Below are 71038 nucleotides of genomic sequence, written 5' to 3' on the forward strand. Positions count from 1 at the left end.
CATGATTAATCGGTGCATCGGTAATTAATCGATGGTAAATCAAAAATAATTCAAGTTCTTAAAATTTAATATAATATATTTATTTATAAATTCGCAAAACATATATAAAAAAATATTTAAACATAATTATATTCCCATAATTTACATATCCTAATAACATAATAATAATTTAATAATAAGATCATAATACAATAAACAAAACCTTATAAAATACAAATGAAACACAAATCCTTTGAATTTAAATCTACTCTTGAACATTGCAAGCATATATCATTAAGTTCTTTAACAATAATAATTAACATAAAGAAAATAAAGCATGAATTCATTTTTTTTAATTAAAAGCCCAACTTATATTTTGAAATAAAAAAGAAAACTGTTTTTGTTCAATTTTTGGCACTAAAGTTTGGCCCGCCCCCAAGGTTTGACTGCCTCAGACCGCCTCAACCTGCCTAGGACCGCCTGGAACCGCCTCATAGGCCAAAACCCAATTTTCAAACATTTACGCAAAAATCGTAAATGTTTGGATCCGCCTCCGCCTCAGAGACAGAGCATCAACCGCCTCGGCCGATTTTTAGAACACTGCAAATAACTATATGAAATATTTATATCATATTTTCTATTATTTCACCATTGCAATGCACGGGGCAATTTAAAAAATAAAAATGCATTTTACATAAAATATTCGAAGGTAAACTTTGAATATATAGTTGATATTATAATACGCTACATTCTAAAAACTTAAAAAAAAAAGTCCATTCCATTGATTTGAGCACCAAATTAAACAAAATAAATGATAAGAAAATACAAAATACAAAAATTGTGATATACAAAATAAGATACTTCATTTGTCCTAAATGGTACAATTATCTTATTCAATGTACTCGATCCTTAACATGCAACTTAGTTATCAAAGTGGTGTTTTATAGCACATGCATTAATATCTTCGTACTCATCTTTGGGAGTAACCTCCACATTTTTCATTACTCATATACAATCATTGATACGCATCACTGAAACATAAATCATCTAAAAGTGTAAGAAATAAACAAAATTTAAATGAAAGTACCATGATAGAAAAGAATTTCATTGAATTCGACAATAAAATTAGCTTAAAGTGCAAATAAACCTAACAATGCAAAATAATTGTTCATATAAATAATACAAAAAATAAGTATGTTATCAAATCACAATATACAATTCCGTGATATAGTGTCATATTCGCTGAAAATTTGTTTTAGTCAAAAGTGCTAGTAATGTTAATCGCTCGATTCAATGTTGATGAATATCTTGATGCCATATCTACTCTTAACTCTCGACATTGCGACGTATAATTGTCCATGTTACCTCTACTGCTAATAACAATACCAATACAAATACCAATATGGATACCGATACGTATAACGGTATTGATACCGATACCGATACCAATGCCAAGACGATACCCATACTAATATTAATATTAATATTAATACTAATACTAATATTAGTGCTATTGATAATACTAATACTAATGCTAATCATAATACTAATACTAATAGTAATACTAATTATTATACTTATAGTTATACTGATAATAATATAATATAATATAATAATATAATACTAATGTTAATATTAATGCTAATACTAATGCTAATACTAATACTAATACTAATACTAATACTAATACTAATACTAATACTAATACTAATACTAATACTAATACTAATACGAATACTAATACGAATACCAATATCAATACCAATACTAATACCAATACTAATACTAATACTAATACTAATAGTTAAAGTATATACGGATAAGAATATAATACTAACACAATAAATAACATGTTAAATTTACATATTAGTCTATTATAATTAATTTACATACTTAAACAATAATTATCGAAAATAAGAATTGATTCCATTCAGATATGGCAAAACTTAGTAAATAATCATCTAAATATATATTTCAATCATTAACAAATCACTCAACTTGATACAAATTAGGGTTAAATACAGTTTGCACCCCTAAAGTATAGGCTAGTAACACTTACTCCCTTAAAGTTACACATGTAACACTTACCACCTCCGTAATGAATTTGGTAGAAAGACTTTGACTTTGATAATGTGGAATTTTTATTCCATAAATAATACCCTTCAAATCATTATATAAATAATGAATATGCAACAATAACTTTTTTAAACACCCTTTCAAAATATATCTCAATTTTATTATTTCAAAATATAATTTTACGAACGAAAAACAATGAATTTTGGTTTCATTTTTTTTACTTTATGTTCATTGTTATTTAAAGAAAAGTTTAGTAATTACTCGAATTTAATTTTAATTTTATAATTGATCTTGTTAATTATATTAAATAATATATGACTCTAACATATTAATTATTATTTTTCCCATAAATGTTTAACAAATTTTATTAATTTTCAGAAAAATTAATTGAAATTTTTATTTATATTAGGGTCATACAGTAATTAAAATGCGGAGGTACATCATAAATCAAATTAATATTTTTAATAATTTTTAATTACATAATTAAACTGAGTTTTTGAAAGATTGTTGAAAACTATTATTCCATATTCATTTTTTTATAATGGCTAGAAGACATTTTGGGAAGAAAAATAATATATCATTCAAAGTTAAATTCACTAATGGAAAAGGTAAGTGTTACATTTGTAACTTTAAAGGGTAAGTGTTAATACCCCTATACTTTAAGGGTGCAAACTGTATTTAACCTATATATAATAGGGCTTAATTCCACATTGCATCTCTTAAAAGTTGTATTTTGGCACTTTGTATCCTTGAAAAAAATCAATAGAATATGCACAAAAAAATCAATAGAATATGAACCATCAAAGTTCAAAAAATCATTCACAATTCACCCCGTATCAATGTTTAAAAAAATATTGAGGTGAATTTAATATTTTTAGTTGTACTTCTATAATGATGCAAATTGTCAAATCAATTTTTTTTTTATTTTTCTCATCTTTCAACCCAAATTTCATAAATATATGTCATCCTTAAGTAATATATTTTGTTATTTTTCATTTCAAAAAAACAAAAAAAAAGTGCAAAAAATAGTAAAATATCTCGTTCAAACTCGAAACTTTTATTTTCTCACAAAAAAATTGATGTTACAAATAGTTTATCACCAAATTATTTGTCTTTTATCGAAACTGGTAAAATGAAATTCGTCGTGTTTCTTTTATATGAGAAATTATATTTTTCTACTTATCTTGTGATAAAATGGTGGAGTGATAGATATATCAAAATGTTTACCTGTATTTTAAACCATGAAAATAAATAATAATGAAAAGATAAAAATATTCCCGTTCACTTAAGAAAGGAAAACCAACACGGTGTACTCAATCATGGTATTTTTTAAATATTTTAATATATTTATCATTGCGGAGCAAAGATGCATCACCTTAAAATTTTTAGTTTCCCGTTCGCCATTTTCTCACAAATTACTGAAAAATTATATTTTTTTATAATAAAAATTCACCAAATATTTTCACCAACTGCAATAAATGTCCTACAATTGAATTGTTTGGTGATAAAAGTTTATGAGAATTCCTTCTTTCTTTCTGTGAGAAAATATAGTTTAAGGAGACATTTTTTTTTTTGCGTTTTTCATTTGAAATTAAAATAATATTTTAGTATATCCCGCCTAAACAAAATCACCAAAAAGATGAAAAATACTCATAACTTCTAAAAAATAAGTACGGGGTGCATTGTGTATGATTTATTATGGTTCAATACTGTAAAATACTATTAAATATTTTCGGCAATCAAATTGCAAAAAGACTACATTTCGAGGGTACAAAGTGTGGTTAAGACATATAAATATATATTGTATATTATAAAAAGAACCCTTTAAAATAAACTTCAACATCAAAAGAAAAAAAAATTGTATTAAGAATCAAGACTCACACAACCAACTTACCAAAGTGTTGCGACATGTATCATTTGACGACACAACTGGACCAAGAAAATGCATTCCATTATATGCAACAATAAAGTGAGGGGATTACATTTTTTTTTTCAAAACACAAATTTACAATTGCCCCAATCAAACTACTAATCAATAATAAAAATTAAAAAAACTTGAAATTTTTTATCTAGGTGTATATGTGTGCTTGTGTCGCCCTATTAAATTCTCCGTACCTTCAAAATCTAAACAGAAAAGTGGAACTCATTATTCTATGTCAGATACATATCTAGCAGAGAGCTTGTTATTAATTCATGAGATAAATCTGTGAAAATTATATGAAAAGGCTGTTGAAATATTCATCCAATAACAACGCTAATAGATGATGTTAACTATATAACAAACAACGCAACGTTGATGGAGAAATAGATTTACAAACAACACTACAGTGATGAAAAAGCTATCAAAAATATTCCTGTCAGAAAATTTTAAGAAACGAAGCCTTATGTTGAGTGAGAAGTATCACATATACCTTTTCTTATGTAGAGTTATACCTTGTAAACACGGAATTAAAAGGCGAACATAATTATCTGATTCAAGATGCCCAACATTGAACACAAAAAAAAGATCTTGTCAGGCATGTGCATGCATGTAAACATATGAAATTGTACATTCAGACAATATCAACAAATTTTACTGTAGCTTCGATAGCTAGGGCATCGAATTCATCAAGCTTGACTTTGTAACTTCATATAGAAATGGAAATCGAAGGACATACTTCCAATTAATCCGACCACGTCCACCATACCGTAACGTGTAGACTGCACCCATGCAAACACGTTAAATAAATCAAGAAAATATAAATATTTGAATACTTGGTAAGTAAAAAAAATGGATTAAAATATATATATATGAAGTTAAAGAAGATGGAACCAATTACTATCAGGTAAAAGGGTGTACTAACTAAGATTCAAGACATATTTGACACTGAAAACTAAGAATACAACCGGCTTCAAATCTCTGTTAATAAATCTTTGTAAACGATGCTGAGTTGCTGACTAACGGGGATTCTAAAGCCAATACCAATTCCACGGCATAAAATCTGCAAAAAAGAAATGCAAATTAACCCATTTTCTAGATAAATTGCGTAAGAATTTTGTTTTCAATCGACATTAAAACAAATTTAAAATGAAAAAAAAAAGATAACAATATAAAAGTATAAAAACATATAAATTAAACTAATGTATACCAACATTGTGCACTTTGTAATGGAATGGTGGTAGTGAGAAGTGAAATGAAGGTTGAAGGGTTTAAATAGTATTGAGCATGAACCATCTTTTATGGAAAATATAAAAATTCAAAAGATTTTTATATTAGTAAAATAAATCGAATCACGCTATAACAGAAACAAACCAAAAAATAAGAAAATAAATGAAGAAAGCAAATCGTGCATTGTATATATGGATAATAATATTGATTAATTGGTTGTTATATGCAATTGAAAATATAGTATGTCGAGATTATATATATATATATATATATATATATATATATATATATATATATATATATATATATTTTGATATGGCAAACCTTCTTTCAATATAAATTGATATACTTACCATATATATATATATATATATATATATATATATATATATATATATATATATATATATATATATATATATATATATATATATATATATATATATATATATATATATATATATATATATGGACATAATTAAAATAAATGTCATTTAACTTTAAAATCTTATAAAATTTGAAAATATATACATAATATAAGAAAATTTGAAAAATATATACATACTATACAAAAAAAAAATCGAAAAAAATATTCATAATATAAAAAAAAAACGGAAACTATATACATACTATAAAAAAGTCGAAAAAAATCCATAATATAAATAATTCGAAAATATTTACATAATATTAAAAAAATTTGGCAATATATTCATAGTATAAAAAAAATGGAAAATATATACATAATATTAAAAAAATTGAATATTCATAGAAACGAAATTGAGTGTTTCAATTTTTATTTTTTTAAATACAGGCGAAAAACATATTTCGAAAAAGTAAAAATATTAAAAAATAATATTTTTTAAATTTATAGTATATTAAATGCATGATATAATATATATATATATATATATATATATATATATATATATATATATATATATATATATATATATATATATATATATATATATATATATAAATTATATAAAAAAAGTGTATATTTATTAAATACTTCAATTAAAAACTAAAACATTTTATTATTTTTATTTTTAAAGGAATGGATATTCAAATATTCTAAAATATTGAAAATTAAAAAAAAAAAACATATTCCTTTATTTTAATATTTTAGTATTTAAAAAAATATTTGTTTTTATGAAATTTTTTTGAATATTCGTAAAACAATTGAGTTTCATGTATTTATTTGAATAAATATATTTTGAAATACTGAAAATATAAATAAGATTTTTTTTATTTCGAATTTATAAAATATTAACTTTGGAAATAATATATATACATGTGGTAATTATTAAATGATTGTGTAAATGTAAAATAGGAAAAAACTTAAAAACATCCATAAATAAAAATGCCACATAATCAATTGCAGAATTCACCTCATCAATTGAACTCCAACTAAGCAATTTTGACAAATGACATCATCATTTGCCACATGTCAATCATTGAGGGCATAGATTCTCTTTTTATATTATATATAGATTGGGATTACGTTTGTTTGAGATTTTTCACTTGAAAATCCTATTTTTCTTAAAACAATTTCCAATAGAAATATACTATTCATATTTTTCCCACTTTTCGAACCTATAATAATACCTACTAACCTATTTCTCTCTCCTCTATTTTTTCTCCCATCTCATCAATAATAATAATATTAATAATATTAATATTAATATGATTAATAATAATAATAATAATAATAATAACCACCATCATTATATTATACTTTTGCACGTACTTTTGTAGAGAAAATACTCAACAACCAAACATATTTTCATTTCTACATCTATATAAAACTAAAAACACATTTTCATCCAAACATATTCTCATTTTCTACACAAGAACCAATACATCTACTTTTTCCATCAGAAATTTTGAAATCTAGAAAATCCCATTAAAAATATAACCAAACATCCCTAGAGAGTTTCCACTTGCAGAATATCCCTTGTGCATATCTGGATTTGTGTTCGCCTCGATTAAAGCTCGTCCGAACATGATTCGGTTGGTTATCGAACCAAGTTCAAACACAACACTGATAACTTTGGTTCAAACACAAAACTGAAAACTTGATTTCTGCTTATTTTCATTCTATGTAATTCGAATCATTCAAATACAAAGTAACTTGGGTGAATTACTATGCTTAAATAACTTTAAGGTTCACGTAGTATCCAATCACCCCTGAAACATTGTTAGAAACTCTAACAAAATAATACATTGGATAAGTTATTCCATTAGGATTCTAACGGACTATTAATTTCAGGTAGTGGTGGAGACAACATAGAGCTAGGGGATGATGACATGACTCTCCTCACGTTTCTTAAATCCTTATTATTTTATGTAAGATTTATAACTTCTATGGGAGCATTAACGACCCCCGCAATAAGTAAATATAGTGCATATCAGTCCCCAGGACATCAAAATCTTGGCTCCGGTAATTGTTTCAGGGGTATGACTGCAATTACCAACATCATAGGGACCTTAAAATTATTTTAATATAGCTCAGAGGTGTAGTTGTAATTTAGCCAAGATACTTTATAAAGACTCTAGACTTACATGATTAAATAAGTATTACACGTCGGATTGCAGAGATTTCAGCAACAAACAAGTCAATCACACATTGACTTTTTTTTTTTGATAGAATCACACATTGACTTGATTTGGGGCAAAGACTCACCGTGTGGGAAAATCTGAACCTTGATGAAGTTTCTCCGAGGGCATGTTGATGTCAGTTGTCAATTTTCCCGTATTCATTTTTCCCTTTTCTTTTTCTTTTTCTTTTTCTTTTTTGGTCAGACCCCGTATTCCCAAAGTTATATATGGAGCTAATTGCGCAGAACCCCAGTGTAATTTCGAAGTGTCAAAAAGTTCTCGTGTTGAAAATATTAGCAAGACCCCGTATGTTGTGTTTTACGAAGCACACCGCTCCTTAATTTGAAATTGATGATTGACTTGTATGCAATGACTAAACTATCATTAATAGTTTTTAGTGATATTTCAATTTTAAATAAAAAAAATGAAAAAAAAGAGAGAAAGAAATATCACATGAATGAGGCAAACCAGCTTCTCTCCGACGGTGGTGGCCGTGATTTTTTTTTTTTTTTGTTTTTTTCAGATAAAAAGAAAAAAGTGCTGCACGGCAATTTTCGGTTGACGAAAATTGTGGATTCAGAAACTATAGTAGTGGTGGTGGCATTCAAAGGCAGCGGCGGTAGCGTGGTGGATCCGGAGAGTCGGCTTCGAGTTTGGTGGAGTAGCTATGCAGTGACGGAGAATGATTTTTCGAGTTCGACATTCTTCTTCTTCTTCTTCTTCCTCAGGATAGGACTTAAGTTTCACAAATTTGAAGAAAATGCTATGGAAATTGGAAGAAATGCTTTTAAGAATTTTTTTTTATTTTTTTTTGGGTTTGGGCAGGGATGCGCCGAAAAAACTTGAGACGCCATTTTTCTTCCCTTTTGTTTTCTTGGATTTGGAATAGAAATGAACTTCATGCTAGTTGATGGCTTTTGCTGGAAAAAATTACAGTGAAAAAGTGGAGGGTTGTTCTTGAGGTTGAAAAAGAGGGTTTATTTGAAAATATAAAGGATTCATTTGAAAATCTTATTAACTTCATTTTGTGATTATGAAATATATGGGGGTATTTTGGTATTTTCGTGTCAAAAAACAAACCCCCACTCGCATTCAGGGTGAGTGAAGCGCACGGTCAGCTCTTAGGGGGTTATTTGCTAATTATTTTAACACGAGATCTTTTTCAGCAATTCGAGATTACACAGAGGTGATTTTTTCAAAAAACCCGTTATATATGTATAGATGTGGAAGTTGGAATGAAATTTCTGATTTTTGCCGATTTCGATGTGATTTTTTTTTTTAATTTTGGAACAATATTTTTCAATCGAATTACGAAATTCCGAGTTTCGAATTTTCCAAAATTATTTGGGCCGGAATTGAATTATATATATGAAATTTTGATTTCCGTTCTAATTTTAAGTTCAGATTTTTTTTTTGTTTTTTTTCCTCCGAATATTACACTTAATATTATTGTGTATTATATATCATTATATCTTAGGCGGCCAGAAAATAGAAATTTCCGAATTCCGATCCAAAATTTTCCGATTTTGGAACAACCTTTTTCATTCCAATTTTTAGAATTACGATTCCGAAATTTATTCGATAGTTTTTGTTAAAATTGAATTGGAACTAGTTTTTCATTTCCAAAAACAATTGAAATTTTTCCGAAAGGGCTTACCCGATCCATGCGATGTATACCCCGAGTACAAACAAGCATTAGTTATCTTTATCTTTTTCTTTTTTAATACTTGTTTATTTACGCCCTATTTTGTTGGCATGATGAGTCAAGATTAACTAAATAGTAAGGTTTAGTTTGATGTTTGATTAGTACTATTATTTCCGGATCGACCCGTCAAAATAGTTTTGTCATGGTTTATCTTAGCTAATTGAGAGATAACTAACTGGACCTTGAGAGGTCAAATAAATTATTGTGCTATGATTAGATATATTAATGGCAAAATTGTCCTTCTAGCTTTCATCTATTTATCACAATGACATATTCAATTTTTTTAAAAATAAATAAATATAAAATATAAAAAAAATAAAATTCAAAAATATTAGAAAATAAATTTAAAAAGAAAAATCAAAAAAAATTAAAAAAAAAAGATAATTTCAAAAATATTTTTTTTCGAAAAAAAAGTTTTCCGAAAAAATTGAAAAATATAAAAAATATTTTTTTGAAAAAAAAAAAAAAAAATTCGGAAAAGAAAATTCGAACTATAAATTTTTTTTTTCCGAAAAAAAGAATTATTTTTTTTTCGAAAAATAAAATAAATATCGGAAAAACTGAAGAAACATAAATTCAGAAAAAAAATCGAAAAATATTAATTTTTTTTGAAAAAAATATCGAAAAATAATTTTGTTTCCCGAAAAAAGTTATTTTTTTTTTGAAAAATAAAAAAAATATGGGAAAAACAGAAGAAGACAAAAAAATCGAAAAATTAAAAATAAAATAATTTTTTTGAAAAATAAAAAATAACAAAATATAAATATTAAAAAGAAGAAAAAAAAAACTATGTACAATAAAAAAAGATAATTCGATCATTTTCATGTAATTGGATTTGTAATAAGAAAACTAGACATCAAATAGACAAATACTATTAAATAATGAGGCATAAAAAATTCAAAATTTGGTAACAAACATTTTATAAAACAATAAGAGTTTAAATTCCAGACGGATGAGCCGATTTTAAAGAATAAGCGGATTCCACCCATCATATGACACGTGGAGGAAAAATAAATTAACTCTGTACAAATCCCACTTAATTAAAGAAGACTATTTGGGGAATAAATAGCAAAATTAAAATAGGAAAGGAGAATACAAAAAAGAAATAAATATATTTAGTGGGTCAATATATTATGCTTTTGGCTATGAAATAAATATTTTTATGTTTTACTGTAATATTGTTTATTTATCTTTGGGTCTCCTTTCTTGTTTTTATTTTTATTTTTATTTTGATTATTATTCATGAACTACATTTTACTCTTTTATGTTACTTGGAGAAAAACCATCTCAATTGTTTTGTTTTAACTATTGAAGTTTTTAACTATTGATAAATCACGCTGATTATAATTTAGGGTTAGAGGGGTTACGGGTTATGCTGGGGTTTTCTTTTTTTCCTTTTTTTTTTCCCAATTATTAGAATCCTAATTATATTTTTATTTAACCTATCCACGTGTCAATTATCCTATGTCATCGATTTTCCTATTAAAACAGACCATCGAGTCTAAACTTATATTATTCTCTTGTTTGACATTTCTATTGGATTTTATATTTAAAAAAAAAAAAAAACCCATTTTTTTTTATATATATATAATAATTTTTTTAAGGTGCCCGATAATTAAGATTGAATAACAACCTATTTTCCATTGAGATATGCCTACGTGTCCACTAGTGATTAGCATCCGATTTTTTATGATAAACGGGCAGTCCCGGTGCAAATTTGCACCCAAACAATAAACATTTTATTTGAGCTAATAGCATGAAACCCCCTGTGTTATTTGTAATTGTTGAAAAAGTCCTTATGTTTTAAAAATTAACAAAAACCCCCCTATGTTTTATTTTAAAAAACACACAGCCCCTTATTTAAAAATTAGTTGTTGACTTACGTGCAATGACTCTAATGTCCCTACTTATTTTTACTAATATTTTAATTTTGATCAAACAAAATAAAAGAAAACATAAATTAATATATAAAAAAAAAAAAAGAAAAAATAAAGGGCCGGCACCCCTCATCTCAACCCACCATTTTACTCATTCTTACAACAAATTCTGCCAAAAAATAACACAAAATCGAAAAAATCGACCAAATTCTTCCTTAAAGAAACAACAACAGTGAGCTTTGGGTTATCAACAACAGTGAGCTTTGGCCAAATTCAGTCAAATTCTTCCTTAAAAAAAATTCGGCAAAATTCATATTTTTCATAGCTCACACCGCTGCCCCAAGGGTCTCTTCTCCATCAACAGTGAGCTTTGGGTTATCGAGAATGGTGAATTCCAAGTTTTGGGTTGTCGAGAATGGTGAAGTTGAGGTCAAAATCGAAGTTTTTTCTTCCAATCTTTTACATGGAAAAAATGACTAAAAGGTTATGTATTCTTCCCTTTTTATTTTTCTGGATTTGCAACAAAAATGACATTGAGGATATTGGTTCAGTTGATGGTTTTTGGTGGAAAAAATATTCAGAAAAAGTGGGTCGGAAAGATGGCCTTTCTGAAAATAGAAAGGACTGAATTGAAAATTTTAAAAAGTTCATTTTGGTGCAGAAAATTTTGGGATAAATCTGTAATTATAAAAACTTCTAATATAAAGGGTATTTAGGTTATTTCAGGTTCGAAAACGTACCCCAGACGCACATACGGCGAGTGTGGCGCACGATAACCTGTCAGGGGCCTTTTTGGCTTTGAATAACTTTCATAGGGGGTTTCTTGCTAATGTTTTTAACATAGGGGCGTTTTCAGCAATTAGAAATTTTACAGGGGTAGTTTTTGCAAAAAACCCCATTTTATTTTATAGAAAAAGAAAAAATAAAAAAACTCTTGACGGAAGAGTTCTCACAATTCGAAGCCCTCGGAATGCCGGAAAATCAGAATCCGGTCGTAATTCGGTTGCCTGTGCCATGATTACGACCAAATTGTTACTTACTCTAAGGTAAATTTCTACCGTCAGTAGTAAATATTCTGTTTTTTTTTTATTCTTCTTCTTATATGCACATGTATAATATATTCTATATGTGCGTTTGTGTGCTTTATGATGTGCGTCTTGTTGTGTATATATATATATATATGTATATGTATAGGTCGTTGAAAATGTATGACTGATTGTTTAGATAGTTATGGAATTGGTGTTTGTAACGCCAAGTTAAAAGCTATTGAGATACAGTGTTATAGGTTTCATTCTCCAATTCTAGTTGAAAATATCTTCTTATGATCAGAACGAATATCAAGTGGCTGGCAGTTTCGGCAAGGATTCATTTTATTTTTGAATGTCAAGCATGCTTCTTTACATTTTTATTATGTTTGTGGGGGAATCCGAGATGCCCACCAGCTGTTTGATGAATTGTGTGAAAGGACAGACTTGGTCTCATGGAACACGTTTAATGTCGGGATATCTTTCATGGCTCGATATGATTTGGTTATATAATTGTTTAAGAAATTTGATAGGGATGGTTTCGGTGTTTGTGTTTTGTCACCGTTGTGGAAAATAAGATATATTTCATTACATGTATTATGTGCCGCAAGGCTGGCCTTTTGTCGAAGCTAAATGTGGTTACTGATTTAATTTCCTCGTATAGGAAACAAGGTCACGTTTATTCTGCTCGTCGGGTTTTTTTTTGATAGAATTGATGCTAACAAAGATGTTGTCTTGTGGAACTGTTTAATTGACGATGAAATTCAAACATCCCAATCTCGCAAAAAGCTTTATTTAAAGCTCAAATGTTCTGAGGGCCGAAGTAGCATAATCGTAATTGATGAGTTTCTTAGAGTAGGAAGCATTCTATTCTATATATTCAGATAATATTAATTGACGTTGGTCTAGTTTGATTTAGTTTTTGCACCGTTTGTCTAAATTGTATGTGTATTTGCGTATGGAACAATATCAAAGCCAAGCTATTCGTTTTCAATTCTACCATCTCTTTCAGTTACGGTGTTTAGCAACTGATATAATAAAAATACTATGCAGATCGGATATGCAGTTCTCCTTGGTCATGAAACCCGTATCAAGACTCAATTGCTATAGCATCGCCTCGCAGATTACTTCATTCCCTATCTCATTATTCGGCATCTTTCTTCGGCGCCCAAGATTCTATACTGTGGCAGCAACCGAATGGAGGACACAACCCAATTCGTCTTCGACTAATCACTTAGATATAGTCGACGAATTCACCACGTACTGCTATCAGAGGGATCTCTCCAAGGCAATGAAAGCATTGGACGTAATGCAAACACGTAAAATATGGGCTGATTCAATCACGTATACAGAGCTCGTTAAGTGCTGTATAGCAAATGCTGATATCAGACAAGGCAGACGAGTTCACCAGCATGTTTTTGCCAACGGGTACGAGCCGAAAACTTTCCTTAAAAACACGCTCGTGAACATGTACGTGAAGTTTAATCTGCTGGACGAAGCACACCTCTTGTTCGATCAAATGCTTGAGAGGAATGTTGTTACATGGACGACTATGATTGCTGCTTACTCTAATTCCGAGCATAAGTACAAGGCCTTGGAAATGTTGATTATGATGCTTAGAGATGGTGTTCGACCGAACATGTACACGTATTCTTCAGTTTTGAGAGCCTGTGAGGGGCTTACGAACCTCAAACAACTTCACTGTTGCATAATCAAGGTTGGTTTGGAGTTGGATGTTTTTGTCAGAAGTGCTTTGATCGACATTTATTCAAGATGGGGTGAAGTAAAATCTGCACTCAGCATTTTCGATGAGATGGTAACTTCGGATTTGGTTGTTTGGAACTCCGTTATTGGTGGGTTTGCCCAGAACAGTGAAGGCGATGAAGCCCTTAATCTATATATGCGAATGAGGAGATCTGGTTTTGGGGCTGACCAGTCAACTCTAACGAGTGTTTTACGAGGCTGCACTAGTTTAGCACTATTGGAGCTGGGGAGACAAGTCCACGTCCACGTCATCAAGTTCGATCGGGACTTGGTCCTTAACAACGCACTTCTAGACATGTATTGTAAGTGTGGCAGTTTGGAAGATGCTAGCTTTGTTTTCACGAGAATGGCTGTAAAAGACGTGATCTCTTGGAGTACCATGATAATAGGCTTAGCCCAGAATGGGTACAGCCGAAAAGCTCTCGATTTATTTGATAAGATGAAATCTTCAGGAGCAAAGCCGAATCACATCACGATTTTGGGTGTTCTGTTTGCATGCAGCCATGCGGGGCTCGTAAAAGAAGGTGATTACTACTTCAAATCGATGAAGAAGCTTTTCGGGATCGATCCAGGAAGGGAGCACTATGGCTGCATGGTTGATCTTCTTGGGAGAGCTGGGAAAGTCGAAGAAGCTATTGAACTAATCAATGAAATGAAATGCGAACCCGATGCTGTGACGTGGCGAACTCTGCTTGGTGCTTGTAGGGTTCACCGTAAAATGGATCTTGCCGAATATGCCGCCAAAAGGGTTTTGAGCTTGGATTCTCACGACGCGGGGACTTATATACTGCTGTCGAATATCTACGCCAATACTCAAAGATGGGAAGACGTCGAAAATTTGAGGAAATCGATGAAGAATGTGGGAATTCAGAAAGAGCCCGGATGTAGTTGGATCGAGATAAACAAGCACGTCCATGCTTTCATATTGGGCGATAAAGCCCACCCGGAAATAAATGCTATTCACGAGGAGCTGAATCGAATCATGTGGAGATTGAAGGGGGAGGGATATGTGCCGGACACGAATTTCGTCTTGCAAGATCTTGAAGGAGAGCAGATGGAAAACTCTCTTGCTCACCACAGCGAGAAACTCGCGATTGTTTTCGGTATGATGAGTTTGCCGAAGGGGAAGACGGTTAGGATTAGAAAGAATCTGAGGATATGCGGCGACTGTCATGTTTTCGCGAAGCTTTTGGCGAAGATGGAGTCTCGAAGTATTGTCATTAGGGATCCTATTCGTTACCATCATTTCGAGGATGGATCTTGCTCTTGCGGCGACTACTGGTAGTACGAAATAAATGCGATTACCTACCGCAAGTTCCTAACGAGATTTTATGATCGATTAATCCGTATATCTTGTGAATGAGGTAATATTAAGTTTTTAATATTTCCTCCGATATATGTGCTTGATCTTGTATACTTTGTCGTAATGAATCCTCATGAAATTCACTTCGTTCTTGTTTCCAGGTATAGAAGGACAAGTTGGTGCAGAAATACATGTGCTTAAGCCATGTTTGCCTCAGTCCTCCGATAAATTAATATGTTTATTGCTCGACAATTTGTCCGTTAAATAATGTTGAAACTCCTTGCCTGTATCGTCGTTGGGGTTCAGCATTAGACCAAGAGAGCCAGAGAATCGTGTATAAGAAAACTATCGGCCGATGCGAAACAGCAAGGTAAGATTATTTTCCTGAACTTCGTATCTGCACCTTTTTTCCGAGATTAAGGAATTTCGACTCCACAAGCGAAAGTCTTGGAGAAATCCATGCTCGTCTCTGATTTTGTTCACACATGAGATGATGTGGCGGGTATGTCGGAAAATCTTAAAGCTTGAAACCTGGCATGTAACGCCACTCATCAAAATCCCTACGCCATGTGGTTTTCCATCTGTCTTTTGTTGTTGTAGCACCATACGATGTAATTTGTATGTGTAGAGAATGTTGAATCGACACCTAATACGAAACGGATGTTGGAACCAAAATGAGAATTTCGTAAAAATCATTCAACGAGTAAGCTGCTGAAGCACGTCAGCTTTTTCTTATTTAACGCCGTTTCTCATTTAAAAGCGCAATTGTTTTTCTGGTAATCTTTAAAATCGTAATAAGTTTTAGTAGAAAATGTAAAGATAATTTCCGGTGAACTTCTGAAATGGTTGGAATTGGGATTGAACCTTAAATTGGCCGAAAATTGACAGCAAACTTATAAAAAATAGCCACAAGTTTGATGGTGAACTTTTGAAAATTGGCAGCGAACTTCAAAAAATTATCAGTGAAATTTCGAACAACTTCTGGACAAACGGACTTCTAAAATTAGCTGAATTTATTTATTTATTTTTACATGTGCACTCAGAACTGGAAATCAGATTAAGTTACTCGATACTCGATTACAGATAAAACATTTAAAGAGTAAAAAAAAATTCAAACAAGCTCGAATGGCCATGTAATTAGCTCAATTCGATTCCATTACCCCCTATTAGACTCCTAATTAAATAAAATAAAAAATGGTACATTACAAATTACAATAATCCCTGAGGTGTGGTTAAATTACGAGAAAAACCCTTCTGTTTGGATAATTACAACTACTTCCCTCAACTACGAATCTTCTTACACGTTCAGTATTGATGTGTCAAATTTAGTGAAATCTTCTAGATTATATGAAATATTCTTCAGTGTGTACCCGTGTTACTCGATTCAATCTCCACATTTTGAAATAAGATGATCATAATATGTGTTTTTTGACTTGTATATATCAGATTGTGGTGCATCAGAAACGCTAAAGAACATTCCACCGAATCTAGAAAATTATATTGAATTTAACACCATAAGGGTGAACGTGTAAGAAGATTCACAGGTGAAAGAATAATTGTACTTTTAACCATAGCTCAGATTGGTTGTAATTTACCCAATAAAAATAAAAATAAATTGATAGCAAAATCTGCAGCCAAATCCATTATCCATTTTCCAATTGGGTATATTTTTGCTCCCCAAAAAAATGAGTCAAAAATCCTTTACTACAGATAAAAAGAGTCGGAAGAAGAAGAAGTTCCCATCCCCAAGCCGAGCTAGGTCAATCTCCCCTCCGCCTTCCGCCGCCGCACTTGTCGACCGCGACCTATTGACGGAAGACTTCTCACGATTGGATTCCTTCGGAATCTCGCCGGAAAATTCGAATCCGAGGAGCTTCCCGCACAGCGTGAAGCAGCAATGTTGGGACAAGGCAGAGAAAATCAAGGGGCGCGACCCGGATAGGTGGCGCCGTGACCCGTTGGGTAATACTGTGTTCAGGAAGCTCGTGGGCTGCCCCGGCTGCCTATGCCATGATTACGACCACATTGTTCCTTACTCTAAGGTATATTTCTGGTGAAATTTTTGTATGCCCACCACCTGTTTGATGAATTGTCTGCAATATCAGACTTGGTTCCATGGAAGATATTTTCGTAGCTCAATATGATTCTAGTGTTAGTGTGAACCCTGACCACCATTCTAAATGTTTTGTTTCAAATTTTGGGGAAACAAGGAATACTCCAATCGGAGAGTGTGTCGACATGTATTATTATGCTTCAAGATTCGCCTTTTATCGAATCTAAATTCGGTTACTGATTTAATTTCTATGTATGGGAACCACGGTCACATTTATTTGCCCGGTGCATTTGTAAAAGTGCTATCCAAGCCTATATACGTTTGTGGGCGATTTGATTGCACTCGTTATTTGTAAGTGATCATTCTATACATAATCGAAAAGAAAATAGAAAAATAGGCTGTGTACTCTGCAGTTATTACACAATCATATGTTCGCATAGAAAGTCGTTTTGAACTGCTCATGTGACATTCCGTATTTATATATTTGCAGGGAGGAAAAAGCACATTAGAAAACTGTCAAGTGTTGCAGGTAAATATTTTTCCTTCCTCATAAGTTTAGTAGATACTTTTTTCTTGCTGGAATACATGTCCAATTACCCTTGTCCCATTTATATTTAAAATCAAATTTTATAATTAAAAATTGTAAAATTTCAATTCATATTCGATTTTTTCTACCATATTCATCGGGTTTTAAAAATTTCCAAAATTTTATGACAAATATTATAGGACCAACAATTAGATTGCAGTTCAACTTGTTCGATTTTAATAGCCATAATCACCATTTTATTTTGTAGGCAACTGTTAATAGATCAAAAGGAAACCGGACTGAGATATCGAAAAGCGATCTTATTCAGAAAAGTGCTTACTGTCGTGTGTCAGGTAAATTATGCTTCTTTATTCCTTAATAAAAAGAAATAGAACAACACACAGTCTCTTAAGTTGTGAAACAATGGGTATTTTTGTAATTTCACGATGTTGCAGGTCGCGATATGGACCTTCTTGAGCTGTCAGCCTTTGGTAATGTTCGTCGTGGGCAAGATTCTGGCGGATGTAAAATTCAATAATTGCCTTATTCGTCGACAATACATACACATTGGCTGCGATATTTGCTTCAAGTGACAAGAAATTCGTATGCAGATGGTTTGATGAATTTAACGAGCTTCTATTGGTTTTAAGCTTTAAGGTACGTATTCTTGTGACCAAAAAAAAAATATTCACTTCAAAACACAGCTCGACTGTATGTGGGTCCCGCCGGCATGTCCATAAGTCGATAGACGATTAGGGAAATAAAAAATATAAAAAATCTGAACCATTAGAAAAAGATTGCATTGTATTTTCTTGTACTAGTGGTGGTACTTAATTTCACTTTTCTTGTGATTTGGTTAAATCGAATATGAACTGGACGACATTGTCCTTGTACCGTTTTGTGTACGTTAATCGACGCATGTCGTTTTCAATGTTGATTTTGACCTAATTCCTATTCGAATTTTGGAAAATGTAAAACATGAAAGTTGTAGATCTTCTATTGTACAATTTTTTTTTAAAAATAGTATGAAATATTTACCAGTTTAATTATGAATTATATGATTCAAATGAATTATTTTTATCAAAAAAGAAAAAAAAATAGTCTAAACTAATTCATGTGAATCATAAAATTCATAATTAAAATGGTAAATATTTCATACTATTTTTAAAAAATTGGATTATTGACCACAGGGCAATTTTTGACCGGGTCTGACCCGAACCGTGTTTCGTAACTATTCAGTTTATGCCCATAGTTTAAAATTGCCCTGTGGTCAATAATCCAATCAGCCAAGTCAAACTACTCGGAACTGGCATGTGAACGTTCGGGCCAATCAAGGGTCGTGATTGTTGACTGTTTCAATTAAAAAAAAAAAATTGTTAGTCAAATGTCAAATTTTAACGCTATCATGTTGGTTGAACAAATTAACCTTGTACGATAGAATTTCGATAAATTAATAATCTTAATTAAATAATGTTTTTTTGGCCCCGATTCGGTGTAAACGTACTAAATTTTTAGTTCGATAATTTAACATTTGGCTAAATTAATAGAATTTTGCTAGTCCTGATTGTTTTAATTTATATAGGCTTAACTGAATGTTGAAGTGCCCAAATAGCGTTGTGAACGAGCCGAGCTTGAGCTCGAGCACAAGTTCATTTTGAATTTTTTTTTAATTAAAGATTATTTGTATTGTAATCAAGGTTGTAAAAAGCGGTAATCGGGTCAGAGGCGGTCAGGGACCGACTCACGATTAATCGGTGTGGCGGTGATTAATCGGTGATAACTCGGAAATAAATCGATTTTTAAAATTTAATATAATATATTTCTAGATATTATTTATAAATACTCAAAACATATATATAAAAAGATATTTAAACATAGTTATATCTCCATCATGTATATATCCTGATAAAATAATAAAAGTTTAATAATAATAAGATAATAATACAATAAATATCCTTATAAAATATAAATAAGAAGACAATTTTTTTGAATTTACATTTATTCTTGAACATTCCTAGCATACATCATTAGTTTTTTAATAATAACAGTTAACATAAACAAAATAAAACATAAAATCATATTTGGTTGATTAAAATTCCAACTTTTATTTTGAATTATATATTAAAAAAAAAAAAAATCGATTTTTGCCACCGAAGTTTGACTCGCCATATAGGTTTGACCGCCTTAGACTGTCTCGGACCGCCTCAGAGGCAAAAAACCGATTTTTCAAACCTTTACACTAAAATCGTAAATGTTTTTGACCGCCTCCGCCTCGGAGACCGATTAATCGGCCGCCTCGACCGATTTTTAGAACACTGATTGTAATAAAAAAATACAAAAATAGTGAACTGTAATTATATACTTTTTAATTTTTATACTATTATTATAATATTTTATATTATTTAAATAAAAAAACAATATATAAAAAATAAAAAAAAAATTAAAAGAAGGCTTACGAGCCGGCTCGTGAGTTTACATACAACTAAGAAAACGGTTAAACTTGAGCTCGAAAAACTCGAATTCAAATTCAAGTTTTTTCGAGTCTGCTCAGCTTGTTTACCACCGCTATGCCCAACCCATCAGTTTTTCACCTAAAATTTTGAACGGACTAAAAAATGATAGTCAGGCGCCGATTGAACTGACAATTTTGAAATGGTAATTGAAAGAGCAGGTGAAAGATGTTATGTTTTTTAACCGTAAAGGTCGATTTTGACCCTGAATTGAATATCTTTATCATTTCGTAGCTAGCCTTTTGTAAATGAAATTCGACTTTGGGTGTTGATTGTTATTAAAATTTTAAATTAAATTGTTCTTGTTATCTTGATCAACACTGTCAAATAATTATTTATTTCAAGAACTCCTAACTTTTTTATTGAGAAAGTGACACCCTCCCGATTCGCTTTATGCTCAAATACTATCCACATCTCCCTTTATCATCATTTTCTTTTCTTATTTATTCTATAATTTGAATATTTTATACCATTAATCGGTGAAGTTCCGAAATTACATTCCTCTTTTTATTCCTAGTAACATTTACGCACGAACTTGCATATACCTACGTTTTAAAATAAATATTGTTTTAGGTTAGAAAACTTCCACATACTGTCCTCTTACGTTTAAGCACAACATTTGCATGCATGAGTAGCTTAACTGGTTTTAGAGGTGGTAAGTTATTATAAGAGTCTAGAACCAAGTGCTGGAAGCTGCAATGTGGGAATTTCAACTTCAATTTCAGTTGGTTCCCTGTAGGCATCAGGCCCAAGTTCGCTTCCCTAACGAGCCTTTGAGTCTATAATTTTCATCCTCCATTAAACCTATTGGACCAGGGGATGGGGGCCCTTGAGGCGATAAATTTCGTCTTTTGACACAAATTTAAGCAAAACATGTATCTCAACCAAGTTTAATTGGAATGGTCACAAGTTGAATTGAATAATTTCAATTGATTGACATAAATTGCAAAGTGGAGCTTGACTTTTAATGTAAATTACTAAATTAGTTTTCTTTCCGTTTCCACTTGTTAAGGAATGACCAAAAAGAGCACTAAATATAGGATGGAGGAAAGGTTCCAAGAAAAGTTATGTAGTGGGAGATTGACTTTTCATTTTCCAAGTCTTCATGTGACACTAGTATTTTTTTATAGGCCTACTATTATAAGTTTACTACTGTATTACAAATTACAATAATTAAAATCCGATTTTAAATGTGATATTGCAACAATATCTATTCCTAAATTCCTACTATGTAGTCAATATGACTTGATAGTAACGAATGCCCTTCAAACCGAATAACTCTATGAAATTACATCGATACCGAACGAGCGCCTGGGAAGTTTATAAATTCTAATAAGTGTTTAGTCATTAAAAAAAGGAGTTTATATAGATTAAATATAAGAAATAATTTGGTAAGAACTTATATACTTGTTTAAACAAAATGATAAAGAGACCCCAACTTATATTTGAAAAAAAATATAAATTTATTTTATTAAAGTCATCATGACTTACATCTTAAAAGCTGAATGATGTTAAATTTTTTTCCAAATTTCGCAACAACATTTTAAATAAGATCTAATATTTCTACAAATTTCACAAATATTTTAAAGTATGTGTAAACTGTTCATTGAGTACATCCAGCTTACAAAACCGTACGAGAAATATAAATTACATTAAATTAATTATATGTGACGAATAAAATGTTGACAAAAAATTGGATAAAATGACACGTCATTTTGCTCATCTATTATGCTTTGAACAATCTTAGTTATTTTACCCATTCAAATAGTGAAACTTGGCACGTGCGAAGAAGGAAATAATCTCCAAAAAGTGGAAGGGCAAAAACGGAAATAAACAAAAGATAAAAGAAAGCCAAAAGCATTTATTGGGCACACTTTATGCATATGGAATTTTGGGACCCCAAAACAACTAATCTTATTCAATATAAATATGTGGCTTACATTTGCTCAACCAAGAAAAAATATCTCAGTTGCTGAGCCACTACTTCCACATATATTTTCATCCTTCTTTTAAAAGTCAATAATTGGCACTTTTATAGTTGGGTAAATAGCACATAAGCCCCCGTGGTTTGAGTTTTATGCACATGACTCACAGTACTTTTAATATAAGCACATAACCCCCTCTGGTATTCCACTTGGTAAATAACCATGTACATTAGGAAGATGAATTTTTTGAATGTACAAGGGTTTATGTGATTATATTAAAATACAAGGGGTCATGTGTTATATTAAAAATACAAGGGGTCATGTTTCACAAAGTTCAAACCATAGGGGATGTAAGTGCTATTAATTTTTTTATTTTCAAATAATAATTTATTAACATCACTTGCCTTTGAGGGGAAATGATCCAATTAAGGTGCCAGCTGGATAATGTATCACTGTTGTCTATATACAGTCTGTCTTATGAGTTTCAAGATAAATGAAAATTCATTTTAATTTTTTTTCATGTGAAATTGTCTGAATAATCATTACCTAATTGAAATAACATGTAAGATTTATTAAGCCCTCCAAATCATGTGTTTCTACAACTAGTGCTGTTTTGAAGTATTATAACATATGTCAAAATTGAATTTTTTTCCGTTTTTAATATTTTATTTTGATAGCTATCTAATGTGTTCATTATATAAATAGAAAAAAAACATGATTATTTAGATTGGATAGAGGGCAAAATAGTACATGTACATCTGCCCCCTTTTTTCTGTTGTTGTTTGGTTTTGAATAGGGTAGCTACTTGACCTTTTGCAAATCAACGAGGGAAAAAAATCTTATATATCATCACAATTCATTTTTTTTAATATTATATATATATATATATATATATATATATATATATATATATATATATATATATATATATACTCGTCTGAGTTTGGCAGCAATTGTGCATGTGGGGAGACTCGGTTATGGACAGTCCACAATCAAATGTCGTGGGCGCTTATATGTACTGAATGCACTATTGAGCTTACGTCTTATATGTACTGAATGCACTATTGGACTTACGTCTTTTCTAACACCAATTAATTTGAAGACAACTGAAATATATATTTTGAATATCCATGCTGGTACGATTGGATGAATAGTAAATATTTACCGGGCGTATGTAACATAAATTTCACTAAGCAAAAAGTCTAATGAAGAAAAGTCTATTAAAGACACCTGCAAGTTGCAAAAAGAGAAGTCTTTATGTATAAAGATAATGCAAAAGGGAGAGAGCCACTTTTGCCTAACAAAAGTTCCTTACACAACTAATTAAGACAGTTAACAAAATTCTAAACACCTATTCATCCATTCTTGCTCTTTATCCTCTGTTAAAACAAAAGTACTTCTCTACAAACTTATATATACATGGGTGGAAAAAGCACCACAAATTCATCAAAAGGTAAAAAAGAAAGAAAGGCATCTTCTTATTGTTACAAGAAAAAAAAGCTGGAAAACTAGCTCGTCCGAGAAGCCGATAACATGTTAAATACAGTCACAATTCCAAAACCCGTGTTTTCATCTTCTATTCCAAAATCACAAATACGCACCACCTATACATTTTACGGTGTCATTGATTCATGTTTTTGAGACGTAATGTATATCGATGATTTCAGAATAGGAAGAAACAAAACACCATTCGAAGTAGCGGGCCACGTTTCTTGAATCTACGCACCCTCTTGGAATGTTATCGAACGAGACAAAGCCGCAGGGTTAGCCTGCATCGCCGCCGAAGCCGAAACCCTAATTTCCTTTTCGCCACCACTCTTCGGTTGCAAGGCCTTGAAAAGACCTTCCCTATTAACGGAATTATATTTAATCCCCAAAGTTTCCCATATCGAACTCTTTGCAGCTTCCTCCGGATCGTCGATCCTCAATGTTTTCGGAATCACAATCGAATTACTTTCCGAACCCTTCTCGGAAACCTTCGGATTAATCAATTCACCGTTTCTCGAGTGCTTCCCTAACGGCGAAGTGGGTCCCGTTTGATCCCCAGATACCCACGGCATATTCCAACCCCAGTAAGGTGCGGGCGGGTAAAACGGGATAGGGTAACCGGGCGGGCAAAGGGTCGGTAACGGAACGGGGTAAGGCCAAGGAACACCCGGAATGCAATGAACGGGGTACGGAAACCCGTTCATGTTATTTACAGGTACATCCGGCGCGTTATTGGATCCGCACGCGACCTGTTTCTCCGAAGTATCCAAACCCGGTTCGAACGCGGGCGGGTCGGGGCCGAACGAGAGGATGGCGGGGTTAGGTTTCAGGGCGTTATCGGAAATTGTTATGAGGTGGCAATGGGGGGCGGAGTTCTTGTTCTTTCTCCGGCCGGCCCCCACCGGAACGTTCCTCATGGTGCCGCCAGCTGTCCAGTACCGCTGACAGCTCTTGCAGAAGTGGCGGGGTTGACTGACGTTGTAGTTGTTGTAGTAACAAAATTTGGTCTCCATGCTGCTGCAACGGGGGCAGGGGAGGATTTTGTCCGGCTTTTTTAGGGTCTTTTGTTGGCCGTCCGTTGGATCGGGTTGCTCGTTTTCAGCCTTTGGATCGTCTTCGTTGATTGATGGAGTTTCGGGATTCTCATCGGACTCGTTATGACAGTTGCGTGGCTCCTTAGTTTCAGGGAGTTGGTCCTAAAGTTTTGAAGATAATTGCAATTTTTAGACAAACTATCATTCCACCAATAGAAAGTTGTTACCACAAAAAAGGAAAAATAAAAAAAGGAGAAGATTATATTCCTACAGCTTTTGATCCAAGTGCCAATAATATATGATAAAAGAAACAAAGGCAGTGAAAATGACTTTGGTTTTAATCAAGTACAAGAACACATCTCTAATTGGGAATTTACCCTTTACAGAACAACCATAGGAATTTTCTAAATAGCTTGTCTTTTTTTTTTTTAAATTAATTAATCCCTGTTTTACTCATAATCTAAGAACACAAACCAATTAATTCAAGGAAAATAAATAAATTAATTCAAAGGATTTTTTTGATTGATCTACAAAGGCAAAAAAGGGGAATAAAAAATCGAACGAAGAAATTAACCTAATTTATCAATTCCCAAAATTAAATAAAAACAATAATTAATCCAGATACATTTGCAAAATTCCAGTGTGTGTGTGTGTGAAAAAAATAGTAATTACCTCAGCATCAGATCTTCCGACCTCTCCCGCCTCTCCTCCGCCGCCATCAGAGTCGACGACGGCGCCGCCGCCTACTCCGCCGCTCCCGCTGTTACTTTCGTCGGAGGAATCGACGCCGGCGACAAATCCGCTGTTCTCCGGCAACACAATCATCCTCCCAAACAACTTTATCTCCGGCTCCTTCATCTCCTCCGGCGACTACCAGTTCAAGCAGTAAAATCGTGAAAATGGAGAAAAATAAAATAAAATTAAATAAAATTAAAAAAGATAAGGAAAAAGGAGGGTTCGTTGGGCAATGGCAATATTAAAACATGAATATTTGATCTCTTAAAACCTAAAATCTGATACAAAAACACACAGGGGGTGGGGTGGGGTTTGGGGGTATAAAGATGTGGGGTGCCACGTCAGCGGGGGCCGAATTTTCTGAGCCACAAGTTTTTCTTTTTGTGGGGCCCGGTGAAATTTATACTAGATTCGGAGTTGCACGGAAATTACGGTGCTACCTTGGGGGTTTTTTCTTTTTTCTTTTTTAATTTTTTTCCGGGTGCACAAAAAATCTCTGTTCTTTTATTTTGAAACACCTGTTAAGTAAAAGTGACGTGGATGGATGAGATTGGGTGGCAGTGGATTTTCAGTTTGGACTTGAGTTCAGGTGATGAGAGAGTGAACGAATCTCGACCAATCATTGTTTGACTCTTCTTTGAACATTCGACGGCCATGATTAATAATATCTCTAGTTGGATATTTCGATTTCCCCCTATTTTTTCCGACAAGATATAATTATAAGAAATAAATTAATAAACTAATAATAGTAATAATAATAGTAAATAATAAATATTAAATGCCCTGTCAGCAGCATTTATGGCTCGTATGTTCACTGACAGTCAAAAAACCGGAGAAAGCCAGTTAAATGATGACGATCGTCCGCATTACCATGGGATGTGCGGGAAGTTTACATAAGCGGCAAGTCGCAATTCTTAAGCTCATGTTAACGGTTCGAAATTTTCAATGTTTGGTTCGAAATATTCAATGATCAAACAACTGGTATTATACCGTCATGTTTTTCAACCACTATAAAGCGGTCACATTTTCCACTGGTATCATGTCGTCACATTTTCACTCGATAACATGCCACATATTTTCATAAAGTCGCAACGCTTGAAAGTCCTGGGGAACGACGCCCCAAAATATATGATCTATGGGTCGAGAATCTGGGAGGGTGATTGGCCGAGCTATTAAACAACGCCCCATACCCCCCCATTACTATCTGCAGGGTCAAAAATCCCCAAAGGTGATCATTTGAGCTCTTAACTCGACCCGACCCCTCAAACAATGTTGGACTTCTCTTCTCATCTTCGCTCATTATAGGACTTCTATTATGGCATTTGCCTATTAGGACTCTATTGTGGACTTTGCTTATTTGATTTTCCTATGGTTTACAATTATCGGATTTCTTCTCACTTATACTGAATTTCTATTATTGGACTTCTTTTGTGGAGCTCGTTTATGGTCTTTCCTTATGGAGCTCGTTTGTCGGACTTCTATTATTAGACTTCTTTATTGTGCTCGATTATTGGATTTTTCTTATGGATTTCGCCCTTCTCCTTTTATTCTCCAGTGAACCACTTCGTTCGATTCACTAGAGACTAAGGGGGTGTAGATGATTGGGGATATTTTTGGCAATCAATTGGGCAAAGATACAAATATTTGGTCTCAAAGAATTCTCTTTACTCGACAAATTATCTGGTGAATTATGGAAAAACGAATTAAACCTAACAATAAAATCCTACATGGAAATCCATCTAGGTCAAATGTCAATACTCATATATATTTTGAAACACTCTAGGTATCCCTTATAAATACGACTTAATTCTCCACCAAAATGTATGTTTTATTTTACGCATAATACGTACACGCTCCTTCACTAAACACACGTCTCTCTCTATTTTGTTATCTCTATCTTTTACTCTCTGTTGACTTGTCCTCCTCAACTAACTTGAACGTCAAAGTATCTAGCCGAGACTTAAACCCTGGGATTTCATATTTCGATGGCCGAGAAACAAGTGAGCGTGCTAGAAAAGAGCCATTTTTAATTGGGGTTAAATTTACTTCATATCATATTTCTTTGTGAAGAAAACCAAGATGCAAAAAAGAAACATGTGAGACTGAAACACATATATCGTAAACGAGCGAACTGAGACATAGTTGTCAAGAAACACTTGTTTTATTATGCATTACATATGTATTTTATTATACATTAATCGATATTTTCTTTTTGAGCCCTAAAGAATTTGAAGAAAATTAAAACAGGGTTGATTGAGAACCAATACATATTTTTTCTTATTTACTCTACCGTACCGGTATCATATTAAGTATTACTCTATCATTCATTTTTTTCTCATATAAAGTGTTACTTTAGAATTTCAAAATAGGACAGTTTTCTCTTGTCCAAATTTACCCAACACTAAGGATGTGATAAAGAGAAAATTAAGAGACACAAATGGATTGGTCAAACAAAATCTTTTACCCCAAAATCAAGACTTTTTCATTATTTTCTTAATTAGTGAGCAACAACCTTAAACAACCCTTACTATAAAATAAAGTTAGGAGTTAGTAACAAATTACGTGAATTCATATATTATTTATTAATTTGGTTTAGGACCACTTACAACTAATTATTATATTATAATTAGGGTGAGTTTGGTAGGGTCACAATACCAAATTTATTGTTTCATTATCGAAATTTTGGTAACAAAACACAATACAGCCATTCTTTAGAAAAATTGGGCATGTTAAATCTTTGATATAGTACAATATGATAATGGCAAAAAAATGTTCAAGAAATTGTCCTCATAACAAAAAAGTTTTGTGAAGAGGGACTTGTAATAAATTTCTTTTTATTTTTAATTTGTAAAATATAAACATGTGAGAGCCATGAGTGCATGTCCCACACTTTTGAAGTAAATGAAAATGACAAACTTCATTTGGATAAGTACTTGGAAATCTCTTTCATAATATTCAACTCTGAAAATGAAAATATATAGCAACTATTTATTATTTCATCCATTCTTAAAAACCTACATACACACAAATAGATCGAACAAATATTCTCACTGATATAATCTAAAAACTTTAAACAACCACAAATTAATTTTCGATGTCGGTTAAATTTGTCAAGTACAGTTAAACCTTTATAAATTAGTACAGTTGAGACCAGTACAATCTTATTAATTTAGTGGAAAATTAAGTAATTGAATTAATAATTTAGCTTGTTATCACCGAGTAAAAAATATTATTTAATCAATATTATTAATTTATCGAAGTTCTATTGCAGAGGAGACCATAAAAAATGAAAAAATGAAATAGAAAAAAAATGAAAAAAATTGGATGGTAGTTTTTTTTCTATTTATTTATTTATATGTAAAACAAAAAGAAATAAAGCAAAGGCATTTCCTTATTGCAAATGGCGTTTATTGTTCATAAATAAAGCCCAATGTGACTCTTAGCAGTTTTCCCCTTAATGAGATACCGGCCCTTCTTTGCAAAGTGGAGAGATGTGTTAGGCCCAAAGCTTAAATTTGAGGTCCCGAATTTATTTTCGGTTTTTTTGTACGACATCGCACGATTGTTGTATCCAAGGTTCTAAAAAGCGATTATGGGATCCGAGGTGGTTAGGGACCGCCATCAGATAAATCGGCGCGTCGGAGATCAATCGGAAATCAATCGATTTTTAGATTTAGTGTACAATATTTTTAAATATCTCCCTACCTTTAAAAGCATGAATGTTTTATGTTTCTTAACTTTTTTGTGATACATATTCTACCCTTATTAGTAAGTTATTATATATGTATGTATATTACATATTGTTATGTACGTAAAAATATTATTTATATTCCAATCAATACATCCAATTAATATATTTGCACTTTACTGCTCTCTCTCGGTCTCTCTTTGTTTTTTTTTTTTTGTTTTTTTTTTGTTTTTTGGTTTTTTTTTTTTTTTGGTTTTTTTTTATTTAACACATAGACAAAAGTAATGTTTGGGAACTTTGTATTCCATTTATTGGATAAATCAAATTCGACTAGGATTTATGGATCATCGGAAAATGATATTTTTCTAATAATCCATAAAATATTTTTAATGGCGTGATTTAGTTTCATGATTTACATCTCAAACCTCTAGAATATTTTTATTTATTATTTTTTTATTTGATATAAATTTATAACTTTTCTTTTATCGAAATATGTAAATTAAATAAACATATTTAGAAATAAAGAAATTATATGAAACTTTTAAAACCCGTAAAATGAAACTACATTTGATTTAGTATGTCTTTGTAATATTTTTTTCTGAAAAGAATATGATAAGATCGATGATAATTTCATAAAATGTTATGCAAGTGACAAAACCAATATAATGATATTATAAAAAACAGTCACTAAAAATTTTGGTAGTAATATGTCTATTTTAAATATTTAGCTTATATTTATTCGGTAATGAAGGAATCTGTAGCATTTTTCTTATATCAGGAACTCTGTGTTGCATATTGTTTTTTCTAGGTTTTATTTATTGCAATTTGTTGAATTTTTTCTGGATGTTCATGCATTTCGTTATAAAATTCCGAAAAAAAAGTGAAAACATTGTGAAAAATCCCATTATATCCGAATTTGGATCAAGAGATTATAAATTAATGCAATTTCTGAAATTTCCGAAATATTTATAATATAATGTTCATTGGAAAACTCTTGAAATGTCACTCTAAAGAAAAGACATTGTTGAAATTTACTGTATAAAAATAGTTACAGTAACAAAAAAAAAATTAGTATATTTTGTAGTATACTAATAGATCCGTAACATTAAAATTATAATACTAAAAAGTAATTAATATACATTATTATTTATTAACTTGTTTTCTTTTTATGTTTTTTTACATAATTGACTATGGTTAAATCATATTATCACTTATACTAATAAAATCCATAAATAACGATAAGTACATGAAATTTAAGAATTTATTTTACCTCGATATTTTAAAATCAATCTTAGTCATTCACAACTATTTCATCTTATTTTAGACTGAGATTTAAGAATTTATTTTACCTCGATATTTTAAAATCAATCTTAGTCATTCACAACTATTTCATATTATTTTAGACATATTTATTATATATTGGTTATTATTATTTATTTTTAATTTTATTTTGTTCTTTCTAAATAATTCTTAAGTAAGTTGATAATGTTCACTTACATGTCTATGATATGTCACTGAAAAACTCTATTATGAGTTTTATTTAAAATACATTTTATTTAATAATTTAAGAAAATAAACTTCAACTTTCAAAATAAATCATAATATATGAAAAGATTATCATACTTTTAATATAACATAATATAAATATTATTAATAGTATTAGTAAATAATAATTCGTTTGAGTTTGTATTATTCTATTTTCATATTTGTGGAATATCCGTGATAAAAATTATATGAGAGCTAATTTAAAAATTGAAACTACTTTAGGTATCTAATGCTTAACTTAAAATAAAATGATTTATTTTAAAATAAAGTTTTACAAGTGTTAGAATTTATTTCGTGCAGATATAAATTATTTGTGTCAGATTCAGTTTTTCGTTACTGTTGCGTGAAGTTGCAACAGTTCGTGAAGCAGTTCGTAAAAACAGAAATAAACGAGACACAAATTTTAATGTGGTTCGGATACAATTGTACCCTACATCCACGGAGATCTGCAAATAAAATTTACTAATTTTTAGTTTTACGAATACAATAGTAGGACTTAATCAAAATACAAAGACTCCATCTTTGTTGACGCCGTTCTTGTAAACTACGTTGAATTACAAATCTTCAATTTGCAGCACGTCCCTTGCTCCGCACGGTTGAACTCCCTTCAACGCTGAATCCCTCAGTCGGCGGATCGATCTCCTCATGAGATCTGTTTAAGCCCCTCTCCCAAAGAACCGATCTTCTTTTTATATAGAAGAAGCAAACTTGTGATACTCCTTGAATCTTGGTGTCTTCACCACAAAGCCTTGAAGCCGGTATATTTTCTATGAAAAGAACGTATCACGATGAAGCAATAAAAACGAGAGGAAAAAAAATATTTTATGTTTAACTTCACTCGATAAACAGGACGCCAATAAAATAACGAGAGTAAAGAAAAATATCCTGTGTAAATTTTTCTCTCCAAGAAGACGTAAGATCTGAGGCGCCGTGTTGCTGTATTTATACTTCTATAGATGATAAGAATCCTACAAGGAAATAGAGTCCATTAGGGTTAGGAAACTCTTAATTACGTAGGAAATAATATTTTCAATACAAGGAAACTCTTTAGAAGAATAATTCCTATTATAAATCAATTAATGACAAATTAAAAGAATTAAAAGCTACAAGGACTCTTCCCTTCTTTAGCTCACGGTATATGCAAACTTGTGGCACAAGTTTCATTAATTCTCGTATAATTAGAATCCCTTTGTCGATTATTGATTATAATCAGTTTCCCCCCCTGAGTAAAAAACCTGAAAATAAAACAATCAGATGATAGACGGAAGCAATAAAACTAAGTATCATCCTCAGCATTTAAAGGAACAGCTCATCATCATTATCTCTTTCAGCAACAAGAGTGGCATGAACTGCTGTAGCAGTAAGTGCCACAGTTAGAGCAACTGTTCCCACACTAGTGGCTTCGGCAGGTGGTTCACAACGGAGTCAGCTCCCCATGCATGTGTTTCTCCCCTTGTAAATGATCCTTAGGCAGCTCCTCTTGTAAATGACTTCATTCTTGTGAAGATCTAAACCAATTAATGACAATAAACACAATATTAAAAAGGTGAAATTCCTTCTATTTTGGAGATACACGTTCAGGTGATTAATATGGAGAGATAATTTATTTATTCTCAAATTATCTAATGAGATAACTAAGGAAAATATGTTCCTCATATTAATACACATCTCCATAGAATTCTACTCTGTGTTGTGGACTTAGAATCCCACGAGATTCTAACACTCTCCCCCTTTGGCATTGATTGGTTAGAATATTAACTCCCCCTAAATATATGATACCTGCATGAACAAGGGTTAGCAAATTCAGTATAACATCTGCACATATAAACTGTTGCAACAGTTTATCAAACAGTTCATCAGATAGTGTACAATTGTTCAATTAAGCAAAGAACAATAAAATATATGCAGTAGCAGAATCAACTTCCCTTTACAATGAATTCCTCCTTATTTGTCTTGTATTTCTGTAATATTCCAACAACTGAATGATGCATTATCTCAACAGTTGTCTGAACTCCCCCTGCATTCATGTACTGTTCCAGCAACTGTCTGATGCACTGTCGCAACAGTTGTCGGAACTCCCCCTGTGTTCATGCCATCGTTACTGTTCTTTTCTCCCCCTTTCTGGGCAATCACCATGCATAGATAACGCAACATGGACTAATGATCTTGATGATTCGAGCAAGCTGTTCAAACACTTAACAAAAAGATCAAACGAAGAGAGAATCTTGAAAGTAAGTGAGAAGAATCACCATACATAACATGCACACAAAGTCACAAACCCACAACTCAATACCACAGGATAATTGCAATGCGAAAATCAAAGGATAATGATATCAAATCCAACATTAAATAACAAAGACTACAGACTTTGCCAAACTTCATACGAAACGTAGAAATGTGAGTAGTAGGCCCAATAGATCCGGTTGCAACAAAAGATCAAATTTAACCGGCACATAAACAAAAATCCCGTCTCTCCCTCTCTCTCTCTCTCTCTCTCTTTTTTTTTTTTTTTTTTTAAATAATGCCTAATGCAAGACAAGAAGTAAACATGAGAAATAAACATGAGTGAAGAGACATATGCGAATAGGATACTGCATGGACAAACAAAACATATGGTATTTATCTTCACATTTACGACAAGCGCAATCCCCAAAAATCCGACTGCCAATGCAACCAATAAACTTAATAATCTCAAGTCAAACACAAAGATGCTCTTATTAGGTAGCGTACACACACGTCTAATGGTAGCTTTTTCCCATGAAAAACAGAGCAATTAAAAGGAACGAGATTATGGTGGTCGTGCAATGTGTAGTCCCCTGGGCTTTCTAATTGAGCTTTGTAGTAAGTGTTCGGTCAAGTGGTTTACTGGCTCGACTCAACTAGGCTTCGAACTATTCACTGACCATATGTATAATTTATATTGGCCATGCAATGTGTAGTCCCCTGGGCTTTCTAATTGAGCCTTTTAGCGAGCTTTCGACCACGTGATTTACTGACTCGACTAAAAAAGGCTTCGAACTATTCATTGACCAAATGGTTGTAGATATATATATTAGTAACAGTTATTCAAGAGTAACTTTCACTCATTAAAAGAGGCAGCTTTTCCCTATAAAAACATCCAACCATGACAAGACTATTCAGAGAAATAAATAAGTTGGAGCCTTTTAAGTAATCATTTTGGGAATTGGTGAAGTTCTACCCCACAAAGTTTAGAAGTACACGAAGTATCAAATTCACATTTGTCTCAATCATATGCAGTATGCTTAATGCAGGTCCTATATAAGATGCAAAAACATATGAAGTGTCCTACCACTAACTGTTGCAAGTCTGGACACACAGACTGTTGCAACAGTTCATGCAACTGCATCAGATTAAACAACATAAATTCCAAGCGATTTTCGCAAGGAATCAAATCTCTGTGCATCAAGGGTTTTTGCAAAAGCATCAGTTAATTCATTCTCCGTTGCAGCATAATCAATTTAGACAACCCCCTTTTCAACCAAGTCCCTTATGAAACGATGACAAATATCAGTAAGCTTAGTTTTCGAATGCTGAATTGGATTCATAAACTTATTTTTCGCACACAAATTATCACAATTCAGATTAACAAAGTTTTTATTCCCCAAACTAGCTTTGTCACCAGAGCTGTTGGAACAGTTAGTACTATCATCACATGATTCTAAAGAAGTAATGGCAGATAAAGAATTAAGATCAGACTTCTTTACCCAGATTTTTTGTTGAGTTTCATTCACTAAATCAACCTTTATCTTGGGTTTTTGAGACGACACAAAAGTGTGATCAATTTTAGCGGAAAGTGGTGAGCGGGCCATTATTCTTTTAACCATTTTCAAGTACTTAAAACACCTGGGTCGTATATGACCAGGAACATGACAAAAATGACAGGTAGGGACAAAAATTTTTATTTGAAATGGCTATGTTGGTGCAACTTTCGCAACAGTCTGTGAAACAGTGGATTGCTTAACAAAATTGATTTTTCTTTTAGGATTTTCTTTCTGTTTCGATGCACCAGTAGATAGCTGGTTACCCCCTATACCTATACGACCGTAGTTCGGCTGATTTTTGTTCAAAATTTCATTCAAAGTTACTCTACCAGTATTAAACTTAGAAATAAGATCTTGGGTTTGAGCAAATTTAGCCTTCAAGCTATCTATATCTATACTAGAAGAAATAACATTTTGTTCAAGAGTAGAAATTCTTACCTTCAACACTTTATTTTCCTCTATGAGAACATGCTTATCCTTTTCAAGGCGCTTATTTACCTCAGACACTTCAAGCCACTTCCGGTACATTTTTTCATATACATCTTTCACCTCTTCGAGGGTTGGCTCTTCATCATCACTACTGCTTTCAGATTCACCTGCAAAATTAAATGGTGAAGTCAGACTATTGTCCTTATTTGAAGATAATTCATCATACCTGAGTTCTGTTGGACAGGCTGTTGCAACAGTTTCAGCGACAGTCTCTTTGCACTTGCTTATCTAAGTAGCTTCAGCGTATTGATATCCCTCACTTCTTCGATTGCTGCAACTCTGTAAGCAAATCTTTCTGGTAATGAACGTAGTGCCTTTCTTACCAATTTCGTTTCCGAGTTTTGTTCACCTAGTGCATACGATTCATTTGAAATGTCACACAGTTTAGCGTGAAAATCAGCAATCGTCTCGTCCTCGTCCATATGAAGACTCTCAAATCTTGTGGCTAGCATCTGCAACTTAGATGTTTTAACAGTTGATGTGCCTTCATACGTCACATGTAGGATCTCCCATGCCCTTTTTGCTGATTCACACGATGCTATCAGTTTGAACTGATTGTCACAAACGCCACTGAAAATTGAGTTTATCGCCCTCGAGTTGTAATTGGCAAGTAATATCTCTTCATTAGTCCATGCATCTTCTGGTTTTACCGTTTGCATACCATCTGTTCCTTTAGCCACGGGCGGGGTCCAACCAGTCACGATAGCACGCCAAGCTCGTTCATCAACTGACTTGATGAACATCTTCATCTTCGATTTCGAGTAATAGTAATTTGATCCATCCAAGAGAGGTGGTCGTACTGTAGACGCTCCTTCACGATGAAGCATATCTGCACAAAACAAATTAAAAAATTAAATCCCAAAATCATACTAAGTGTATCTAGTGACAGGCTCTTGATGCCAATTGTTAGAATTTATTTCGTGCAGATATAAATTATTTGTGTCAGATTCAGTTTTTCGTTACTGTTGCGTGAAGTGTTGCAACAGTTCGTGAAGCAGTTCGTAAAAACAGAAATAAACGAGACACAAATTTTAATGTGGTTCGGATACAATTGTACCCTACATCCACGGAGACCTGCAAATAAAATTTACTAATTTTTAGTTTTACGAATACAATAGTAGGACTTAATCAAAATACAAAGACTCCATCTTTGTTGACGCCGTTCTTGTAAACTACGTTGAATTACAAATCTTCAATTTGCAGCACGTCCCTTGCTCCGCACGGTTGAACTCCCTTCAACGCTGAATCCCTCAGTCGGCGGATCGATCTTCTCATGAGATCTGTTTAAGCCCCTCTCCCAAAGAACCGATCTTCTTTTTATATAGAAGAAGCAAACTTGTGATACTCCTTGAATCTTGGTGTCTTCACCACAAAGCCTTGAAGCCGGTATATTTTCTATGAAAAGAACGTATCACGATGAAGCAATAAAAACGAGAGGAAAAAAAATATTTTCTGTTTAACTTCTCTCGATAAACAGGACGCCAATAAAATAACGAGAGTAAAGAAAAATATCCTGTGTAAATTTTTCTCTCCAAGAAGACGTAAGATCTGAGGCGCCGTGTTGCTGTATTTATACTTCTATAGATGATAAGAATCCTACAAGGAAATAGAGTCCATTAGGGTTAGGAAACTCTTAATTACGTAGGAAATAATATTTTCAATACAAGGAAACTCTTTAGAAGAATAATTCCTATTATAAATCAATTAATGACAAATTAAAAGAATTAAAAGCTACAAGGACTCTTCCCTTCTTTAGCTCACGGTATATGCAAACTTGTGGCACAAGTTTCATTAATTCTCGTATAATTAGAATCCAAGGGATTCTAACAACAAGTATATGCTTATAATATATCATTGGAAAGCTCGTCAAATGTAGTTTTATACAAATTAAATTACATGAAAAATTTCAATACGTAGAGAAAAAATCAATATGAAGAAAATAAACTCTTGCCTTAGTATAAATATACCACATGAAAAGACATTTGATATTTAAACTACATTATTAAGCTATGTTAATTTATTATTTTCTTTTTTGTCATTACGCAATTGATCCTAACTAATTAATGGTATAACTTTGTAATAAGGGGCATAATAGGAAGCACAAAAATGTTAAGAAACAAAAATATATATTTTACCCTTAATTAGTAAGTTATACTAGATACTATTTATGGTTAGTTAAGTAAAAAAGTTATTGATATTTCAATCAATGCATTCAATCAATGTATCATGCTCTCCCCTAATTCATAATACGAATTTTTGTTTCACTTTATAGCATAATGAAAATTCATGCACATTTTCTCTTTCTATTATATTTCTATGGTTTTGTTTTGTATTTCCTCTACTTTTTCTTTATAGTAATTGCTTTCGTATTTTCCATTTTTCAACTGCACATCTCTATTTTTGAAAATAAATAAACCATAAAGTAACAATTGTTTTGGATTTTTGGACAGGCCAAAAGAAAGATGAGTAAATTACAACCACCTCTGATTTGAGGTATAATTACAAAAAAAATCTTTTTTTTTTCTTTTCGTATAATAGCATCCACATGTGTACATTGTATCCATCGTACACGTTCACCCTTACAGTGTCAAAATAAATTGTTTTTTTAGATTTCGTGGAATATTTCTTAGTCTATCCCCAATTCCCCATTTTACCCCGGCATAAGAGTCCCAATAAAATAGCTCATTTAAGACAAAAATGTTGTTAGGTAACATTTAAAATTTCAGAGGATTCAAGTATAATATATTTTCAGGTTAAAAAATATATTTGTAATTTAATTCCATGTGCAGCCGCCGACGGCTCTGAAGAGGGTGGGTAATTGAGGCTGAAAACGAAGATGAGTACTATATTCCTTGGTTTAAATTTTATCAACGACACTACCCAGATGACGATAATTGGGTACTCTTGCTATTAACATTGCGGTTTATGTGGAGGATCTAAATCTTTTGGTAACTCCTGAAGAGCTCATAAAGACCGCAAACTATTTGATGAAAGAATTTGAGATGAAAAATCTCGGAAGGACAAAATTTTGTCTTGCCCTCCAGATCGAGCATTTGTTCAATGGAATCTTCATCCATCAGTCCACATATAAAGAAAAAGATTCTAAAACGATTTTACATGGATAAATCTCATCCTTTGAGTAATCCTAAGGTTGTTCGATCGTTGGATATAAAGAAAGATCCATTCCGCCATAGAGAAGAGAATGAAGAATTACTTGGTCCAGAAGTACCTTATCGTAGTGCCATTGGGGGACTAATGTATCTTGCAAGTAACACTAGACCTGATATTGCTTTCTCAGTCAACTTATTAGCACCATAGTAATGCAACAAAATCAAGAAACTGTTAAATGCCTCAAATTACCACCATCCTTATATGTATATTGGAATAACCAATTTCCTTTTTTATGTTTGTATTTGCTATTTAATATTAAATATTTGTCATAACGATTTTTTGGACAATTTGAACAAAATTAAAATATGGAATAAGTTTAATGATATATTTTTTTATTTTTTTTGTTATGATTAAATTGGTTTTGAAATGAAATTGGATATCTAAGAGAACATGAATGTAAAAACACATATTGGAAAAGAAAGGAGCAATAAATTATGTAACTATGTTGGTTTGACGGTTGTGCTTTTGAAAAACAACATAGTAAAAAATTATGAAATCATGTTGCTTTAAGTACACATTATAAAATTAATTTTGTAGTTAAATATTACAATTAAATAATCCACACTTCTTGTATAAATATAAAATGTTGTTTCAAGTTACATTGTTAAAAATAAATAATCCACATTTTTTTTTGTTTCAATACAAAATTTTATTTTAAATCACATACATAATTAACATTATAAAATTAATTAAACACGTGCGAGGCACGTGCTTTTTTCTAGTTATTTATAAATACTTAAAATATATATTAAAAAATATTTAATCGTGATTCTAACCCCACCGCCATCTACCCCCGCCGCCCCTTAGCGCCCTCTCAATCTGTAGCAGCCGTCAGACAAGTGTGGCTTGTTTTGTGTTAGTAAGTTTTTTTGAAGTTCTTCTTTATTACTGGGGGTGGTTGACTTGGTTTTGGTTAAAGAAATTGGGTTGAAACTTGAAAAAAAAAATATTTTTTTCTGATTTATTGACCTGATATATCGGTTTGACCCGCCTCAAACAGCCACGCACCACCTCACCGTCCAAAAACCGTTTTTTCGAACCGTTTCACCAATATCGTAAATATTTACGACCGCCACCGGCCGATATATCGACCGTCACGACCGATATTTAGAACACTAGTTGTATATGCACTTGCCTCCATCACCATTCTTCACGATGATTCAGAAGTCGTGTATTTCATTCAGTGACGGAGCCACCCTTTGGCAAGGGTGGGCTTCAGCCCACTCTGAATTTTTAAAAATTTATACTATATATTATAACAATATATAATTAGCTCACCCAAATAGTTTAATTCAGCCAACTCAAGTAATTTAGTTTAGCCTATCCACAAAAAAAAAAAAGTATGTTTGTAGTTATTTTGTACAATTTTATGCTTACCCTACCTTATCTCAAATTCTTGGCTCTGCCACTGCTTTCATTTTCTGATATCGCCACCTCCTCAAAGCAGGCGTTGCTCTTTGTTTTTTTACGTTGAAATTCTATGTTTTGTCAATTGGACACTTGACATTCGTTTAAAAAATATTAAAAGAAAAAGAAAGAAATAGTAAAGAGACGAAATGGAATGATATGAACAAACTTTCTTTTTTGTATGACAAGTGTGTTTGAAAATTCATCATGTATAATAATCATGCATGCCACCACTTTAGCAAAGTTGAAATGCAAGATAATGATATATTTACTAATTTAATTTGTTTGCCATGACATAAAAGATGTGTTGGTCAAATTCAGGACATCATCAATTGAAACATTAGACAATATAAATCAAACTTCCTACATTTTAATGAAGGTGCCACTAGCTAGGTCTTAACTAATATATTTAGTTCACTTGGGATATAGTAGATCACGAAAAAATCTCTCTTGTTTGGATAATTACAATCATCCCTCATTTATATATTGTCGTATGAAAAAATCCCTTATTCAGTAGGTAAATTTGACACTGTAATGGTGGACGCGCAAGACAATATATAATTGAGAGAGAGTTGTAAATTACTAAAACAAGAGGTTTTTTTTTTTTAATTTGACTTCACGCCATGGGGTGGCGGTAATTTGCCCTAGAAATAACCAAAAATACGTTTACTTCTTTTGTATTTACAAGGATTTCCTAATATAAATGAGTATTCATATTAAAACTTAGCTTTTTTATCAACAAGAATACAGTTAAACCTCTATAAATTAATACAGCCGGGACCTACCAAATTCTATAAATTAATTTATCGAGGTTTTACTATGCATAACTCTCGATTTTAAATTTGATGTAATTTGTACTAAATTTATTTCCTTAAGCCTATATAATTTTCATGGGCTTCTATAAAAATTAAATATAAAGTGAACTAATTTAATGTCAATTCGGTGGGCGCAAAAACAATGGGACAAGAGAAGAGCTTGAGTCCACTTTAATCACAAGGAATAATCACCTATAAGTAGGTGTCTAAATGAGCTGAGTTGGGTTATAAGCCTCGTGAGTCGGCTTAATAAAAGTTCAAGCTCAGATTCGAAAAATATGAGCTGAAGCTCGAGCCTTCTGAGTAGTTGAACTTACTAATCTTTTAAATGAGCTCGAGTTTGAAAGCTCATAAGTTGCTCGAGGGTTTTTTTAAGTATCAATTTTTTAACATGAATACATAGATTTGAGGAAGTTCGATATGCTCAAGATCAAGGTTGAGCTCATAAAAATTTAGATTTGAGCAACATTGACTCAAGTTCGAGCTCATAAAATTTTACTTAAGCTCGAGTTGCGGCTCGAACTCGACTCGTTTACAGACCTAACTATTAATATCAATGAGTAAAAGGTAAATGTCATGATCCACTTCCATTTGTGGAATTATCTTTTTGCTCCCATTTTGACTTAATATAATATCATCATTTCTTCCACTAATTCCTAATTAATTAATTAATTAATTAAAATAAAGTCCAAGTACATGCATGCGCCTCTGTCCTTCATGCTTCTTGTCTACAGTTCACATTTGTTGACTTTTTTTACTATAAAAAAGTAGATGTTGAGATCTCCCAAGATTCTGCCATATATATATATATTTGTATGTTTAGCATTTGGTCTACACAAACACACATACGGAGAGAGAGAGAGAGAGAGAGAGAGAGAGAGAGAGAGAGAGAGAGAGAGAGAGCTGTATCAATAATGGCTGGTACTTGCATTAGACTAATGGTGGTTGCATTATGTTTTTCTTACAGCATTTGCATGAATGGCGCCATACCAATTACAAGTAATTAATCTATCTAGCTTGAATAATATATATATATATATATATATATATATATATATATATATATATATATATATATATATATATATATATATATATATATATACACACATTTTCCTTTGTAAAAAAAAGTTTCTCATCTTGTCATTTTTTTTTCTGATGAAAAATATTTCTTCCTGTTTTAATGAATTAATTTGCAATAATTGCAGGAAGCACAAATCTATTGAACAAACCTCAAAGTTATGAAGTTTCAGAAGGAGATCTCTTAGTGGTACAACACTAAATTAAACCAAATCTCTTTCAATATCATTATATATTTTTTCCGAAATTAAACAAAAATTACTTTTTAACAATAATATTTAATTTTTTTTGAGGAAATTTTTAGCAATAATATTGGATTAACTGAAAAAATGTATACATGTATGCAGGAAAACCCTAATAAGAAGGTGGAGAGTACTACAGGAGGACGAAGAATAGAAATGGAGCTCGACGATTATCCGGGATCGGGTGCTAACAATCGACACACGCCAAGGCCTCAACTAGGAAGAGGGTGCACTGATTGTTAAACACAAATCTTATTAAATGGTAATAGATATTTAAGTGTTATAATTATTTGATGTAATTAAGGTACTTTGTTCTTGTAAAAGTAAATGTCAACATAGTTTTGGTCCTTGGATATATATATATATATATATATATATATATATATATATATATATATATATATATATATATATATATATATAATGAATATGTTTGGGCTTTCCAAAAATTGGAAGCTCAATCAGCTAGGTAGGTAGGTGACTTAGAGAAATATAGTGCATGGTTGGATAAATTAATTAATGAGTTGTATTTTAGTTATTTAATTTCTGGTTGTGTTTGAAAAGTTAATTATTTATATATACTCTGTTTCTCTTTCTTTGCTTTGATGATTCTTTTGCATGTAAGAGAAATATTGAAGGCATCTGGTTTTAAATTTATGTGAAATTTATTTAGGATGATGTAATGGTCAAAAAAATAAAATTTAGGATGAATCTATGTGTGATCATTCAATAGTTAGCATATCTTCACAATTAGTTTTTTTTTTTTTTTTTTTTTTTTTTATCTTTTAATTTTAAATAATGATATTGGTTGGTTCGATTGCACAACTACAAAATTTGGTTCCGGAGGTGGTAAGTTGGTGCAACTACAAAATTTACGTTAAGGATGAAAGGTTAACAACTAATTATCTTCAGGAAATTTTATGCTACACGGACGCTAAATTGTTTACTCCGGGTGTTTGTTAACAATAGATTTTTGCACATAATGACAGACAAATTTATGTGTGTGTGTTTAGTAGGTAGTTATTTAAAACTCATCTACGGGTAACAAACTCTGCGTAAATAACCCATTGTAGCATATAAATCCCCTATTATCTTTTCTTTTTGAATTTTTTTTTAATTTTTTTATTTAAATAATGATATTGGTTGGTTCTATAACACCAACTTGCAAAATGTTTTATTAGATTCTTAAGTAAACCACTTTTAAGTGTTGTTAGTTAATATCTCACTCCACTTTCCAATTGTTTTATATACTATATGAGTGGGGGATGAACAAGTGCATCATTTTCAAGTGGTGGACACATCATCTTATGGGTCTAATTAATTTTCTAATCACTATTATATTTAAATAACTAAACTATTTTTTTTTTTAAATTATCATTTTTAATGTCTCTCATCAAAAAGCAAAATGAAGCAACTTGGCAACTTGCAACATTGCTTCCCATTTCTATATGAACTCTAAAAAAAATAGATTCAATGATATTTAGTCCACTTCTATAATTAGCAAAATATAACACATGTAATAAACTAAACAACACATGACATTTTATAGAACAAAATCTCAGTAAATAAATAAAAGGGAATTTTCACATGGTAATTAATAAACCTCAAGAAACACTGAATTATCGATTTGAAAAAAAAGGATCGTTCGAGAAAATTAGGTCTTGCTTAAATTTTAATCACCGTTAATTAGCAGTTGGAGCAATAGCAGGTGCAGGGGAAGAGGAATATTCTGTTTGATTAATAGGCTTAAATCCAAGCTTTTTAATAAGCTCATTAGCAATGAGCTGATTAGCACTATCAGATGGATGGTATTCATCCCAAAATACATACTTGCTTCTATCTTTACATAATATCGAAGCTGGAACGCACGTTAGAGCCGGTCGTATCTTCCCAAATGAGCAGCACGGTGAATCCGAGTTACTAAATCCTACATACGATTCCAATAAATCTATCAAAATTAATTATCCAAATACTTCAAAAATGAAAGAAAAATAAGGCAACAAGTCGATTTTTTTTTTTTTGTGCATTCGACACCGATGTACGAATATATATAGAGGGATTTTTACAAATAAAAATAGGAGTTTATTGCATTTATCACACCTTTATTATATCGAATTGCTAATTAAATTCACGTGTTAATAATATTAGCAAAAACCCCCTATAATGCATTCTTTTAGCACACAACCCCCTAAATGGCGAGGTTTCAGGGTGTCATTTACTAAATAATGCATTGTAGGGTTTATTTTTCTTCTTTTACTAATATTAATAAAATGAGGAATATTTAGCAAATAGAGTAAACACGGGGTGTTGACTGCAATAACCCACAAAAATAGAGTAAACTGCATTCAACACCCTCTTGTGTTACCTCGAATTGATAAAAAATACCTCTCACAGATACTAATGTTAGCAATAAAATTAATTAAACCCGATTTGCGTTTTGCTTACCATATTTGTTCGGATTGGTGATCAAATCGTTGACAACATCGTAAGCGTCTCCGAATCGGAAGGTTGCGTTGAGGAGGCGGCTGGATAATTCAGTCACAAGCTTGTTAGATTCTTGATTGAAGCTTAGGGCAAGTTTGTTAGTCCTGTCCTGACAATCGCCTGACGAACTCAAAACTCTCTGAAGAGGGATGCACCCCATCGGCCCTAAACCGAACACCATTAGCTCTCTTACGCCTAAACCGTGTAGCACCTTCACGTATACAAGGCCATAATCGTCATACGTGCATTTCTAACATAAAAATCATTAGGGATGCAAGTTAATCCATTTTTTTTCCGCCTCAGAACAAATATCTTCATTCCGGATTTTCGATTTTTATGAATCTTTTTTAATTAGAATTCAATTTCCAAAAATAGTTCCAATTTTTTGAAAAATTACATGAGTCCTATAATTACCGTATATCCAAAATTGGAATAGACTTTTGTATTCGAAAATTTCGGAATTGGAACCAGAAGTGTTATTTAATTTCCAAAAAAAAAATTGATATTTTTTTTAAAAGACCAGTGTTCGATCTGATCCATCCGATTTTGAGCCCTAATCATCATAGTCATCGAATTCCATAAGATATTTAAGTTACAAAAAAAAAACGACTTACAGTGAGTTGGTCCCGAAGAGTTCCCATCAAATACTGAACGAAACTTTTGTCCGAGTAAGTCCACGAATCTCTATAAATGGGCATTAAATAGTTGTTAATGAAGTCATTGCTTCCAAGGGCGACCACATATCGAGCTTTCTTGAAGAACTTATCAGCTTCGTCGTCTCCAATTTTGGCTCTTATAAGATCTTGTGTCCCCTTAAATAGCTCTATTTGTTTGTACAAGCTAAATCTTTGGACCTATGACAAGATTAATATATGATGAAACTGATGGAAAAAAAACTATTGTAATAACATTTTTGATGTAATAGAAGAGAATTCGATGCACATCAAATTAAATAAACTTACGAAAAATGATCCTGTTTCGTTCAAGATCCCGCCACCTCCGGAGGCGTAATTCACTCCGTTTTTTAGTATAACGTCTTCGTTTAGCGTTGGATCGAGGAATGCGGGAGGCCTTGGAAGTCCCATGTTATCACCTTGGAGTACACAAATATGGGGAAAAAAAAGTTTCACTACTGCTTTATTATGCATATTTGAACTTCCCACATGCATGTATACAAACATCATATGAATCCATGTATTGATATTTAAGGTATTAAGTGTTTGTATTTAATGGTTCAAGTTTGACTCGATTGCTGGTCAGAAACACAACTTTATAACTCGATAATAATTCAAACAAACTTGAGCAATATATCATGCATTCAACTCGACTCGATCCGTTTAATCCCTAGTGAATTGCACGATATTTAGGTTGAAATGACATAAATATCCTTACGATATATATATATATATATATATATATATATATATATATATATATATATATATATATATATATATATATATATATATATATATATATATATATTCATATCAATTTGTAACCGATCAACGGGAATATTGCGTCGTGAGCTGAAAAAACGTAACATAAATAGATTGATGCTAATAAAAAATAATAGAAAAAATATTTTTTAGCAATTCAAAAGATCACATATAGGAGAGTTTTAATTTGCAATTTATCGTTAATAGTACTTACCTATAATATCGGCAACGGTCCGGCCATTAGAGAACCTTCCATTAGGCAATCCATTACCGAAGTCGATGCCGTACCACGGGAGGCTGGCCTGAGCAAGACTCTTCGATAGGTAATTGTTGTTCCCGACATCCGACAAAGAATCCCCGAAGATGAACTGCACTATTTTGCAGTTGTATCCATTAATTACAAGAAATAAAAGTACTAAATGAATGATCGATGTTTCAACTTTCATCAGCTTGATCATAATTTCTTGGAATTTTAATGTAAATGTTTAGTGTGGTTTTGATTTAGATTTAATACTAATTAGCAAATGAGCTTAGTGTATTTTATTATGTGAAAATGTGACTGATTTTTAGCATAGAAAAGCCAAAAATTAAAAAGGTTAGTAAGTTTGATAAACCAACGGCTAAGTAATTCTAACCTACTGCAACTACCTTTTGTGTTTCGGATTCAACTTGCAATGATTCTTGAAATTTTTCATGCTTCTTGAAAATGCAATTGAAATTGATATGATTTTCTTATATTTTGTAAGGGTAAATTACGGATACCATTCGTGCGAAAGGTAAACTCAAGTTATGAAAAAAAAAACCCTTATGTTTGGGTAATTACAATCATTCATCAACTATGAATCTTCGGACACGTCCACTTTTGTGGTGTCAAATTTAGTAGAATCTTCTAGATTATGTGGAATATTCTTCTGTTTGTACGCGCTTTATCCCATTCGAACTCGACATTTGAAACAAGATGATCATAAGATTTTGTCTCTTGGCTTGTAAATATCAGATTGTGGTGCATCAGAAACTTTATTTTTACAAAACTAGTACAAACTACAGAACATCTCACGTAATCTAGAAGATTCTGTTGAAACCATAAGGGTGAATGCGAAAATATAGATAGTTAGGGGTAGTTGTAATTACCCAAACAAGATGATTTTTTTCGTAATTAGACCTTACATCAGGGTGGCCGTAATTTACACTATTTTTTATATAGTTTGGTAGACATCCATTAATTTATGTTTAGGCAGACTTGGGAAATCTCAAGTGGATGGTTTATGATTTTTCTTTTTTTATAAATTTAGTCATATTTATAAATTTTAAATAAACAATCACCGTTGATGCCTATAATGTATATATTTTCAGTGTACAACATTAAAATATCATTCAACACTTGATCCCACTACTGATTGAGACTGTTGTAAGATTTTTTTTTACTGAAGTATGGAAATTGACAATATAATGTTTTCGGAGAAATTCTGGAATTTTGTAGAAGAGATATTGCGAATGTTAAAGAAAGAAAAAAAACTGATTGACCCCTATAAAATATGAAAAATTCCCCAAATGTGTGCACCTAGAACCATATATAGTATAGATTTGTTATTGCTCATGCCGAAACATTCTAATATTGGTTGAGTTCGTCGCACATGTTTGCATCTCTTTTACGTGGTTTGTGGATTTGAGAGGTTGTATGCTAATTTTTTCGACCGTCAAGTCCCCAACCATAGTATGCCATTACATAATTTTTTGGGGTATCGATCGGTAAAATATTGCACCACGTAAAATGCACCCAGCATCATATCACCGACACCGTAGTATAGTGTTTACATTTGATAACACTCGTATACATGCGAGTATTTGTAACATGTACATATTATATAAACACACGTACGGTAAATATTATATGATGACTTTAATCAAGATAGTTGGGTATTTTGTGAAAAATTGATAATATAAGTATATGATAGTTTCAATTTGGTCACAATAAGTTAACCTAACATCGGCTTCATTATTTAGTTTCTTTCTAGATATTGAAAAGTAATGGCAATGCCATTTTTTACTCTACAATGAAACTTTGGTCAACTAATTATGACTTATTAGTTATGACTTGCGTGATTGAGATGGCAAAGATGAAAATTTCAGGTGATTTTTTATTGTTGATCTACGCATATCAATGTGAATTATTTTTATTTGTATGTTTATGAATGGTAGATAAATATTCACTTAATTCATTTCACCCGTTGTAGTATCGAATAGACCCTTATTTGGTGTAGCATAGTATAAATCAGGAAATAACTATAAGATTTTGCAACTTTTGCCATAATTTCCTCTGAAAATAACTAGTATTTCTCCCTGTGCGATGCGCGGGGTGATATTCAGAAAGTGAGAAAGTAGTGATTTAAAAATATAACATCGATTGCTCAAAAAGAAAATGACATCGAAAATGGAGAAAGAAATAATTACAAAAATATCATTAACGGAAAAAAGGGAAATAATAAAGTGAAAAAATCGATCTATTAAGACGAGTAACAAAAAAAATTAGAAAATTAGTAGAAAAATACAAATAATTACAAAGATACCATTTGATCCACTGAGATTTGAGATAAGAAAGAAAAACAATTAATTAAAAAAAATTAGTAGAGAAATAATAAAAGTGATTATAAAGATGCCATTATGATTACCTTAGCTTAACTCCTTTTGTATAAAAGATATTCATGAATGTTCCTTGTTATTCCAAATTAATTATTTTGTACCATGAAATTTTTATTGATTGATAATTTCATTATCGTGTTAGAGATAGAGTGGAGAAATTAGAAAATCTTGTACTCTGCTCATCTCTCCATCTTTTCCAAGAGCTAAGACCCCTTTAGTTAATTGAAAAAAGCTATTTGATTTAGAAAAAAAGAGATTGTGGATTAAATACACTTTTGAAGGTTTCATCAAGTTGGACCAAAATTGCATCATAAAATTGGGCAATATGGAAAATAAATATATTTTATAGTAATAATAGCATTTTTATTAAAATAGTTTGTGACTTGGTTCTGATATCACTACTTCTAGGACTTCATGCATTAGCAGTCATTCTAAAACTAATTGATAATAGTTTATAGTGCATTCAAAACACACAATCGTCCACGTCATACAATTATCACGTGGATAATTACTGTCAAACTCAGACTAACATAAAATAAAAAACCTATTCCAAAATAATAATAAAAGTTACGTATTGAAATCGACAGAACTCTGTTTGTTTAGTTTTAACCTCTAATGTAATGATATTAATATTATAGATAATATTTGGAAAAATCCCAAAATTATAGAAAAAAATGTGAGGCGTAGGTATTTTTTCAAAAACATTTTATAAGTTCTCTAACAACTTACTTTTGAAAAATATAAGATGTTTTGTAATTTTTTTACCAAACACTTTTTAAAAGATTATAAGCTCTTAAACATCTTATATTTCTTATAAGATGTTTTTAGGAGCTTATAAGCTTAACCAAACAGGCTCAAACTGGATTCAAAATTGAAATCTCATATATATTCCAATTTTAATCCAAAAAAAATCAAATAAACTGAGGATCGGAGTTTTTATAATTTTAAATAAATATATGATTTCAAAAACAAAGTAACATGTTGTTCATGTTTCAATGTCTATTAATATATATTTAAAAAAATAGAGTCATTTTAATGAATTTGCCCAAAAAAGAAATTTAAATTGAGTTACTGAAGAACTAAATCAATAAAAAAAATTGAATTTAATTATATAGGCTATGTTTGGTAAGAGTTTCAAATTCTTTTCACAATTTCCCCAAAATGAAAATTATCTTTCTATAATATTTTCAAAAACTTTCCCCAAAACAAATTAAATATTTCTCTCTCTAACAAATATGATTTGACTGCTACAATGAAAATTGTCTTCGCTAATATACAAAATAAAACCACTTTATCTTTCAAATTCTTCTTTCAAAATACATTTTCCCAACACCTTTCAGACATGATTTCACTTGCTAGAGTACAAATTGTCTCCTCTCAAAACACAAACAAACTTTATTTTATTTCTAATTTTTCTCACAAAATACCTTTATTCAGAATAAAATATAAACGGAAGCCCAAAAGCTTACTAAACATAGCCATACTATTTAAAATTATTTTTCCGATGGATAGGTACTGATGGCCCTTGGATCTCTCCTAGGGCACAATCAACCCATGACAATGATATTGCTTATTTTAAGATGCAATAAAAAGCATATTATATTCACAAATTGAATGGCTAAATGCAACTAAACTTTTTGGAAGAAAGTGATATTTAATCGTTGGTTAATTAATTTATTATTGGTCGATTATTAGAGTTTGATATTTTCTTTTGACGTGGACATGAATAAATAAATTAACCAATATATTATTATTAAGTACTCAATTATACAAATACACTATAATGTTAGTGGATTATTTAATTATTTTAATTATTGCTTGGTAGCATAATTATCAAGAAAAAAATGGCAGTTAGCTTCACCTAAATAGTATTTGTTTTATTTAAATATTTTCTTAATCCATTTGTAGTAGATAAAAAATATTAATTCAATTTAATTAGAAATAAGAAGTGCCTTTTGAAATTTGGAAGTGTCAACTATTTGACCTTTGAAAAAACATAAAAAAAATTAGAAAGAAAAATAAAAATAAAAGGATCAAATTGTAAATAATATGGATCTGCTAAACAAACGTAGATTAAATCGAGGTTTCTTCTGCGGAGAAAATTAAGACAGAAACCAAACAAACCCTTACCAAATACACGCACTCCAGCGTATTTTTCTCTGTAAAAATCCTTCCTTTTTAACTGAAAACCCACCATCGCCACTGTCATTCATTCGGAATTGCGCTCGTAAAGGTATGTTCATTCTCCTTACAATTTTCCATTTCGTTATTTACGAAACCCATTTTTTTCTGATTTTTTTCTTTTCGAAATGGGGTTTCGATTTGATCGATTATTAGCTCGTAGATCTGTTGCATTATAGTGGGATTGGGAAATACTGGTTGGATGAGAATACTTAAACTTTGATTTAGATGTTAATTTAGTTCTTGTTTTATTTAATTTTTAATTTTTAATTTTCCCCCCAATTTGAGTTATTAATTTTTTCAGGTGCTGCTGAAAGCAGAAATGTTGTTAGTTTTGTTCATCTTCTTCGCTTATTGATGTAAACCAAACGTAACAGATCTAATTCTGCGGTCGATTTTTCGTTTATTCTGTTGACAATTTATCTGTGTTTTGCATCATAGATTCTTGAAATATTGGTGTTGGATCGTAATATATAACATTCTTTGTTTCTTTACGATTAATTCTTATATTGGTAAATTGGAGTGTGGTGTGATAATTTTTTCGTTGAAGCTGCAATTGAGGCCTCAAAACCTCGAAATTGTGGGAGATCCGATTCTCAATCGACTTATTCGATTATATGTGGAAGTATACTTAACTATAAAGTAGTTTCAGGTAGCATTTTTAAGCATGCCCTTTTTTCGTGTTGCAAACATTCGGATCTCGTGTAAGTTTGTTCGTGTCGTAGACACAAAGATGTTGACAAACAAATTCGCTCGTATCTAGAGTGATAATCGACCTTTGTGTTGACTTTAGTCAACTGCGTTATAATAGCCCTTGTTAGAGTAATATCTATTTTCTCGTCGACTCCCTTCAACCATTATTCATGATCGTTTGACGTATTTTTGGTTCGTTTTAGGTTTTGTCTTTTGTCTTTTGTCTTTTGTTTATCGTTTATGTTCGTTGTCCACAAACGGTCAATTTTTTTTTTTTATTATTTTTTTTTCTGTGCAGGTTGGATTTACAAAATGGCAGCAACACATGCAACCACTTTTTCCGTGAAATCTACTTCATCTGCTGGTCCAAGAATCAGCCCGATGCAGCCGAAGCCCTTCAGCAGCATCAATTTGAGCCCAAAATCATCCTTTTTCGGCAGTCAAAGTCAAAGCAGCCTTCTCGTCTCTCACAATACAAAAGCCCCAAAATCTAGCCAGAGATCTTACAGTTACATGCCGCCCCACGCATCTTACAAAGTGGCGGTTCTCGGAGCAGGCGGCGGCATAGGCCAGCCGCTATCCCTTCTGATCAAAATGTCCCCACTCGTCTCAGCGCTGAACCTCTACGACATAGCCAACGTGAAGGGAGTTGCCGCCGACCTCAGCCACTGCAACACCCCCTCCGTGGTGGCAGACTTCACCGGAGCCGCCCAACTGGCCGACTGCCTGAAAGGCGTCGACGTCGTCGTCATTCCAGCTGGCGTGCCGAGGAAGCCCGGAATGACACGTGACGACCTCTTCAACATCAACGCCGGCATTGTGAAAAACCTGGTCGAGGCTGTAGCGGATAACTGCCCCGAAGCATTCGTCCACATCATCAGCAACCCGGTCAATTCAACCGTACCGATCGCAGCCGAGGTTTTGAAGCGAAAGGGAGTTTATAACCCCAAGAAGCTCTTCGGTGTAACCACACTCGATGTAGTGAGGGCGAACACATTCGTCGCTGATAAGAAGAATCTCAAGCTTATTGATGTGGATGTTCCGGTCATCGGTGGGCATGCGGGAATCACCATTTTGCCCCTGCTGTCGAAGACGAAGCCGGAGGTTTCTTTCTCCGAGAAGGAGGTGCAGGAGCTTACGGTGAGGATTCAGAACGCCGGGACTGAGGTTGTGGAAGCGAAGGCTGGGGCGGGGTCCGCCACTCTTTCGATGGCTTATGCCGCTGCGAGATTTGTCGAGTCCTCACTGCGTGCGCTTGATGGTGACAGCGATGTTTACGAGTGTGCTTATGTTCAGTCGGATTTGACGGAGCTTCCGTTTTTCGCATCGAGGGTTAAATTGGGGAGGAATGGAGTTGAGGCGGTTATTTCGAAGGAGATTGAAGGGTTGAGTGAGTATGAAGAGAAGGCTTTGGAAGCTCTCAAGGAGGAGTTGAAGGCTAGTATCGACAAAGGTGTTGCTTTTGTGAACAAGCAAACGGTTGCTGCGTAATTTCTTTTTTTATTTTTATTTTTTTCAAGTGAAGCGTTCTTTGATGAGAAATAATGTAGTGCGGCCTCGTTAATGTATCGGATTTCCAGTTTTGTTGTACTGAACAGGGATCTTTCGTTTTCGGTGTAGTAGAAGTTGTGGGAATTATTCGGTTCTAGAAGTTTGGCATTAAACGTCGCAGGAGCAATGTATTTGTTCGAATTGGTGGTTTTATTCTTATATACATATAAAATGCTTATGTTTTTTTCTTTTTTTCGTCTCTGATTGCGCGTTTCTTTACTCGTAAAATTAGTGACACGGGTTCCAAATAACGATATTTTCCCCGGAAAATCGTTGTTTAATAGCTTCCTGAATTGGTGAGCTTTAAGTACTTAGAAAAAACGACGAGAGAAGTTAGTAAGATGTTTGATTCGTTATATTGATTAACAGTAACAACAGAGCAAAGCCTAAATCTCTTTATTAACTTCTCTTTATTAACTCGTATAAAGGAATTAGAAAAAAAAAAAAAAAAAAAAAAAAAAAAGAAGTAAGATTAAAAAAAAAAAAAAACAATGGGGAATCTTTTGTGGAGCACAAAGATTCCCAAAAAACTGCATGAACAATAGAATCACCAATAATCGCCGCAAGAACACCGTCCCTCACGAAAATGATGAAACCGATTCCGATCCCTAACCACCACTTTTCGATCATAAACCGACGACAAAATCCTGCAAAAATTATGACAATCCACACATATCCTAAGATCCTTGGCAACCCTAATCGTGGTCCCAGGCGCTGTCATAAGCACCCCAAAAGCAACCGCCAATTTCTCACTGTGGACCCCACCACAACTCACACCATCATCAACATATCCACCAATCGCAAGTTGTTGATTAATCTCCTCAAGCATTTCGTAAATCTCCTTCTTCCTCTTATGATGCGAAACATCGTCCGCAAAAAACTCGTGCACCTCTCCATTCAACTCCATCATGCTACAAGCGGGCGTAGTCCGAATTCCCTTGTTCTTCATCATTTCCCTCACTTCCACAACCTTATCCGAATCCCCATTCGAAGAATAAATATTTAATAAGAGAATATAATCGCCTGCTTCTTGAGCCTTGAGCTCAACGAGATTGTCGACCACACGTTCTCCCAGAGGAATATTCTGGTGGATTCGGCACGCACCGAGCAACGTCCGCCACATTGCGGCGTCGGGTTTGATTCTCATCGACGATATGAGATCGTAAGCCTCGTCTAGTGAACCCGCACGGCCCAAGAGATCCACCATGCACCCGTAATGGTGGATGTTCGGTTGGATTTTGAAATCTTGGATCATGGATTGGAAAAATCGCCGGCCCTCTTCAACTAGGCCGGAGTGGCTGCAAGCGGATAATACTCCGGTGAAAGTTTGGTCGCCAGGGGAAATGCCTTCCTTTTGCATCGCTTCAAATGCTGCGATGGCGTCTCTACCGTAGCCGTTGCTTGCTAGACCTGAAAATAGGGGTGGAAATTGGATTTAGGACTTTATGAAGTGAAAAAACTAATTTCAATTCCGTTCTGAAAAAAACATTAGAATAATCGAAAATCGGAATTTTGGAATTTTGAATGAAAAAACTTATTCCGAAAATCGGAATTTTCGGATTGGAATTGACAAAATTCAAAATTTCCCCTTTTTTTTCACCGGTAATATAAAATACAAAATAATGTTGATATTATAATGTAATTATCCGGATTTTGTTTTTTTGGAGTGTTCGGAAATAATTTCAGAAATTAAAATCGGATCGAAAATCTGAATATAATACCAATTTCAAAAAAAAAAATCGGAACTTTCGGAATTCTGAATAAAAATTTGTTCCAAAATCGGAAATATTTGGATGGGAATCGCGGAATTCGAGATATCAAGTTCCAATATCCGCCCCTACCTGAAATCATGGCGGTCCAGGAAACGACGTTTTTACCGACCATATTCTTAAATACATCGTGGGCTTTCTCAATGCACCCGCATCGTGAGTACATTGCAATGAGAGAATTACAAACACTTTTGGCTTTGAGGAGATCGTTTTCGACTATGTAGGTGTGGATTTTTTCGCCCCACTCTAATGCATTTAAGCTCCCACAAGCTTGGAGAGCAAGTAAACAAGTGACATCATCCGGTCGGCACGTGTTTGAGTTTGTTGACATCCTCTCGAACAAGGACAACGCGTCTCGTGTGCGGCCGTTACGAGTGCAGCAAGAGATCAACACATTCCAAGCAACAACATCTCTGTGGGACATTTCATCGAACACCTTGCACGCCTCACTACCCTTCTCTAAAGATGAGTAGAAATCCATCACTGTGGTTAACAAAAGGTTGTCGGAGAGATGCCCGTCTTTCCAAATCTTCGCGTGAATCTGGATTCCGTTGGACAAAGATTTGATCTTGGTACAGCACTTGATCGCGACGGTGGCGGATAAAGCGTTCGATGAAATGCCTAAACGATTTAGTTCTTGGTAGAGGAGAAAGCCGGTGGGGGCTGAATCACGGCTGAATGAATGAGCCCTGATCATGGTGTTGTATAGTGAAACATTGGGATCCGGGAATTCGGAGAATATTCTGCCGGAGTAAGAAAGATCGCGCAGCGGAGGGAGAGACGAACGAGAGAGGAAGGGGAGGAAAACGGCGGGGTTGTGAAATTGGGCGGAGCAGAGGAGATGGGCGTGGAGCTGGAGTAGATGGGTTTTTTGGGTGCATGATTTTATCAGGGAAATGATTTTCTTCTCGGGATGGAGTCCGTTCATCGGCGTTCCGGTGGAATTTTTCTGTTCTTTGTCGGCCGAAATTCGACCGCTGCAATTTTTTTAGGCGCTATTACAAATCACAAATAGTCAAATAATTCTAGTATATAACAGTTGTACATTACAATAATCAACTACAATTTAATTATTTATTTTTATTTATTAAAATTATAATTAACTAGTTCTTTTATTATTTTATTTTTATTTTTTTCTGGCAAAGTTATTAAAGTATATCGACTACAAATTTCAGTGATCAATTACAAAATTCTATTACGACTTCAATTTATAATAAAAACAACTATAAAAACATCTCAATCCAACTACAAATTTTAGCAACCTACTACAATCTACAATTTATGATATAATTCACTATAGCACTACTAGCTACAATTTATAGTAATTCACTATAATTCATCGAAATTAACTATAAAATCATCAAAACCAACTATAATATTGAAATCAATTACAATATTATTGAAATCTAATAAGAAAATGGCGAAGTCAACTAATAAATCACCGAAAACTCCGAAAACTGACTACTAATTATCGAAATCAACTACAAACTCTAACCAAACGACTGTAAAAAAATTATTCTAGCAAACCCTAACACCGCCACACAAAAACAACTGCAAATTCTGGCAAAACGACTACAGTTTTAGAATGTTCTAACACACATGCAGTCAAAAACAACCAGCTACAGACACAACTCAACTACAAATTCATCCAACACTGCCAAACATATCAAACATCCCAAACCCTAGCCTCGCCGTGTGAAAACATGTGCCGCCACCAAACTCCAATGCGACCAAAACCTAGAACGCAATCAGAAGCCAAACCCTAGAGCGGTCGCACAAAAACCCTAACGCCCCGCATGAAAAAACTTACTAAACCGTCATCAATCGCGTTGTACCACTTCATTCGCGTGAGATTTTTGCCCACATCACTCGTTATTGCCAGAATTGAGGAACGTCGAAGTGGATTGACGGAGAAGAGACGGGAAAAGAGTTAGCCGCGGCGTCAGAAGAAGGAGACCGCCCAATTTCTACCATCAGAAAAGCACCTTGTGGAAGAAGAGCCCGACAGGTGACAAGTTTGTTGTCGAACTTAGCGTCCCGCCAGAGAAGAAAAAGGAAAAAGAGCAATATGGTGAATGACGATGTGTTTGAAGGAATATGATTTGTGGTGAAGAAAAATAATACAACGGGTATACTAAATAATAAAGGATTTATAATGAACTTCAATATCAAATAAAAAGGGTATTAATAAAGAGTAAATATAAAATGAGTTGGTATTATTTGCAAATGGATGTAACTTGAGGGGTGTCCCTAATTAACCCTTTATTTTATATCCATTGATTCCCATTGATTCTCTCAAAAGTAATAAATAGTAATAATGACAAAATTGAAACAAATAGAGATTAATTTATCATTGTCATTCTAAATAGCACTTCCTATTTTGTCATATAAATTATGAATTTTAGCTTAGTTGAAAGAAAATACTAGTTGATAAAAGAATTTAGTGATTCTATTGATATTCTAAAAGGGCCTAAAGAACCCTAAGCAACATTAATCTATTGATATTGATCACTCTCATGTGATACAAAATACACATACAAGAAAAGCACTAACATAACATCTCAAAACAAACTCTGCACCTATATATACTTCTAAACAAACATTGCTATATGCATATTATTATTCATGTAATAAAATCATTCATAACAGAAAAAAGACTCGAATTCTTCCATCGTGCCACATCCATTTTCCGTAAAGTTTTCGACTCCGCTTGGATATACGTCGCTTGGGGAGGGGCCCGCCGATTCCGAACAAGTAATTTTATCGTCCGTGATGAATCCCATTTGGAGCTTTCTCTTCTTGTAGTTAGCCTTAAAACAAGCTTGTCGTAACCTCTTCGTCTTGTTTTCCATTTCCATGTCAGGTATCTCTTCCATTATTCTCTTCTCTTGCTCCAATATCTCTATCGCCTTTCTCATCAACTTCCCTTTCTCTTCCGAATCTTCCTCTCCCATTTTCTATAGCACCCCGAAAAACGAATAACGACTAAATATTAATTAATTCCTTCTTTTTTTTCAATTCACACATTTCTTGGATTTGTGTAATAGAAACATACATATACACTTAAACCTCTACAAATTAACACAGTCATGACTTGCGAAATTTAATTAATTTAGCGAAATATCAATTTATCGAACTAATAATTTAGTACGTTTTTACCGAATCAGAACCAGAAAAAATTATAGCGTGTTAATTTATTGAGTATTAATTTATCGAGATTCTACTATATATATATATATATATATATATATATATATATATATATATATATATATATATATATATATATATATATATATATATATATATATATATATATACATACCTGGACATTCTTGATTAGGGTTTGGAGGCTCATCAACTTACGGTGGGGCCACCGTCGAATACCCAATTCTCTGCACCTTTTCTTCAATAGGGTTACTCCTACATTCAGTTCTTTTGCTGCTTGTGCTATTGGCATATAAAAATACCGACATACTTCTTCCCTCGTCAAATTACTTTTCGAATTGCTGCTGCTTATTACATCCTTCTTTTCAACTGATCTTTTGTCTGCTTTCTTATTATCAGCTTCCACCACCGGCGCTAACGGCATTTCGTTATGTCCAACTGCGAACATCGTTTCGCCTGCATTGATGCCATCGGTATTGCAGACAAAACCCTCTGCATAAATTAAGATAGTAAAAACCCCAGAGAAAAATACATAGAAGTATTGATCATCATTTTAAATATGCATACATATGTATATATGTATACTTGTCTGTAAATAATAATTACCTGGAAAGAAAGTGGGGTTTGGTACATAATCGACGAAGGAGAGCGAAGGATCGAGAACGACAGATTCTTGGAAGAACCCGAATTCATCTTGGAAACCCCAGTCAGTATAACTGCTGTATATAATTAATGACCACCGCGGAAGAAGAAAAAAATATAAATATGTAAAATCATGAAATCCGAAAAAACAAATAAGAAGAAGAAGAAGAAGAAGAAGAAGAATAGAAAACCCTAATTGGGTTATGAGACAAATGCATGATGAGAAGATACCTGAAAGTATGATCGAAGAGTGGGGGAAAGGAGAAAACATCATCGTACTCTTGTTTGGTTGTTGCTGTTGTTGTTGCTCCGTAGTTTTGCCAACTCATGTTAATGGCTTGATGATGAGTAGTTTCCATTCTAGAGAGAGAGAGAGAGAGAGAGAGTTTCTATGTGTGTGTGTGGAGTTGGAAATGAAGAAGACGAGGGAGGGAAATGATAAATACGAGTGTGAAATGGCGCAATATTTATGATGATTTACTGCCCTTGTAGATCGTGGCGCCGTCGCATTTAGAGAGAGAGAGAGAGAGTGTTTGTAGAGATTATGGTTTGCTAATTTATTCTGGTTAAGTATGTTATTTTGATTTTTTATTTTTTAATTTGAATATGACGAAATTAAAGAAAAAAAGAAATTTGTTGTAATTTGAGTTACATTTCGACATTTTTACTATTTGAATTCGGCAATATTTTAAAGACGAAATTTTTAATCCTTTGAGTTGAAATTTTAAAATTGAATTTACGGTATCGATGAAAATTGAGACATATTTAACAGTGGAAATTTTTTAATAAATTAATATATACAAATTAGTTGGGACTTGGAACTTGGAGTCTTGAAACTAAAACTAGCATGATACTTTTGTTCTACTTTTTCATTTTTTATCTTTTTGAGTAAGTTGCATTGAAATTAATACTTTGATCTTAATTTTCTTTCAATTTTTTTTTTTTTTGTTTTATTTTAGTTACTAACATTTCTTGTACACTAATACAACAAAACTTCAATAAATTAATAACCCCGTCTAAATCATACTTTTTTTTAGTCCCAACTCGATAAAAATATATTAAATTATTAGTTCGATAATTTAATATTTTTGCTAAATGAATAAAATTTTGTTAGTTCAAACTGTATTAATTTAAAGAGTTTTAATTGTACATAATTCCACCTGAAAATGAAAATATTGAACTCAATTAAGTTGCCATTTTACAATTTTCACTTAATATTTTCCAATAAAATTTAGCCAGTTTCAGTTTTATAAATATTTATTAGCAACCTGAAAAAGTGAAAATGAATTATATAAAGTAACGTACCAAATCAATGCTAACCAATGATGGTAACAATTATTCACCATTCATTTTCATATAAGGATGTTAAAAATAACTTACGTGGTAAATATTAATTAAACACTATAAAGTGGCCACCACCACTATTAGTATTAATTAAATTTAGTGGCACCAAATATAATTAAATATATGCAGATTAAATGAGTGGTAGTGGTGCAATTATGTTATGTAATTATTAGTTCTTAAAAATAACAGTAATAACATAAACCTCCATCTGCATTAACACTTGATCCATATAACGGCAGAATCATTCATAAACCTTAACCCAACCACTTTTCAGTTAGAATTTCAAGAGACTTTTTGCATTCTCTATGTTATTTCTTCTCACATGTAATTTTTTTGTTACACAAATTGCAGTACAATTTGTAATGAATTACAAATTTTTAAAATTACGAAAAACCCAATTACAATCGATTAATATCCGATCGGGCAGCAGATATTTGTATTCACTCAATCCTACCCATTTTTATGGCAGAATCACTAAATAAACAGAGTTTTAACAAAATATGATACGCTAATTACCAATCGGGTCGAGTAGTAGAATACCCGTATCACAAATGCCGCCCCGACCCATTTTATGCCAGAATCAAGAAAGAAACAATAGTTCGGCAAAAATGGCCATACCAAAAGCTCAAACAAAAGCATAGTGGTTACGGCAAATAGAATATATAGCAAATACCAATTCTCCCTTTCTCAACAAAGGTTCAGAGAGTGTTTTTCACACACAAAAAAAAAAGTAAAAAAAAAAAAGGAACATTCGAAGCAAAATTAATAATAAGCAGAAAGTAATTAAAAGTTCAAACAGATTTTTTTATTTTCTTTTTTTTCTTTTTATTTCCAGCCTCTGCCGCGGCCGCGACCACGTCCACGATTGCCTCCTTTACCACGCAGTGCCTTATTGACATCATTTTTGACTTGCATGTTTTCGGGTAACGGGAGAATCTGGTCCACACATTTTCTGAAGCTGAAGTCATCGGTCGTGTCGTCCTCCCTTGTTAGGAAGAAGCAACGGCTATGGAACTTTGGATGGAAACGGACTTGGAAAGCTTTTATGCCTTTCCCAATCTTTCTCTCCGCTTCTAGATGACCTTTCTTCAGCAGTTCTAGCACCATCATATGCTCGTACTGTAACAATTACTAAAATATTAATTACTCAAAAAGCCTTTTACACGTTGATCAAAATCTACAGCAATTGAACCATCGTAATTGAACAAGTTCGTAGTGCTCGTATAGATGACATTTTACATTTCTGACCTTTTTATTATATTTTGAACAGATGGTATGTTCTACAGATGCATCATGGATCACATTTAACTCTGTTCGTGATTAGCGAAATTTTATTTTTTATTTTTTTTTAACTATCAACTCGAGCAACAAGGATGAAATATGCTTTATTTTGAAAATACAATAGTGCAATTCAATGTCGATAAACATTAAACAAGTAGATTGTCTTAACCCCACAATTAAAAGACAGATCAATCAAATAGCAATTTCAAGAAACGTGTTAACTACCAACCAATCAGCCGGACAAAGTAAAAATACCACAAACTCTTACTCATCCCAACTGGTACGAATGATGAAAAACAACGTATTTAAACTATATTGTTTCACTGCTAATGCAATGAAAAATATTTGCTATCAAGTAAGAAGGAAAAGTATATTGTTACGTTCTTGAATGTGGGTAAAAAATAATCTATCTGATTAATATATAAGAAATAAGGAGAGCAAGACAGAGAAACTACAAGAGTTTAATTATTACAAATAAAACATCCACTATTCTACCAAAACCGAAACCGAAACCCACTAATAAGCCAACTAATTCATTCCACAACCTTTTCTGCACGTATCACTCAGATAATATTATTAAGCTAAAACAGTCACACTAAAACATAAACCAACTCCCTAAACTTAAGGACACGATTTATATTATTAAGCTAATAATGTGTCAAAACATAAACCAACTCCCTAAACTTAAGGGCACGATTAAGCAACAAAAAAACTAACCAATAATATTAATCTATAATATTAAAAAATCAAATCTTTGTATGAACACTAGTTGGAATTGTAAAATTCATTACACAATCACAAATCAAACTTGGTTCCAGTACACTCAATCAAACATTTCAACTAATTCGAAGCACATTATATCATTATCGAAAATCAATAAACGAAGATAAACCGAAAAAAAAATCATAAAGTTTAAAAAAAATTACCTTATTGATGTTGAGATTGGGGGTCCAAGCATGAAGAAGCTTATAGAAGTAATCAAACATCTCCACGGAAGATCCGAATGTCTTCAGGCCGATGGTTACCGCCCCGCCCGATTCCTTCTCCTCCGCCATTTTATCATCTCCGCCGCCGGAACTCTCGAGCCGCCGCTCCTCGGAGGACTTTTCGTCCTCGATTTTCGCCTTCTTATCGCCGTTCTGTTCCGGCGCCTCGACTTCCTCCCTAGCGCGCTTCGAGCCGCCGTTCTCGGAATCCACCGCCGGATTAGTATCGGTTGATATTTGTGCCTTGGGTTCGAGTTCCATTGGGACCTCCGGAGCAGCCTCTTCCGCCATGAGTGAAGGAAGGTCTCGAGCTGTGTGCTAAACCCTAGAGATTTTAGGTTTTTTTTTTTTAATTTGAAAAAACCGTTCTTTTCTCTCTCTCTGCAATGAATTTTCTCTCTCTATTTATATTCTCTCTTTTCTTTTTTTCACTTCTTTTATTATTTGATTTTACAGTCAGCGTCACTGGGCCTAGAGATAGGCCTTCGATTTGAATTTCAATGGGCCTGAAATTGGATTCTTGCAAACATATTAAGAAAAATAATAAGTTTAAATAAAGGGTAAATTACAACCAACCCCTGAAGTATGGTCAAATTACGAAAGAAACCCCTCATGTTTGGGTAATTACAACCACCCCTCAACTATAAATCTTCCTACACGTCCACCCTTGCGGTGTCAAATTTAATGGAATATTTTAGACTATATGGAATATTCTCAATTTTGTATTTGTTTTATCACGTTCGAGCTCCACATTTTGAAGCAAGATGATCGTAAGATGTGTTTTTTGGCTTGTATACATCAGATTGTGGCGCAACAGAAACTGCGTTTTTGCACAAAATGAGTAAAAACAGGAGAACATTCCACGGAATCTAGAAGATTATGTTAAATTTGACACTATAAGGATGGACGTGTAAGAAGATTCATAGTTGAGAGGAGTGGTTGTAATTATCCAAACATAAGGGATTTTTTTGTAATTTGACCAAACCTCAGGGTGGTTGTACTTTACCCTTAAATAAGTTATAGGAAAAATATAGGTTATCACTAAAAATTAAAAAAAAAATACAATTAATGTTTCATTGAACTGAAATTCTAAAGTGACAAACAATTTACGATAAAAAAAAAAAAAAAAAAAAAAAAAAAACTCTATAAAAAGACAAATATATGAGACATATCGAAAGTGCATTTTTTCGCTAATGATTTGATTGATCGCTAATCAAGTTACTAGAATTAGAGAATCGATAGTTTCGACGAACTTATGCATAGACGGTCGATTGGTACGGCGAGTACTAATATTTTTGAAAGTTGGTTACCGATAATTACCTGGTTAACGTATTATTTTTAAAAGCAATGATTACAAATTATAATTAAAATAATATTCTATGCTATTTCAATATAGTAACCTTTGTATATTGTTTTGATCTTTTTGCAAATCAACATTGTTCGGGCTTCCAAAATCGGGTTTTTCGATTTTTTGTAACATTTGATTTCTGATAACTTTCAAATGAAATATGGTTTTAATTAAAAGACTCAAGATTTGGAGAAAGGACCCCCCATACAAGCTAAATTTAACTCACTCTGCAAGAACATGCGCATGCTTATTACATTGAACTTTTGAAACTTATGTTTTTTTTAAATAATATGGTACTCAACTTCTTAAAATAGGTTGAAATCGATAGCGAACTTCTAAAATTGCTCGAAGATTGATGAAAGTTAATTTCTGAAATTAGCTGAAATTTTTAAAAAGTGAGTATTCTTAATAAATTGAGTATTCTTAACATAATACGGCACTGCACTTGTGAAAATTTTCTAAAACTTGATAGCGAAATTATGAAATTGGTTATTAAATAGTAAACTCTAAAAATTGGTGAAACGCTAGAAGATAAATTTTTTAAGATTTGGCTGAGGATCGACAATATACTTCTTAAAGGTAGTTAAAATTTGGCAATGAACTTACAGCCTAAGACACGCAATGTGTGTGTGTGTAATAAAAAAGAGAGAGAAGTGTTACTAGAAATTTGAATGGAGAGGCTTAGTTCCATGCAAAAAATAAAGAAGGGGCAAAAGAAAAGCATAAAGGAAATCCATTGAGCACAAGAAACCAAAAACTGTCAATTTTTTCTGTGTTTATTTGCATAGAGAGAAGAGCTTAGAATTCTAAAGGTGAGAGTTAGGCATAAAGCAAATTCTTGGTATTTTAATGTGGGGGAATTTGTTTTTGTTCAACAATCCACTTTCTCTGGCGTTTTTGCTATCCAAATACCCAAATACAGTAGAACCTCAATAAATTAAATAACTTCGTTTAAATAATACAAAAAATCGTTTCCGACTCGGTAAATATGTACTAAATTATTAGCTCGAAAATTAATATTTTTGTTAAATTAATAAAATTTTATTCGTCACGACTGTATTAATTTATAAAAGATTTACTGTACGTGATTTATGATGTATGAATATATATCCATTCCCTATGGTTTCCTTAGTAAGCAAGATATGTAGTTCAAAACTCATGGCAAAACTTTTTGAGTAGTTCAAAATCATGTCACATCAATTTATGCTTGTGAATTGTGTTTTGCACCCAATAACTAATATTAATTGGCGATTTGCACCCGATAACTAAAGAATTGGCAAGTTATCATTCAAATCAAATTAAATATCTAGTGGTAAAATATTCCAGACGTCAATTTATTGTAAGATTTAACCAAAATGTATCACAATATTTTAACTTTTGAAGGTATTCCCCTTCTGATTTGTTCGACCCTACACCCGGTGAAAAACAACGGGTGGGTCTTCTGCTGCCACGTGTCTCTTTTTTGTATTTTATAATAGATTTTCCGCCAGGGTTTACCTTTAGGGGTTTTAGAAAAAAAAAAAAAAACACGTGGCTGCAAAAGACCCACCTGGTGTTTTTCACCGGGTGTAGGGTCGAATGAACAATTTCCCTTGTTTACCTTTTCTTTTCCTTCTAATTTTAAATATTCTTTTTTTAATTATTTTACAAGTAAATAAATAAAAACGGAATTGATGATTTAATTTTCTATTTTCTGGATCATGGTAAATATTTATAATGTTCCAAAATTCTAATTCTGATTAAATTTGAACTTATTACAAAATAATATATATATAAACAATGTTCTGACAATTAATATCGTGCGACTAAAAATAAGCATAACGTGGAGAAATGGTGTTGCATTCAATGGTCTAAGTAACAAGGCAAAGAATAGGATGTTGGTGGTGAAACCAAAAAAGAAAAAAAAAAAAAGATTCTTGGCTTCTCAAAAATTATGTTTTATTTATGGGCAAATTACGAGAAACCCTATGAGGTAATGTCTAATTACGAAAATCCTCCTCATATATGTGTAGTTATGAAATCCCCCTGACCAGTGTTTGGTCGTTTAAACTTATAAAAAATGTATTTTATCCGGTTTACCCTTATGTTATTTGAAAACAAAACAAAGGATAAATTACGAGAACCCCCTGAGGTAATGTTTAATTATAAAAACCCCCCTATATATGCGATATTACCGAAACCTCCCGATGTATGTTGTCAGAGAATTACGCGAGAAGCTTTTTTGAGTTATTAAAAATGTATTTAATAATAATGAAATTTCGTAACATAAAATCGATTTTATAGAATAAAAATTACAGAAATATGTGAAATCGATTTCATTGAATAAAAAAATATTATGTAAACAAAAAAAACTACAACAAATAAGAACTTTTAATGTTACAAGATATATTTAATTATTTTTTATATATATTATGTTTTACAATTAAAAATACTATATTTTTTTTAAATATATTACAATTTACCCCCAAGTAATTCATATGCTTACACGTGTCACATGTTAAAGGGCAAAAATGACATTTTTAGAAGAGTGTTCCATGGAATAAAAGGATTATTGTTAAAAGTAACACTATAGGGACTGTGTGAGACGACAGCATACCTCAAAGAGATTTTCGTAATTACTCAAACATGAGAATTATTTTCGTAATTAGACCGGTTACTCGTAATTTGACCTCTATTTATTTATGAATTGTTTTCCAAATAAGAACTTTTGATTCAAACCTGTCACAAACTTCCAAAAACAGCCTTATATAAATGTTGCTTCCGTACTAGGCTTATGATTGGTTGTGAATCTAGCTTCACTCTAGGGTTTTAGGGTAACCCCCCTTTCTGCTTTATTGCTTTATTAATCCACCTTATATACAAGGGGATCACTATTTCAAATCCCAACTTTTGCTTACATGAATACCAAAAAAATAAAAAATAAATAATTAATTGTAAATTACTTTAATACCCTTAATGAAATTAAAACTAAAAAAATATTACAAATACTATTTTTCTTTCTTAAATACCAAATAATCAAAAACTCAAAAAACCATTTCCCTCCTTCTCCACCTCCTTCTTCTCCCTCCCCAAAAACCCTTCTAAAAAATCTTCCTCACAACAAACCCTTCTAAAAAATCTCACAACAAACCCTTCTAAAAAATATCAAAACTAAAGAAATTAAAACCTCACAAAACGTATAAAATTGAGTTATAAGACAATAATATGGTAGTATATATGAAAGGAGAACACATTAAGGTAAGTATCGATGTCTTTTTTGAGCTTCGAAGTCGATTTTGAAGTTTTTTTTTTTTGAAACCCGTCGGCAATTTTCGACACATACAGGTCGATTTTTTGGTCAATTTTCGACACCAACGTGTCGAAAAAGAAAAAAAAAAAAAAAAAAAAACCAAATTTCGACACCTACCTGTCGAAAATTGTCCAAATTTCGACAGGTATGTGTCGAAAAAATACTGTTGGTAAAAAAAAAAAAAAAAAAATTTTTTTTTTTTTTTTTTTTTTTTTTTTTTTTTTACCAATAGTGTTTTTCGACACCTACCTGTCGAAAATTGTCCAAATTTCGACAGGTAGGTGTCGAAATTTGGTTTTTTTTTTTTTTTTTTTTTTTTTTTTTTCTTTTTCGACACGTTGGTGTCGAAAATTGACCAAAAATCGACCTGTATGTGTCGAAAATTGCCGACGGGTTTCAAAAAAAAAAACTTCAAAATCGACTTCGAAGCTCAAAAAAGACATCGATACTTACCTTAATGGCTTCTCTTTCCACATATACTACCATATTATTGTCTTATAACTCCATTTTATAAGTTTTGTGAGGTTTTGATTTTTTGAATTTGGAGATGTTTTGGAGGATTTAAGAAGATGAAAAAGATAGGGTTTAATTGGGTTGTCGCGGCAGTTACGAGCACGTACGGTGGCGTTCGGCGGCGGCGGTGTCGGCGGCGGCGGCGGCGGCGGCGGCGGCGGCGGTCAAGGTTGGAGAGGAGAAGAAATGGTGGAGGTTTTTTTTTTTTAACAACAAAGGGTTTTTTTTCTTTTTTTTTTATTTGGTTTTTGAATAGGTAATTTCTAATAAAATTTGATATAATTGATATTTTGTATGAAAGGGTGTTTTTGTAATTTTCTTTTTATTTTGGTTTTAAAGTAAGAAAAAACTTATAAATATGTACTCAATTGTGGTTTTCAACTAGGTAGTATTCAACTAAGCAAAAATTAGTATTCAAAATAGTTGCCCCCTATATACAAATCAAATTAACCCATATATGTAGCTGGCTAGCTGCATATTATTAATATTTATTCAGACACACCATTTAATTTATTCTTACATCATAATTATACTCACAAAGAAATGTGTTGCTTAACCTATAGGATCATCATCTCTGTACTACTAATTTGTTTCGGGTTTCTGTCGATCGAAACGGAGAGAGTTTCTGCTTCTAGAAGCTTCCGGGTTCTGAACGAAGATGCCTTGCAAAGTACGAAGGTGCCGCTAAACATCGCGCCTTCCCCTGCAATGAATTTCGACCCGAATCAGTCGGAAAAACGAACAGTTCGTGGAGGATCCGACCCTATTCACAACAGATGCTGAGAGATGAAGCTTTGAAGATCAAGCAATATATATATATATATATATATATATATATATATATATATATATATATATATGCCCAAAGCATAGCTCAAGTATACAGGGGTTATTATGATATTTATTTTTAGATAGAAATATATATAGTTCTCTTTTTGCCTGTGGGTTTTAATTTCGATCTTTTGATTCCATTGTTTTATCGTAGTTCATCGAAAGTACGTAGATTCGATCCGTATATTTTCACCTTTCGAACAATATTTTTCATTCCAAATTTGGAAAGTTTCGATTTCCAATTTTTCTGAACGGAATTAGATTACAGTTAGATTCCGATTTTTTTTTTATCCTATTTTAATTTCCAAAAATATTCGTAAAAATTTCAACAAAAAAAAAATCAAAAATCACACTCATAATATAAATGGTATTACATATTTTACATTATTGATGACTAAAATATTGAAATCAAATTCCAACAATTCAAATCCGAAATTTTTCAAAACGAAATCAGAATTAGTTTCTCACTTCCGAAATTTTTTTTGGAATTTTTCGAAAAGGATTAACTCCGATCTGTTCGATCACATCCGATTTCCATCTATACGGATAATCATGTGTAAACTTCTAGAAACCAAGCTAACCATACATTACATTACAGCCTAATTAAATGGGCTACAGTAAATACATTTTCAAATATAAAATTCCTAGAGAACTTGCAATCTGCTGTATCTATTCTTCCGGTGGACACTCAGCATCGTAGGCGATCTCTTCCGGTAAACAGTCTGCCAAATCATATCAACTGCATCTCCACTCTTCGACGGATAATTATACTCAAAGTGTCCACTAATCTCCTTCAACCTCTCCCACATTTTCGTCCACTGATCTCGTTCGATACTTCTTAGAAGATTTACGAGGTAACCCTTTTTCACAGCATCGGACGATTTTACAAACACGCAGAATTCCGAGTAATCGAGAATATCTTCAAACGGCAGTTCGATTTCGTCGCTGATAACAACGGGCACGCAGTGGGTGGCGATTGCGTCGAAGAGGCGGTTCGACGAAGGGGTATCTCCGGCAATATTTAGGCAGAATTTCGACGAGGACATCCCTTTGCCAGCCTGGCGTACCCCATTCGACTGAACGCTTCCGAATGCGAAGTGCGCGTCTTTCTCGTCTTTGAGGAGGTAGTATAGCTCTTGACGAATTTCTCCGCCCTGAAAAATTCAAGAAATTAGTGTTCACAAGTAGAAAAATAAATATTATATGTGATAAAAAATCATATCTTCTCAAGAATTGAATTAAGATAAGAATTATAACACCTTATACTGCATTTCTTTTGGCACACAACTCCTAAATGGTGCGTTCTTAGGGGTTGTTTGTTAATAAAATTGAATTGTTGGGGATTTTACAAATATTCATAATATGTGGGGTTTTTTGAAATTAGAGTAAACACTGGGGTTCTAAATGCAATAAATTCTAATTACTATTCTCTTTTTTCCCTTGAAAGTACTAAACAAACAAAAACAACCTCTAAATGGTGTGTTTTAGGTGGTAGTTAAATAGTTTCCTTATAAAAGTGAATCATAGGGGGGAATTTTGCAGATATTTATAACACAGGTAGTTTTGTGATAATTAGAGTAAACATAGGGGGCTAAATACAAGTAATTTTATTACTTTTTTTTTTTCCTCAAAATTACTAAAGGAATAAAACAACACCTAAAGGGGGGGGGGGCGTTTCTGGCTAATAAAATTGGGATTTTTTCTAATATTTATGACACGGGGGAAGTTTTTTGAGAATTAGAGCAAACACATGGGGTGCTAAATGCAATAAATCCTAATTACTTTTTTTTTTTCTTTTCCTATTGAAAGTACTGAACAAACAAAAACAAGTAAAAATTTTACAGTAAGTGAGCATAAAAAAACTTACATCTTTCCGATAAATCGCTCCTTGGAAATAAACGAGCGTCGGCCTTTCCTCAAACGGGGGCGAATCATCCGCCGCAATAGCCCTCACCATATGCCGATAAGGAGCAATCACATCCTTCTCAACATTCGCCACTTCAGTCGGATACCGCCCAAAATCCGCCAGCACAAACATGGCCGAACCGAGCTTTCTCCGAGCAAACAACATGCTATTCGGGTGGTGGGCCACGACCAAGTGGTCCCCACCTCCCTTCCGTTTCCACTCTCTCCGTTTTTTCAAAAACTCCACCAATTTCTCCTGCAATATTCTATCCAAACTAATCTTTTGCTTCCCCTCGGGCTTCGAATACCGATTATAACTCAACGACGAGAAAAACGGCACAAATACCACATCCGCCTCGCTTGAGTTCTTTACTCTAATTGCACTACAACCCCTTGTTACGTTCGGATTATTCGATGCAAGAAGATCGAGGGTGAGCCAGTACTCGATACTATGTTGTAAATTCAATCCACCAGGGTAAGACGGTAATTTATCCCGATCGTTTAAATCCGGCCACGTTCGATTTCCTTCTCCCTTCCAACCCAACAATCCGAAATGAAACTCGGCCGGTAAATCGTACATGTACACTCTAAGAAGATCTTTATTTTCTTGGTTGCAAGATTTACGAGTGTAATTTTCTTGTTTTTGTTCTTCGACGACCCTTTTTTCGATCTCGAAAACGGGTCTTTTGAGAGGGATTGTTCGCGGGTCGTCGGTTTTCAAGTTGGGTTTCGAGTGAATCGATGAATTGTTCACTACGATGAATTGAAGGACGGATTTGGGTACCGAAGAATCGTCGTCGAAGCGGAGGAGGGAGAGTGAAGAGGAAATTAAAAGAAGTATCGAAAAGGCTACTAGGAGAGAGAGGAGCTTTGAGGGAAACATCCTCTTCTCTGAAACTGATGAAGGCATCTTCAATATCATTTAACACTAGTTAATCCAAATTAAAAAAAAAAAAAATCAAATTTTTTTTTATTTAGAGGCAAATTAAATTGACATAAATGCCAA

General features: G+C 32.6%; 10 protein-coding genes across 14 annotated transcripts in view; 4 read left to right on the plus strand and 6 right to left on the minus strand.

Moving 5' to 3' along the window:
- The first annotated feature begins 11692 nt into the window (after positions 1-11692).
- REME1 (Pentatricopeptide repeat (PPR) superfamily protein) lies at positions 11693-16213 on the plus strand. Of its 3 annotated transcripts, none has more exons than XM_088816979.1 (3): positions 11693-12397; positions 13465-15539; positions 15640-16213. In XM_088816979.1, the coding sequence occupies exons 1-2, from the start codon at positions 12357-12359 to the stop codon at positions 15458-15460; spliced, it is 2037 nt and encodes a 678-aa protein (XP_088673105.1). In that variant the 5' UTR covers positions 11693-12356; the 3' UTR covers positions 15461-15539; positions 15640-16213. The 3 variants fall into 3 exon arrangements, with proteins under 3 accessions (XP_088673105.1, XP_088673106.1, XP_088673108.1); XM_088816980.1 differs by having other exon boundaries at positions 12309-12432; XM_088816982.1 differs by having other exon boundaries at positions 12320-12417.
- Positions 16214-17106: 893 nt separating this feature from the next.
- LOC105972621 (HNH endonuclease) lies at positions 17107-18988 on the plus strand. The gene is made up of 4 exons (XM_012997591.2): positions 17107-17520; positions 18022-18060; positions 18326-18410; positions 18513-18988. Exons 1-4 carry the CDS (start codon positions 17164-17166, stop codon positions 18593-18595), a joined length of 564 nt encoding a protein of 187 aa, XP_012853045.2. The 5' UTR covers positions 17107-17163; the 3' UTR covers positions 18596-18988.
- A 4842-nt stretch (positions 18989-23830) lies between these two features.
- Positions 23831-26044, minus strand: LOC105972507 (cyclic dof factor 1). The gene is made up of 2 exons (XM_012997467.2): positions 25687-26044; positions 23831-25176 (listed from the first exon to the last, which is right to left on the minus strand). Exons 1-2 carry the CDS (start codon positions 25870-25872, stop codon positions 24211-24213), a joined length of 1152 nt encoding a protein of 383 aa, XP_012852921.2. The 5' UTR covers positions 25873-26044; the 3' UTR covers positions 23831-24210.
- Positions 26045-41472: 15428 nt separating this feature from the next.
- Positions 41473-42306, plus strand: LOC148771240 (uncharacterized). Its single transcript, XM_088817671.1, has 3 exons — positions 41473-41645; positions 41855-41916; positions 42074-42306. The coding sequence occupies exons 1-3, from the start codon at positions 41561-41563 to the stop codon at positions 42209-42211; spliced, it is 285 nt and encodes a 94-aa protein (XP_088673797.1). The 5' UTR covers positions 41473-41560; the 3' UTR covers positions 42212-42306.
- Positions 42307-43615: 1309 nt separating this feature from the next.
- On the minus strand, positions 43616-46422 carry LOC105972508 (GDSL-like Lipase/Acylhydrolase superfamily protein). 2 transcript variants are annotated; one of them, XM_088817672.1, is made up of 5 exons: positions 46106-46422; positions 45415-45545; positions 45067-45306; positions 44414-44702; positions 43616-43895 (listed from the first exon to the last, which is right to left on the minus strand). In XM_088817672.1, the coding sequence occupies exons 1-5, from the start codon at positions 46347-46349 to the stop codon at positions 43651-43653; spliced, it is 1149 nt and encodes a 382-aa protein (XP_088673798.1). In that variant the 5' UTR covers positions 46350-46422; the 3' UTR covers positions 43616-43650. The 2 variants fall into 2 exon arrangements, with proteins under 2 accessions (XP_088673798.1, XP_088673799.1); XM_088817673.1 differs by having other exon boundaries at positions 44414-44663; positions 46106-46421.
- A 4163-nt stretch (positions 46423-50585) lies between these two features.
- Positions 50586-53143, plus strand: MDH (malate dehydrogenase). The gene is made up of 2 exons (XM_012997528.2): positions 50586-50764; positions 51704-53143. The coding sequence occupies exon 2, from the start codon at positions 51718-51720 to the stop codon at positions 52894-52896; it is 1179 nt and encodes a 392-aa protein (XP_012852982.2). The 5' UTR covers positions 50586-50764; positions 51704-51717; the 3' UTR covers positions 52897-53143.
- Positions 53144-53338: 195 nt separating this feature from the next.
- On the minus strand, positions 53339-55729 carry LOC105972564 (Pentatricopeptide repeat (PPR) superfamily protein). Its single transcript, XM_012997527.2, has 2 exons — positions 54798-55729; positions 53339-54366 (listed from the first exon to the last, which is right to left on the minus strand). The coding sequence occupies exons 1-2, from the start codon at positions 55651-55653 to the stop codon at positions 53504-53506; spliced, it is 1719 nt and encodes a 572-aa protein (XP_012852981.2). The 5' UTR covers positions 55654-55729; the 3' UTR covers positions 53339-53503.
- A 1547-nt stretch (positions 55730-57276) lies between these two features.
- On the minus strand, positions 57277-58864 carry LOC105972509 (protein RKD2). The gene is made up of 4 exons (XM_088817555.1): positions 58767-58864; positions 58500-58612; positions 58051-58385; positions 57277-57682 (listed from the first exon to the last, which is right to left on the minus strand). Exons 1-4 carry the CDS (start codon positions 58862-58864, stop codon positions 57362-57364), a joined length of 867 nt encoding a protein of 288 aa, XP_088673681.1. The 3' UTR covers positions 57277-57361.
- Positions 58865-60446: 1582 nt separating this feature from the next.
- On the minus strand, positions 60447-62554 carry LOC105972608 (DCL-like protein). Its single transcript, XM_012997574.2, has 2 exons — positions 62087-62554; positions 60447-60998 (listed from the first exon to the last, which is right to left on the minus strand). Exons 1-2 carry the CDS (start codon positions 62435-62437, stop codon positions 60705-60707), a joined length of 645 nt encoding a protein of 214 aa, XP_012853028.2. The 5' UTR covers positions 62438-62554; the 3' UTR covers positions 60447-60704.
- Positions 62555-68450: 5896 nt separating this feature from the next.
- LOC105972603 (Exostosin family protein) overlaps positions 68451-71038 on the minus strand; it is a 4354-nt gene continuing 1766 nt past the window's right edge. The window contains exons 3-4 of one of the 2 annotated variants that reach the window (XM_088816984.1): positions 69995-71038; positions 68451-69281 (exon numbers count right to left, since the gene is read on the minus strand). The exon at positions 69995-71038 is cut by the window's right edge and continues 292 nt beyond it. In XM_088816984.1, the coding sequence (XP_088673110.1) occupies positions 68772-69281; positions 69995-70954 (1470 nt within the window). In that variant the 5' untranslated portion in view covers positions 70955-71038 and the 3' untranslated portion in view covers positions 68451-68771. The remainder of the gene's footprint in view (positions 69282-69994) is intronic. The other variant, XM_088816985.1, reaches the window with a different exon arrangement.

The sequence above is a fragment of the Erythranthe guttata genome, chromosome 4 (genome assembly GCF_056151865.1).
Source record: "Erythranthe guttata isolate IM_541 chromosome 4, IM_541, whole genome shotgun sequence".
Taxonomy (NCBI): Eukaryota; Viridiplantae; Streptophyta; class Magnoliopsida; order Lamiales; family Phrymaceae; genus Erythranthe; species Erythranthe guttata.

Coding starts and splice junctions, on each gene's coding strand:
- REME1 (XM_088816979.1), top strand. CDS start 12,357: ATGCCGGAAAATCAGAATCCGGTCGTAATTCGGTTGCCTGT. Junction 12,398..13,464: donor GTCGTAATTCGGTTGCCTGT/GCCATGATTACG, acceptor AATACTATGCAG/ATCGGATATGCAGTTCTCCT.
- LOC105972621 (XM_012997591.2), top strand. CDS start 17,164: ATGAGTCAAAAATCCTTTACTACAGATAAAAAGAGTCGGAAGAAGAAG. Junction 18,061..18,325: donor AAAACTGTCAAGTGTTGCAG/GTAAATATTTTT, acceptor TTTATTTTGTAG/GCAACTGTTAATAGATCAAA. Junction 18,411..18,512: donor TGCTTACTGTCGTGTGTCAG/GTAAATTATGCT, acceptor ACGATGTTGCAG/GTCGCGATATGGACCTTCTT.
- LOC105972507 (XM_012997467.2), bottom strand. CDS start 25,872: ATGAAGGAGCCGGAGATAAAGTTGTTTGGGAGGATGATTGTGTTGCCG. Junction 25,177..25,686: donor TCGGAAGATCTGATGCTGAG/GTAATTACTATT, acceptor TCAAAACTTTAG/GACCAACTCCCTGAAACTAA.
- LOC148771240 (XM_088817671.1), top strand. CDS start 41,561: ATGGCTGGTACTTGCATTAGACTAATGGTGGTTGCATTATGTTTTTCT. Junction 41,646..41,854: donor TGGCGCCATACCAATTACAA/GTAATTAATCTA, acceptor CAATAATTGCAG/GAAGCACAAATCTATTGAAC. Junction 41,917..42,073: donor CAGAAGGAGATCTCTTAGTG/GTACAACACTAA, acceptor ACATGTATGCAG/GAAAACCCTAATAAGAAGGT.
- LOC105972508 (XM_088817672.1), bottom strand. CDS start 46,349: ATGATCAAGCTGATGAAAGTTGAAACATCGATCATTCATTTAGTACTT. Junction 45,546..46,105: donor GACCGTTGCCGATATTATAG/GTAAGTACTATT, acceptor GTGTACTCCAAG/GTGATAACATGGGACTTCCA. Junction 43,896..44,413: donor CACCAATCCGAACAAATATG/GTAAGCAAAACG, acceptor AATCGTATGTAG/GATTTAGTAACTCGGATTCA.
- MDH (XM_012997528.2), top strand. CDS start 51,718: ATGGCAGCAACACATGCAACCACTTTTTCCGTGAAATCTACTTCATCT.
- LOC105972564 (XM_012997527.2), bottom strand. CDS start 55,653: ATGAACGGACTCCATCCCGAGAAGAAAATCATTTCCCTGATAAAATCA. Junction 54,367..54,797: donor CTGGACCGCCATGATTTCAG/GTAGGGGCGGAT, acceptor CCCTATTTTCAG/GTCTAGCAAGCAACGGCTAC.
- LOC105972509 (XM_088817555.1), bottom strand. CDS start 58,864: ATGAGTTGGCAAAACTACGGAGCAACAACAACAGCAACAACCAAACAA. Junction 58,613..58,766: donor CTCTTCGATCATACTTTCAG/GTATCTTCTCAT, acceptor AATTATATACAG/CAGTTATACTGACTGGGGTT. Junction 58,386..58,499: donor AAACCCCACTTTCTTTCCAG/GTAATTATTATT, acceptor TAATTTATGCAG/AGGGTTTTGTCTGCAATACC.
- LOC105972608 (XM_012997574.2), bottom strand. CDS start 62,437: ATGGCGGAAGAGGCTGCTCCGGAGGTCCCAATGGAACTCGAACCCAAG. Junction 60,999..62,086: donor CCAATCTCAACATCAATAAG/GTAATTTTTTTT, acceptor TAATTGTTACAG/TACGAGCATATGATGGTGCT.